Consider the following 56,187-nt stretch of genomic DNA (forward strand, 5'->3'; position numbering starts at 1 on the left):
GGTTCGTCTATGAGACGCATGACGCCGGGATCCACTGTACTTCGGCAGTCGGTGCAAATTAACGAGTGTTGTGTTGGTTTTAGACTTCCCTAGAAACGACTTTAGTACAGGAAAAAGAAATAAGGTATATGGGATGGGAAAAGGGAGACCCATGTGTCAGGTGAACGATTCCAGGGTGATTCCCGTGAACCCCACCGCCAGTCCCGGGCCGGGCCGGGATCCAGGAGGTGACACCCCCTGAGGCGGCGCAGGGGGAAGCGGGACGGGCCGATCGGGATCTCTCGCGTACCCCGGTGCATCTGCGGTACGTGCGGGGAGAGAGCTGAAACCGGGCAGAAAAGGTATTTTTTTGTCAGGAAAACGGCCTGTGACAGCGGGGTGCGCTGCCGGGCCCCAGGGAGGCCCCCAACCGCTGGGAGGGCACCTCCGCCGTGAAGTTTTACTCGTCCCTTTTTTGCGCCGCCCGCCGTGTTGTAACGAAGGGGCTGTGGCTTGTCGCCCCCCCGCGCCCCCGCTGCCCGAACGCGTTCTGGTCCCCGGTTCGGGTCCCCGGTTCGGGTCCCCGGTTCGGGTCCCCGGTTCGGGCCCCCGGTTCGGGTCCCGCACGGCACCGCCCCACCTCGCGCCCGGCCGCCCAATGGGGGCGCGGCGGCTCCGCCCCGCGGTCCGCGGCAGCCAATGGGAGGCGTCGCTGGGCGCCCGTCCACCTGCGGCTGCGGGAGCCACCTGAGCGGGCGAGAAAAGCCGACAAAACCCGTCGGTGCGGCGGGCTGCGCGCTGCTCTCTCCGGTCGCCCCCGCCTCGCCCTCCCGACCAGCTGGGCCAGTTCTGCCGCCCGCTGCCTCCGCCAGACATGACACAAGACTACGACAAGTGAGTGAGCCAGGCGGCGAAGAGAGAGTGGGGAGGGGGGGAAGAACCGCGTCCGGTCCGACCGGTGCTGCCGCCCCTCCAGGGGGCTGCCGCAAGAGGGGCCCGCCGCCTGCTGCGCTGTGGGGCCGGGCCGGGGGGAGCCGTTCTTCCCGGGGGCCCGCCCCTCTCTAACTTTACGGAGAAGTAACCGGAGGCCGCTGTGGGGCGGTACGAAATGGCGGGGAGGGGGAAGCCTTGGATGGGGGGGGGGCAGCGGGGCGACCCCGGCGGCCACCCCGCCCCGTGAGCCGAGCGGCGAGGCCGAGTCGGCTTTGAAACCCGACACCCGCAGCGAGGCGTGGGGCCGCGCCGCCGCCGTCCGCCCCCCGCCCCGCCGCACCTTAAATGCGGGCGGCGGCGAGCGGGCCGCGCTGTCGGGAGGAGCGGGCGCCGCCGCAGCGCCGGGCTGCCCCTCTGCCGGGGGCCGAGGGAAGCGGGCGGAGCCGCAGCGGCGGGTTGTGCCCCCCGCTGGAGCCGGGCGGTGCGAGCGGCCCCCATGGACTTCTACGAGGCGCACCCATCCGGAAAGGTGGATTTCGGCAGGTGAGGGGGTCGGGCCCGGCCCGGCCGTGCCGGCAGCCAGCGGGGCTCTCGGTGAACTCAGCTGCAGCTGCGGGAAACCGGGTGTCGAAAGAGCTAAAACTGAGCGTAGTAACTCTGTGGTGTTGAACGACGAGGTGTCTTCTTCAGATGGACCCCGCACAGGGTTTAATGGCTTGGGTTTACTCCTGCGCTTGTCACCGTGCCCGTCTGGAGACGGTGGCCGCGGGCACTGTAAGAAAATGGGATAACTCTGAAGGGATTTGAAGAACCGATTAAAAAACTACTGTATTTTGAATAGTCGGTGACTCAAATGGACTCGCTCTCTAGGAAAAGCATAGGATTCCTACCAAAGGTGTTCTGATGTTTGGTTTTATTTTTTTAAATGTATAACTTTTCAGAAAGAGGACTCTAATGCAGTAGTTCACTAACTTTACCTTGTGATTAGGATTTTTTCCTTTGTTGGTTTTTTTTTTTTTTTTTTTTGTTTTACCTCTAATGACGCTTGACAGCTGAGGCCATAGCAATTGAGGTACATGAGCTTCAATTTTCTGGCACGTAGACAGAAGCCAGCGAAAGAAATCCTCTCTGCTGCCTCAGCATTAAAGGTGTGCGCTGTGCAAAGCCCAGGTGTAAAGCACTCTGAGGATCTCTGAACGTCTTGAGTTAAATTGCATGGTGACGAAGAGGAAGGGAGGGTTGTGGATCACTGAAGTAAGTAGGAGTAGTTTCTGTGATCTGAACACAGATCTGTGGGTTCCTCGCAAACAGAGAATATTTACTTTTTGTGATATTCCTCTCCTTCCACTTTAGTTATGTAGAAAGTAATATTTAGAAATTATTAAAACTGCCGTAGGAAGCTTATTTCCAGCCGATACTGGACATGTCTGCTACTTTGTGGGCAGAACCATGTGCCAGTAATCTTGAAACATAAAATGAGAGAAAAATAAATGTTTACCTTCTCTTATTAATATGCTCTTATTTTGCTGAAAGAAGCTGTGGTTCTGTTAAGGGATTGAGTTGCTGCCAAACCCTGCACTTCTCTTGATAATTCTGCAGATAATTCTTTCTACGCTGCTTTTAGGGGAGTAGATTACCTGTAGGGCAACATGCATTGTATTTAGGTGGTGGCAATGACAAAGAAATCACACAAAAATATGTAGCTTTTTGCATTTGCTACATTTCTGTTTAGTGGCTGCTTTAGTCTTGAAGGGAATCAACTCAGTGTTCTTTAGAGTCCCAGCAAGGCTGATGGAGCCCTTTGGCTGGGCAGTGGTGGATCCCGTGAGCTGCACCCAGGCTGCTTCAGTTGCCTTTTTCTTTACAAGAGACTTTAACTGGAGGTTTTACCCTTTTGCTGTGGGCATTTGAGGTTTCTTTTATCATATTGTATAAGCACAGAGCTTGTACTTTGTCCCTAAAGAAAATTCTGCTTGGTCTTCTGCTGTGAAGTCTCTAAGAGAAAGTGGAGGCTGCCCCCCTGCAATATCAGAGGTATCTGCATTTTTGTATTTGCGTCAGTGTGTACACAAATACGTACAAAGACATAAAGAAAGGGCTTGTCTTTGTTGTTGTTGTTTGCTTTTTTCCAACTATATAGTAGTGATTTACAGCCACAAAGAGCTCTGACAAATCCTGGAAACTCCCACTGGCTTTAAGTGTCTTCAGCTCAGCCGAACCGTCCTGGAGCTCAGCAAAACTGCTGTCACTGATAAAGGGCTGAACGCGTCATTTGCAAAGTGCTTTGCAACCTTTTTGGTAGAAGGTGGTGATAAATGTAGGATACAGTTAAGATTTTTACGGTGATTAGAGTATTTCACAACTTTTTATTTCCCAACTTTTTGTATTTGTAGTATATTTCAATCTCTGAATGCATCTGGGTGAACAGATGAGAAGAATGCTTATCTACTGGGAAGGGGTGTGATGGTGGTGGGGAACTGCTTTTTGTCGAGGTTGTGGGTTTTTTGTTTCCTTGGGTTTTTTGGTAATCTGTCATTTATTTTAAACCTATTACCAATTCATTAAGAAACACCGACTTTGGCATTATTTAAGAAAATAAAAAAGCTTCCTTTCTTCTCCCCCCCCCATTCTGCAGTAACTAATCTTATCCTTTCACTGGAAAGAAAGCTGTTTGAACTGGTCTAAAAGTCAGATTTTTAACACAGTTAACTTGAACTGACTTGGAGGATGAAGTGTATATTTTATCAATAAAACCAAAGTATCTGAAGTCTAAGCTGGTAGGACAGCATTTTCTACAGATTTTCCACTTTCACCTGTGGGCAGAAGGTCCAAGTCATCTTGGAACTTTCTTGTTCCCAATCACCTCTAAATGTTCAGAGTAAATACTTTTTTTAATACTACAATATAAAGGGAAAAACTCCGGTTTTTCTCTCTCTTTTTTTGAGTTACGTGTTGAGGATGTTTCAAACTGGTGTCACAGATTATTTCAGCACTAACCAGGCAGTAAGTCTTTTGCCTTCCCTTGTCAGAAAAATTCACTGCCAAATTGATTTGAGGTCCCTTTGACCTATTTCCATGTGAAGTTTATAACTGATTGGCAACTTCTAGATGGTATTTCAGATATACTCTGAGAGCGACGGCAGCTTCTGAAAGCTCTGGGGGAAGGAGATGTTTCATTAATTCACAATTTGTAGTTCCACGTGGGAACTGGAGCAGGTCGTGGCTTGGTATAGTATTATTATGTAGGACGGGCTAGAGGTTTTGTAGGTGGTAGGCCAGTAAACGTGTGGAACTCTTTCTGGTTTGGATTCAGAGCGATCAGTTGTGTTTTTAAATGGCTTTGCTATTTTATATAGGCTGGTGTAATCCAGCCGAGTTTGGTCAAATTAATCCTGGTTTACACTGAGCGTGAATGAGATCAGAATTAGGTTTCTGGGCTTTTTGTGTTGACTAATCCTTGCAGTGCACTGAATCAGAATATGTGAACCTTGTGAAACTGGGACAGCTAATTAGGAGAACTTTAGGAATGTTTTTCTTGTGTTCTAACAGGTGGCTTTCTTCTTTCTCCCTTTTTTTATGATTCAAGTAAAAGACCCGTCTTGGTTCTTCAGAATGACTCTCTCTACTCTCAGAGACGTCCTTACACCAGTGAAGATGAGGCCTGGAAAACCTTTCTTGAAAATCCTCTTACAGCAGCTACCAAAGCTATGATGAGCATCAATGGTGATGAAGACAGCGCAGCTGCCCTGGGACTGCTGTATGATTACTACAAGGTAGATTGGCGTGGGTACGCTCCGGCAGCGGCGGAGCTCTTGTTCCACCCGCGGAAAAGGTGTCATTTGCTAGAGGATTTTACAGAAGCTGTGACTAGATCACAAAGACTTTAAGCTATGTGGTTTTTAAATGGAAAAAAATTCCGAGTCCCTTTTTTCTGAAAGTTGGTTTATTTTTAGCTCAGTAAAGCAAGATTCCCTGGATCTTAATGTAACGGGTCAAAACTTCAGCAGCACTTTGCCTGCTGACTCTAGGTTCTGCAGGAGCTGATATGTTATAGGAATAGGTGTGAAGGGTGATACTTTGGAGCATGCCTGTGTCTGAATGTAAGTGCACATGGAGAAATAAACTTCTCTTCTCCTGCTGGTGTGATCCCTGTTCTGGTGGGGCCTTTGGCTTTTGCTGGGGCTTTGATGTGCTACGTGACTCTCAGCTGATACTAAGCTATCACTATGGATTTTTAGTGGTGTGTGAGGTGGAAATGCCCACCTGAAGGGGTTACTGTCCACGCCTCTCTAACCTTCCATGGGCTTCAGCTGCCACTGCTAATCCTTTGACAGCCGCAGTTGTCTTCTCCAGTGTGTGTGGCCTTCTCAGAGACATGCACCTTCCTAGATGCTCACAGGTAAACAGAACACAGTCAAGCAGATAACCTCCTGCTTTCTGTGGGATATATTTTGCTGGGCTTTCTTTCCTGAACACCAGAAGTCTAAGCCAGGGTAGTTATGTCCATGTCTAAGTCAGCAGAGACCAACATGTGTTTCCAGGTAGGGAGGTGTCCTGCCTGTGTTCTGATGGCACAGCTCACCAGGCGGAGATGCCTGTTTTTTCTTTGCTGAGTGTACAGGAAGGCCAGGAGGCTGACTTGGCTTGTGTGCCTGACGTTTTGGCTAGTGTCTTTTAATAGCAGTGAGCACAATTGCCAGCCTTGGTGTGTTCTTCAAGCAGGAGGAGAGGCTGACTTGTGCGCGCAAAATCCTCGCCTGCCCTTTTAAGAGCTGAACATGCCTTATGTATCAAAATGTTATTGTAGTGCTTAATATGGAGATGGATGCTCCGCACACACGACAAAATGCCACAAACTCACTGATGTGGATGTTTTTCAGATAGTTTTGTGAGAAAACTGGCGTTCTGCCTTGTGCCTCTGCTTGCTGTGCTTTTGGGGGAAAAAAAAAGAACCAAAACAAACCAAACAAAAAAACCCTCAAACACAAAACCACAAACAAGCAAAAGCACAAAACCCACACACTTTCACCAGAACAATCTTAATCCACAAAATCAATTTTGATTTCTAAACCTGTGGATTACAAATAAAGCGTGATGTTGATCCTTCACGCTTGGCAAAGCAGAGGGGATTTGCCGTACATTAATGTCTAATTCAGGGTTTCCTCTCATGTTTGGTTATCAGTGGGTGTACAGAAAAATCAGTGGAAGAACAGGTATGCTGCACACTTGGGTGAAGCAAAATGGTTAGAAGTTGAAAGATTTATTGAGGACTGATGAAGTAATGCTAGAGGGATGACATCTAGGCATTTCTAATACACCCCCTCTGCAATATTAAAGGTGAGATCACCTTTGCCTTAAAAAAAAAAAAAAAAGGCAAAAAAAAGAACAAAACAACAGAATCAAACAACTTGAGTTTTCTTCTGTTTGACCAGTGCACTGTGGTTAATAAGGCCTTACAGGAAACAAATCTTTGATAAAAATCTGAAGTTGAGAAGCGTTGGACTTGAGGTGAAACGTGGCTTGGAAGACCCTTGTTTTCCAGTGACTAGCTAGTGTTACCCTGCTGGCAGCTTCCCAACTAGAGGTTCTCGAAGTGCTGCTGGTTCCTGTGGAAAACTCAGCAGTTCTGGTGTTATTGGAGATTCCAGGTTATGTGGAAGAGCCAGGAGTTAGGTTTTAGTTGGGGTCTGTTTAGAGACGGGTGCTATTTGCGCCATCAGTCAGCGCAAAACAGTGGTTCCCTATGTTGCACCTGAGCTGATGAACGTGGGCAGTATCTGAGCAGGCTTCAGTGAGGGAAGGTGGTGGGAATTGACTTCTCCTTACACCATGAAGCGTTTCCTTTGCTTGTTCAAGAGGCGTGTTGAGGGTGGCAGAAGTCCTGGGCGCTGTGTGTGCTTGCAGAGGAGCTTGCGTGGACTTGCTGCACGGCTGAGGGCACCTGAGCCCCATGGGCTGGTGCCCGCGGTGGTGAGAGCGTTTGTGTCGCTGGCTGTGTGCTCCCAGGAACCAAGCTGCTGCAGGTAAAAAAGCTCACCACCTTCTGTGCGCCTTGGCCTGGCAGCACAGCTGGGAAAATGGTGCGTGTCTGTGCGTGAGTTAGGGGCTTGTGTGGTGGTGTGTGGTGTTCTCAGGGTAGATCCTGTCCGTGGTATAAAATATGAGAATCAGTATTGAGCTGTCTTGGATCCAGAGCACTGGTGGTTACCTTTTGTTTATAAAAGACTTAATGCAGTTTGGGATAATGTGTTGTACACGGTCATGCACAAGAGTCAGCTGTAGCATCATAATATGCTATTTGAACCTGGTCCTCCCTGAATCCTCTGTTCTCTGAGGAGAAAGGAAACCCTCCAGTAGTCTTTTGAGGAGATGGCCTAGGGAGCACGTGTCCATGGGAAGGGGCCGTGGAGCAGGTGTCATTTCACAAGCCTTGAGCTCATCCGGCATGCTGAACCCTGACAGCCCGTGGAGGAGAAAACCTGCACCGCTGGTGCAAACCTTGGGAGCTCTCCTCTGGGTGCCCGCACCCCAGCACTGGTGCTCCCGGCAGGGTTGGCTGGTTTTCTGCACTGGTTTTACCACTGAGTGGTGCTGGCAGGAGCTCAAGGCTGGCACAGCTGGCCAGGTCAGCCGCATGGGGATCTGTGGGGCATTACCTGGGACAGGCCTGCCACCCCTTAGCCTTGGGAACATCAGCCATGATGTAATGTCACTAAGAACCAGTATCACAGAAGGATGCTTTCTTAATTTCACCAAAGGTCTGTGTGTTTTAAGAAGCTATGTTTTTCTTTGTATGGGAGGACAAATGCAATTATAGTATGCCTTGTATTTCCCAGGTTCCAAGGGAGAGGAGGTCTTCCACAGCGAAACCAGAGGTAGAACATCCGGACCAAGATCATAGCAAAAGGTATCAGTTTTTATTATTGCATGTCTGCTTATCCCCTTTCCTTCCTAGACCACCGAAGCTGCTGGAAGAGAGAAATTGTTTGTTTTTACTCTGTACTCCAAATACCTTTGCTGCCCCAGGAACAGGATGGCGATTGGACCATTACGTGGAGCTGAGGCCCACACTGCTGCTCATCACCGTCCATCTGCTTTCTGTGTGCTGATGTCATGCAGTCAGCGTAGCAAAAGCTGCTTTGCAACCCTGGGTACAGCCTGGTAGACAGACACCCTTCCCGAGGCTGTGGAGGTGCCTGGTGACCCTTTTACTTCTGCGTGCGGTTGCCTCAGTTGCTCACAGCTGGTTTTGTTCTTCAGCACCAGCAGCATTACTTCTTCATGCATGGGCTGGTAGGGAAGGACTTCAAAGTGCTTGCAACTTAGTTTTGGTTTTGTATTGTTCATGGACTTCTTTTGTATCCTCTGGAACTCCTTTCTCCCTTCCTTTTCCTGCCCTCCCTCTCTTGTGCCTTCCAAGCAGAAGATGATACCAATTAAGTAAATATTACAAATGTAAGGTTCATTCAAGCCAGGCTTCCACTCTTACCTTCCTCTTCCTTTGGACAGACTAGAAAGCTTTAAGGACTCAAGGTGAGGTTTTTGTGGTCTGGCTGAGCCGACTGAATGACTCTTTGCTGAGAAGAAAAGTCTAGTTCCCAGCCACGTGTTCCCACTGCTCCCCTTGTACCAGCCCCGGTCTTCCACTCACCCATAACCTAGCAGGCAAAAAAAAAGGCTCATTTTCTGCCAGTGGAACAAGCCAAACTGGCTCACCAAGGGGATGGGAGAGCATCAGAATTGGTGCAAAGGAGGGGGCAGGACAACATTGTGGGGAGGGAGAAGGGGAGGGCAGGCAGACTCAGTGGCTGCTCGCTATGAGGTCAGCTTAGCCACAGGTCTGTGTTGTCCTGGCAGAAATGAGTGTGCTGGGGTGGAGAGCGTGAGGTTATGCAAACCACTCCAGGGAGTCTCGGTGTGGATTTTCTTGGGAGTTTGTGTGTGAAAGAGGAGTGTAATTTCCCTGTTAGTGCTTCCCAGGTGGTGTGCAGTCCTAGGGCAGAGGAGCAGCAGCCTTGCTCTCGGTCCTCTCCATCTGCCAAAGAGCAGTTTTATGGAGCTGCATGTGCCGATGCGTGGTGGGAAGGGTCTTGAAGCTCTTCCTTTTGGATGACTGTTTTCCAAGCAGTGAGGATCTGGGCTGTGAACCCTCACCCTTTGCTCCAGGGTAGTTCATCTCCAAGGCAGGGTTGTTAGCAGTGGGTGAGGTTACTTTTTTTGAATGAGTTTCTCAGCTTTGCAGATCAGGATTGAGCTGTTCTGCACAGGCAGGGGAGCTGGTATCAGCTGTCCCTGTCCAAAAGGCTGAGAAGTATTTCTAGTTCTTGTTTAGTGAGAAAGTCAGCTGTATAATTTATGCATTATTTTTTTTCTTTGTCCCTTAAAGGAACAGCATCCCAAATGTGACAGAACAGTCGCTCATTTCTGCTGGAGAAAACAGAGTCCAGGTTCTGAAAAATGTGCCTTTCAATATTGTCCTTCCACACACACCCCAGATGGGCATGGACAAGAGAGGCCACCTCACAACCCCTGACACAACAGTCACCGTTTCGATTGCCACGATGCCCACCCATTCCATCAAAACGGAGACGCAGCCCCATGGCTTTACAGTGGGCATCCCACCAAGCGTCTACCACCCCGAGCCCCCCGAGCGGGTGGTGGTCTTCGACAGGAACCTCAACCCCGACCAGTTCAGTTCCAACACCCAGCCTCAGAACTCCCAGAGAAGAACACCGGACTCCACCTTCTCAGAGACTTTCAAGGAGGGTGTGCAAGAGGTATGAAGAGAGACGGTCGCTGTGTGTGTGCGTGTCTTGAGCTGGATGGAGAGTTCCTGCTCTGTCTTAAATTGTTCCTGTTATGCGAGCCAGAAATCTGTCCAGTGATTTAGGAATGGAAGACTTTCTCAGAAAGATACGTAAATATAACTTAGTAAATAAAACCTTCACAACATGAAATCATTACCAAATCGAATGACTGATCTTACTAGCGACAGAGCCTTCAGCTTGCAGAGTACAGAAGTAGTTATCTTGATGCACAGAACAGGGCCAGGTTTTGCAAGAGTTGAACACTCTGCTGTGCCTTTGCAGGTACCGAAACAAAGTGACTGTGTCTGTGAGCTTCCTTACTGCCAGTTTCTAGGTGTGGGGTGTGTCAGTGGAGAACAGTCTGTTTATTGTGGGGCCTTGGGTGAGAGGTAGATTTGGATGAAAAGCTATGTTTTTTGTTTTATGGTATCAACTAAAACCAAGAGAGTAACTGTGTTTTGATTTTTAAGCAACTCCTCAAGGAACTATGTGGCTATCCCCTTTCTTTGAAATTTGGGGAAGCTTTAGAATATTGCCCCAAGTGGATTCAGAAGGCTTGTGAGATGTGCTTAGTTGACACCCAAAAGTTTTGGATTGAAACTCTGCTTAAGTGTCCTGTTTGCACAGACCAAAAATCAGTGGTTATCTGATGATCAGTTTGCCTGCCAGAAGTTCTGTGGTAACAAGTATCTGTTTAATCTTGACTTTCCTTGTTGCTGCTGTGTTAATTGTTGTTTTGTTTTGCATCTACCCCAGGTTTTCTTTCCTACTGAACTGAATCTCCGGATGGCCAACATGAATTCAGAAGATTATGTGTTTGACAGCATTTCTGGGTAATGCTTTAAGCCCTCTACTTGCCCATATACTCCTTTTCTCTTACAGTTGGCTTGTCCGTGTGCTCATGGAGCAGTACAGCTCACTCCCTTCTGTGCTGAGTATCAGGCACTGGGAATGCTGTAGATCTCAAATCCACAACAGTGCTTGCTCATTTGAATTTGGCAGCTGAAAATCTTGCCTGTATCTTAAAGGAAAGCTACATGCAGGGTTGGAAATACCACCCTGTTTCAGTCCATGTCCTTGGAACAACTCTCTGTCCCATGGGAAGGTGTGGTGTTGTCCGTGAGCTTTGCCATGGTCTCAGAGCTGGCTTTTAGCCCTGGCCTTGCTCTCTCCGTGTTGGAAACCTACAGCAGAAATGGGAAGGATGAAACTCATCTGAACTCCAAGGGAGGGGAATAAACTCGTTGTTTGGTTAGCTGCAGTTAGCCAAGAAGGAAGAGGAGACTGTGGCCACTGAATAGCTTATTAGCTTGTGAGTTTTAATTTAATTGCTAATAGATACTTTTCCATGGGAGCAGCTTGCTGCTCTCAGCCTGAATAGGGTGCTTCCAGTCTTGCCTGCTGATGTATCTTGGGATTTAGCTTGCCAAGAATTTCTCTTAAGTGTTCGTTCATGAGGGAAATGGTTGAAAAGGGGGCTCACCCTGTTTTCCTACTTCCTTGCCTGTTGGTGGCTTAATGAGTCAACTGACGACTTTGGAATTCTTCCAAATTAGATGTAGAACATTTAATCGGCTTTCCAGGAAAATGCTATAGCAATCACTGCTCTCTTCGCTCTGTAGGAATAACTTCGAATACACTCTGGAAGCCTCCAAGTCCCTCCGACAGAAGCCTGGGGACAGCACGATGACGTACCTGAATAAAGGTCAATTTTACCCGATCACACTGAAAGAAGTGAGCAGCAGTGAAGGAATCCACCACCCCATCAGTAAAGTCCGAGTGAGTGGCAGCTCTTGTGGCTCTTAGGAAAGAGGGTGTGTACAGTGGTAGCCTTAACTCTCCCAAAGTGCAGTAATCTAAACCAGAGTATCAGCGTTAAGGCCAGCTTACTGCCTCGCTTACGTCAATGCTCGTTCCTTTGCTGTCCACCTACTTCCAGACCAACCCATCCTGGCTCAATCTGTTAAGAAGTGGTGTCAGCACTTGTGTGAAGGTGATGCAACACCTGGAATGAGATCCTTGAGCTCCAGTTAGGAGAGCAGTTCTGCTCATCGCTGTTTATGACCCAGAAAGCGCTGCTGTCTGCCTTCCTGTTTGGCAACGGGGTGCTGGGTACACTGTGGTGTGTCAAGTTGGAAAGCCTAAAGCAGAAAACCTAATACCAGGGAGAACTTCCAAAACAAATGTACTCTGTGGCCTTTTCTTTCACATGTTTGCATTTTGTTTTATTTATTTATTTTTTTTAATCTTACCCCTCTCCCTGTCCTTTCAGAGTGTCATCATGGTCGTGTTTGCTGAAGACAAAACAAGAGAAGATCAGCTCAGGCACTGGAAATACTGGCACTCAAGACAGCACACGGCCAAACAAAGATGCATTGACATAGGTAAGGGACACTCACTGCTGCTGTCAAACTCCAAACCTAAGTCCTTGGCAAGGCTTGTTTTTTCTGGTAAAGCTTTGTTATTTTAAGGAAACTTTGGATCATGTTCTATGCTATCCATAGCTTTGCTGAAAGCCTTTGAATTGCGTAGAACTAGTGCAGTAGTTTGTTGGGTTCGTTAAAGAGACCAAGTTTTGAGGGTTTTGTTTGGTTGGTGAGCAGGCCGACTTCATGCTTTTGCGTTGGGAGATCTAACACCCCACTCCAAGCTACAGTTGCTTTGGTATATCCTGGTGCTTGTAGCTAAACTGCAACTTACAGACTCTCTGACTATCCTAGATACTGTGTTTCTTCAAAGGACAAGATCCTCCTAGAAATAACACTAATGATCCTCCTTCCAACAACTTTGCTCACAACTGGTCTTTGGTACATGTTGAAAAAGAAAACACTGCAGATTTCCACTTGCCTCCAGACAAGGCTGGGGCTGGCTGACTTCCAGCCTTCTCTGGCTGAAGGCTGGGTTGTACTCCTAGTCCCTTCCTTCTGTGAATAAAAGCTGGGATTAATCACTTGGCACTTAAAGCAGACGCGCATGCAAATCTTTGTTTGTTATTGAAGGAGTTTTATTGAGAGCTTATGCCCTCGCCATACAGGGCAGAGTTTCCTGCACACAGCAGGCTATGGTGCAGGACGGGCGATGTTTGTGATGTCTGCCTTTCTTGCTGGAGTTTCTAGTTTGAAATTTCTACCTAGTCCCAGGCTTTTTAATGATCCATTTTTAAGTACAGTTCAGCTTTTTCATGGTGAGGGTGGTGAGGCACTGGCACAGGCTGCCCAGAGCAGCTGTGGATGCCCCATCCCTGGAAGTGTTCAAGGCCAGGCTGGATGGGGCCTTGAACAACCTGGTCTAGTGGAAGGTGTTCATGGCAATGGCAGGGGGCTTGGAACTAGATAGTCTTTAAGGTCCCTTCCAATGCAAACCATTCTGTGGTTCCTTTTCCCCCAAGGGGTTGCTGAGGAGTTGCAGTTTCTGGCTGCTTTGTGGGATTGAGGGCTCCAGATGGTATCCCTCTTCCTCTCTCTCATGCATCCTTCTTTCTAACAGCCGACTACAAGGAGAGCTTCAACACCATCAGTAACATTGAGGAGATCGCATACAATGCCATATCCTTCACTTGGGACATCAACGAGGAAGCAAAGGTATGTGACCATGATTATATTTCCTGTCCTTTTAGCAGATTCAGGGGCTGGGGGAGGGGAAGGGTGTGTGGCCTACCTGGTGATTAGCATGTAACAAGTTTGTTTACGCTCTTACATTAGGCAAAACCTTCTGGCTATTTCTTAAGAGGGTTTGCATGTGCAACCACGGAGAGCTTTGCAACTACTTTAAGGCTCTTGGCAGAACTGCCTACCTGACAGACAAGTACTGACAAAAGGAAGCACGGAGCGTTTCCAGGGCAGATGAAGCAGCGCTGGAGCTGTGACGGAGCGTAGCTGGGCTTGGCAGGCAGCACGGGCTCTTGGAGGATCCCAGCTGGAGGTGGAGGGCAGTTTCTGAGGGAATTAAAGCTGTGGCAGTGGGCGTGCTTGCAAAAGGGAGAGTAGCTGCTGCCATCCAGCTCCCAAAGCATGTGTTGCTGAAACTGTGGATCCCAACAGCCAGTGACCTATTTCAAGTTGGAGCAGCCTCCTAGTGAACTCTGATTTGATCTTTTTTCAGGACTGTGGGCACTATGGTAGGTGTTTAAGTAGGGGTAGCTACTCTAGCAAGCAGCTAACTGCAGCCATTAGAAGCCACTCTAGCTTTTGAAAAAGGCCCATGTATCTTTTTTGGTGCCAGGTCACAGAGCAGAATCACCTCTGTTCCCATGGCATGTCCCACCAGTTTGTTGCTGGAGTCAAAGTGCAGGAGTTTTCTTTGGAGAGTTTTGTTACTTTGTTGTTGGTTTTTTTCTTTTTAAAATGGAGAATACTTTCCTTCAGTTTCTGGAGGCTTGCTGTTCTGTTGCTAGTATGTCATGTGCTAGTCACCACTGTCAGGGGGAATGCTACTGGTGGCTACAGGCTGCCATGTCTAGGCAGAGCCTAGCTTGGGGGACATAGGACCTCTCAGCAGAGAATGCAAAGCTCCTTCTGTGGAACTGCGTGTGCTGCTGTGCTCTGCAGGAGACGTGAGATGGTGTCACTGCGCAGAGCTTGCTGTCTCTGTGAGCTTTGCTCTGTGCTGCGCAAAGGCTTTGGAGAGCAGAGACAGGTTGGGGTTGTGTGGGGGCTGGTTTCAGCTCTTTGGGAGAAGTTTGGGGCACCTGGCAGGCAGCAGCAAGGAGCTGTGCGTGCTGCTGATGGAAGTGCTGCCTTGCCGCATGTGTGACATGGTGTTGGGTGCCAGCCTTCCCTGTTCATCAGACTCTGCTACTGGATGTGGCTTCAGTCAGGTTGAGAGGGATGGCAGGGAGGACCTTATCAGCCTTCTAGGATCCTGCAGCAGGTGTGACTTATTTTTTTTTAAAGCATGAAGCACGTTTGCTCTGTGAACAAACAGATGAAGCTTTGGAAGGGCTCTCAAAAGGAGGCAGTAAGTATTCCCAAAAAGGTATCCTGCTGCCGTAGACAGTCTAATGGAATCACATTCAAGGAGGTCTGGTAATGTGTGTCTTCAAGGTACTAAGGTCTTAAGGTTTGCACACAAGATTGGATCATGCAGGTAGACATAGCAATGACTTCAGGTCCCCAAGGAGTCAGAAGCATTTTGCAGCTCTGCAGCTGCCTGCCGCTGTCTGAGCCAATGCTGCAGTGGTAGGGATGGGCTGCCAACCCAGGAGCACGGCTTAGCCCTGATGATGAGAACCCCATGGCTGCCCCAAGGAAAGCCACCCCTTTCCACCGGCCCAGCCCCGTGAAGCTGGTGCAGCTGTTGTGTCCCAGGTGCTCTACAAACCCCTGGATGAGTAGCTTCAGTGATTGCAGATCCACAGGGAAGTTGTGAATAGCAGCTTGAAAAGGTCTGAGGATCCTCATTATGGTATTTCAGCTTGGGGCAGAACTTCATGGGGTGAGGTGGTGCAGGACCCAGACTGACTTTGTAGCTGCATAGGCAAATTCACCTCCAGATTCACAGTTTCAGTGTGTGAGATCCATGTACTTTCAGTATTGGTTTGTGTGAAGCTGCAGAGGGGACTGCAGTTACCAGGAGCACGAGCCTGGGCTCCTGCGATCAGTATCATATTAAGACAAAAATACTCTGAATTTCAGTGTTCAAAGAATTAGCATTTTTAACAAGTGCTCTCTGTATTTAAGCATCCATTTAACTTTATTTCTTTTCCTTGAGTGGATGTGTTTTGTCAGTGGTTGGATTTTTCATCAGTAGAGCTGTAACTCTTTCTCAACTCCTGTGATCTTATCAGGAGCTGTGCGAGCCAATTTCAACAATTTTTATTGCATGGTTCATTTACCTTGCATGCTCGCTAGCTCTCTTTTTTTTTTTTTTTTTTTTTTAAGTTTCCCATCCCCCAAACAATGGTCTTGAAGTATATGAAGAGAGCAGGGAACAGAGCTGAGTTTCTGATGCTACAGAAAGTCTTCCGCAGCAATAAACAGGGTCTTAATTTTTATTAACAGCAGCAGTGTTGCCTAGATTACATATTTAACCAGCCAGCAACCCTTGATTATTAAAAAATTGCTTCCCGAGCCCTGGAATTATTACCTGGACCAGAGCTAAATTATTCTTCCTGGAGTTGCCACTTATCTCGTTTCCCTCTTGCTCCCAGTTTGCTGTTGGAATGGTTTGGTCCTGTGCAGAGGTATCCAACAGGAGGTGATGAAGCTCTGCATGTGGGATTTTTTGATGTAATTGCTCATCTAGGCACCCAGGGATTTGCCTGTGTGTTGGGTTTAAGGAAGAAACAGTGTATTATCACAAGAAGTTATCCTTAGCACCTCTGGGACCAGGTACTTGCCCTTCTTGTACTGGTCCTTGTTGGGGAATGTACAGGGGTGCTGGACCTCTGCTGCCTGGTCCGTGCAGGAGAGTGTCACCTGCTCCAGAGAGTGTTTTGCCAATCCCTGTGGGCCACTTTGGGGTTCTATAAAAAGCAGTTTTCTGGGGAAGAAACACTGTTTTCAGGTAATGTGAGCCATGTGCTCACTCTGTAGCAAGGAACACTGCAGCTGTGGCACTGGGAGATGGAAAGGATCTTTGAGATGCCCTCAGCAACCAGTATTTCCCAGTTGTGTTGTGCTGGGAGAACTGAGGGCAATGCCAGACGCAGCCGGCAGGTCTGGCTCTGCGTGGATGGAGTTGTCAGCCAGTTGGCTGCGTTGGTGTGCTCTTTGGGAGCCCATTTGTATGGAAACCAGGAGTGTTTCATGCATGACAGACATTTGCCACTTGGGGACTGGGCAGTGTCCATGGTTTTCAGAGCAAATACTGTGTGCTTCTTTCTGGCAGCTCCTCTCTGCCCTCTTCTGTTGCTTTGTGACATCACAAGAGAAGCAGCCACTTTATGGATTAGTGGTGGGCTAAATATTCTGTGTTCAATCTGGGAAAGGACCAGGGATCCAGAGCCCCCTTGCTCTGAGACAGCAAAGGCAGCCAGGGGTGGGGAGGAGAAGGCAGACTGTCCTGAAGTGCTGCTCCTGAGACTGGGAGGAGAGTGAGGACAGGGCAGAAGGATGGACAGGAGATGTTGCGGAGTGGGGAGGTGGTGATTCTGGTGGGCTTCCAGGTGACCATGTTAGAGGTGGGGTCTGACCCCACCGCCTGACAGATCACGGGAGAGGAAGAATGAGATGAGGAGGCAATAGTGATTTGTGAGGAGAAAGGGGGAGAGGGTGAACTGGGAAATCAGGTGATAAACTGGTGAGTTGTTGAATTGGATATTTAAGCAAGCCAGCAGAACTACTCAGTCAGGACCCATCCTGGTTGGGTCCAAGCATGGTCTGATGAGTCTGACAAAGGTGTGTAGCTGATTACACTCACTTGCACACAACAGGTAATGCTGGAGTTACCCTGGGGCTTATGGAGACTTCAGACAGTTTCCCACCCTGTTCCAGCCGTCTGCTGTGCTGGGCAGACAGTCAAGGTGGGGTTCTCCTGTGAACAGCTTTCAGATGTCTGAACGCAAGCTCATCATCTTTCACTTGTATGACTTCATTAGGGTGTCTAGAATTGGGATGGAGCTTTCTCTGGAGGTGCCTGCCCATCCTTGTTGACTGAGCAGGCTTGGCCATCCTTAAAATAAGGGCATTTTAAAGGTAAGGAGGAAGAATTTTGTCCTTGCAGTCCTTTTTTATCAGCAGAAGCATTTGTAGGTTCAGTTCATGAGTTTTGGGGCTGGGAACCATCTCTTCCTAGGTCTGTACAGTATGACCAGTTCTCCGTCTTAGTGGGTACTTTTAATGAAAATTGCTAGTTCATGCACTACATTATGTATTTCTTTTGAGTGTTTCCTGCTACTATTCATGATGTTGGCTATTGTCCTGTTCTCTCTTGTAACCCGTTAGGCAGTGGAGCAAATACTCTATCCTTTACCTTTGGCCTGGGGACATGGGCTGCTCTCAGGTTAGTGCCAGTTGAACAATCTGGACAGATCGGTTTCCCCTGGGTTAACTGGCTTTGCTGGATCCCGCTTTACTCAAACCCTGTCTGAGCTCCTGCTCAGTGGGGTGGGAGACTGGGGCCTCATGTCTGAGCAGGACCAGTGATGATAAGAGCCTCTTTGCCCCGTTTTTGTAATTCTGCCAGTGCAAGGACGCCACTGTTGTGCTGGGAGATCCTTCCCCACTTGCCAACAGGTCACATCGGAAACATCATGTTACTGGAAGCGGCTTGCAGAGAAGGGCTCCCATGGAGGTCTTCTGTCTGGCTTGCTTTAGGCTGGATGCTGGGACTGGAGCCAAAAAAGTTGTCGCTGCACATTAGGGGATCTATTCTCCTCCCACTCCTTCCCTCCACACACACACACAAAGGCGTTGTAAGCCAGATGCTCTGTGTGAAAAGACCTTTTCTACTAAAAAGGGATATGTAATGAGGGTGTAAGAGGGGCATTTAGAGATGGAGAATATTGTAATAGAACTTTTTGCTGTTCACCTAAAGGGAAGGTGCTGTGGTATCTCTGAAGTGACATCCTCAATGACAAAGCAATTAATGCTGTAATGCTGCTCTTCTTTTTATTATTGTTTTTGCTTTGTTTTTGTTGTTGTGTTTTGTTTTTTCTAAGAAAGGTGGAATACTCTTGCATTGAACTAATTTGAGGCTAATTTGTGTTGGCCTTTTGGAATAGCAGATTGGACAACAACGGGGGGTCTTCTGCCAGATTCTCCTGTGTGGTGACTGCAGTTCTTGAGCAGGGTTTTTTTCTTCAAATGAGCTCAATTTTTGGAGAGGGTGGATCTCTTGCTACAACTTGAAGTAAGGCTGGGGTGTATACCACTGATATATTTTTAAGAGCTTATTGGTGTTAACTGTAGGAAGAATTCCAGCTTCTTTGATTAATGAATATCGCATGCATTTATATGGATGCCATTGTAATGAAGCAGCAGTCATATGCCTCATTAAAGGAGGTGTTGCCACCTTCAGCGGCACTGAGGAGGTACAGGTTTGACTAGTTGGAAATGAAACTATGAAATGTGATGAGTCAAACATACTTAGAGGAAGGAGTTTGGTTTGAAGCCAAGGCTGCAGACCACAAGTACTTTGAGGCACAAGTACACGCAGCCTTTAGAGCAGTGACATAGGAAAGTCACAGCAAGTGCTGCTTACTTGCCTCTTCAGGCAGACCTCTCTCTACTCAGTCCTGCGTTTTCATAAAAACAAGCATGTATTGCCCTTGATTTTAAGCTTTGCAAATTAGAAGCGGGTTTTCAACTGATGATTTTTCTTCAGGACTTGGTGCCCCAAACTCCACCATCTCTCTGGTCTTCCAACCACCTGTGAAGCTCACAATGTATTACTGAAAGCTGGAAGAAAAATCTTCCCAAAGAAAAATCTTCTCTTCTATAGAGAAAACAGGGAGATGACTTTTTGCCCCCTCTTCTCCGTTCCTTTCATTCCTGATGGCAAAACTTCAAAACTTTTCAGCCATTTTTGTGCCTTTGTAAATGTAATTGTTTCAGGTTTGTGTTGGGTTCTGCCCCCCCCCTTTTGTTTTTTCTTTGGTTGTTCTTGTGTTTTGTTTGTTTTTTCTTGTTTGCTTTTATGTTTTTGTTTAGGTTGTTTAGTGCATTGTTTTTGTTTGGGTTTGGGTGTGGTTTTTTGTTGGTGTGTGTGTTTGTTTTTAAACATTGCTGGTTTTTGCTGGCAAACTGCTGCTTTTGCTTTCTTTCCAACCAACAAAAGCTGACATCTGGCCCTGTACCTCTATCTTATCAGAGCGTGGGGTGGGACGAAGCCTCTGTAGGACTGGGAACCTCTATCCCCAGGTTTCCCACGTGTTCCCTGTATTTCCTTGCCTCAGAACAGGTTGGAATAACAATCAGCATTGCTCTTTGTGAGTAAGAATATGTATTTTCCTTTCATTACCATTCGTTTTTGTTTTGTTGATGGAGTGAACTCACTAGGAGGATGTTCTCTTATCCGAGGCTGAGCTGTATTTCCTACTCGGTGTTCCTTGGCGCGGTGTGGGACCCGTGGCGTGTTTTGTGTCAGTCACCGGAACTGGGTTTGGTAGGTTTGGATGCAAACGAGCTTCCCCGGGCTGCGAGCAGGAGGTGCTGGGTCTGGCTGAGCGGAGCTGGGAGGGACGGGGCCCTGTTGCACCTCTGCCAGACAACCCTTATTTGGAGCATCCGATCCCGAAGGCAGGAGCCGTCTGGGGAGCCCACAGGTGCAGGAGTTGCCCAATTCTCTTTTATCACTCTTTCCTGGCTCGCCTCCTGCTGATGCAAAACCTGTGGTGCATGTGGGAGGTGAAGAAACGAATGTGAGAGCAGTAAGATTGGCCACCTCTCAGGTGATCTGTACCAAGCTTTTTTTTTTTCCTCCCCTCCTCCCTTTAAAGACAGCAGAGTCTTCCAGCGCTGCTCGCTTGGGACGTGCCGTGGCGGTTGTGTGCAGGCAGACCCGTGCCTGCCCTGCCTGCACCCCGAGCTGCCTGGCTGTGACCCAGTGCCTGTCCTGGGAGCCGCGATAGCTCAGCGGTGCCCAGGGACAAGGGCTTGGCGCTGTGCTGCTGGGGTTTATAAGGCTGTTTGGGCTGGAGGTGGTTTGCATCCAGCCAGCTCACAGCACAGATGAAGGACGTTAAAGCCTATCTTGTACACATCCATGCAGACAAATCTTTAGAAAAGACCCTCTTTTTTTCCCCTTTATGCTTATATTTGTCCAAGCCTTTGGAGAAACAGCATGCTTTCAGCACTTAAATAACAACCTTTGAGCTTCCGGGTAATTTTTCTTTAGTGGAGGGCTGATAAATAAGTTGTTTGTGGAATTTGGGCCTGGGGCTGCTCCTTCAGGTAGCCAGTGAGGAGCGTGGTGACCGCATGGCTGTGTACCCCTGAATTGCAGGAGCGTCTGTGGGATACCAAGCAACCTGGCAGCTGCCAGGCTTTGCATTGACGTTCCCGGGATTCCTGCTGGCAGCCAGGGTGGGGAGTGGCCATGTCCTGGCATTCGTGATAACTGTGAAGCTTCCAGCTCCTGAGCGTTGGATGGTGCACGTTGTGGTTCTCCAAGGGTGTCTTGTCCATTTATTTAGGTCTGATGGATCCTTTACCTTATTTGTTCCTCTGGCTTTTAATCTGCCGTTGTAGCTGCAAAGGCTCCTCTTCACATCAGTTTAGTTGAGCGTGTGTGTGGCCCTTTGTCCTGCAAAAAGTGAAAATAACACATATATTAAGTTGGCTGCCAGTAGGATGTGTGGTGGTGGGTCCACAAGCCAGGCACTGCCTTTGTGTTGGGGAAATGGTCCCAGGACACACTGGAATCCCTTTGCCTGCTGTGTCTTGGGCAGAACATTGAAATTATTTAGCCAAGATCAAGAAAAGAAGTATCCAACTGCATTCCCTGGAAAGAAGCTCATTGCAGTTTAACCTGTCCCCGATTGTTGTGTTGCAGGCCCCAGGCTCTGTGTTCTGTACAAACACAGTAATCCAAAATCAAAAGCGTTTTGAAAATTCTAAGTTGAATATAATATTAAAATGAGAGGCTTTTACCTACTGGTCCTAGAAGAGAGTGAAAGGTTTTATCTGAATTCTTGAGAGAAATACCCAATGGACTTGGATTATTGATGTCTTTGTCCTTTCAGTACAAAAATGGAGCATAAATAGGAGGAGGCGAATTAAATTTAGCTATCTTCTACTGAAACACAAACCATGCTGAGCAAAGGAATCAGACTGGAATAGTATCAAGTCCGTCTTTGTAGAGTCTTATCCAGAAGGATGTACAAGACTTTGCATGGTGGGGACATCTGTTACGTGGCCATCGTGGCTCACCCGTGGCTGTGTCTGCTGGGGACTGACCAGAGTTTGCGGTGCTGAGCTGCTGCCATTACCTGTGGCCTCCCCGGACGGTGTTGATGTGCACCTACATTTTGTTCCTTCTCAGCTTAGCTTTGCAGTGAGTCAGAAGAGGCCGCACGAGGTGACATTTCATCTGGAGTTGCTGCATATGTAACCTTTGCACTAATCAGAATTGCTGGTGCTTTTTGTGTGACAAAAGAGCATGGCGTCCAAGATAAACCGAGGAGAAGAGATCTGGGTATGCAAGCCTTCATTTTAAAAGAGGCATCTTTCATCTCGCTGACAGCGAGGTTCCTGCAGCGCTTTGATTGCCCTTTAATTATCCCTGCTTTTCCTGGTTTGTTTGAAAGGCAGATCTTGTTAGAAAAAGGTGCTGTGTGGAAAGAACTTGGCTGCCTCTGCTGCTTTTCCTTGAGGGCACACAGCAGAGCTGCTGGATTATTTTTTTTGTGCATTATTAAAATGGAAGATTGTTTCTCATAGATCTGGAGGTAGGCACGGTGTGTTTCTCCCGAGTCAGGCGAGGAGGGGCACAAGTGGTTGGGTGTTCAGGGCAAACTGGGAAGTCATGAGGTCTGGCTGCTTCCCACACTGACTTCCAGTGCAATCCTGGGGAGGTGCTTTATTCAATCCCTCTGCTTTGGGTCTTTTGCTCTGTGCATTGGGCTGTTGCTCGTGTGCCCCAAAGGCTGTGGGAAACCCGACCTGGAGCTGGGTGGAGGGGGCTCCAGAGGGGTCGGGGTGAAAATTGCCACATGTGGAGGCTCAGCAGCTCATACCAGCTCACAGCTTTCACGTCATTTGGTGTTTTATCTGAAACCAAACTGTTGTGGAGCCATTTGTCTCAATGAGAATCTCAGTTTTCAGGAATAGTATTTTTTAAAAAAAAGGGCATGGAAAAAAAAATCAACCAAAAAGAAAAGGAAAATAAAGCCTGGCTTTGATTGGAGAGAAAAGCCTGGAAATATGATTCAAATATAGACTAAAGGCTTAATTGCCAAGCAAGCAAAATAACTTGAGAACAGGTTTTTAATCCTCTTAGAAATCTCAGTTTTTAAAAAGGTCTGTGTAACTTTTGAGGGCTTGACTCACGTTTGTAAGTGCTCAGGCCTGACAATGTTCTATTTTTAAGTGCTGTCTTTATGTTGAATCTTGGGAGGAGAGACAGATTTTTTTTTTTTTTTTTTCTTTAAAGTAACAACATCTTAATATAGCTGAGAATGCGGAACTGCCCTCAGAAAAATAGGTTGGACACATGAAAAGGAATCTTGCTCAGCAGGCTGAAGATGCAGAGCAACTTCTGTGGTTACGTTTTTCTTTCTTCTGGCAATTTTGGGGTGGGGATGTCGCTGGCACAGTCACTTGGCCTTACGTTTCTTCTCGAAGGCAAATCAATTTGTCTTGAACAAAAAGCAGCTGGCTTGAAACTGTTTTAGCCCAGATTGGAAAAGCTGTTCTCTAAGACACTGTTTTTGTGGAAGTTAAGGCAGCTTGAGATAGCTCAAAAATATGAGTTACAGGATGGGTAGGGAGAAGTAGAGGATCCTTTTGAATGTATGAGCAGAAGACAGGCTGGCTCTTGGAGAGGTGGTTAGGTTTTAGTTGCCATCTTCTTCCCCGAGTCCCAAAGACTTGAATGGCATGAAAATGAAGTCAGCTGCTTAAAACCAAAGCTAATCAAATGAGGAGACTCTGAAGTAGGAGGATAATCTTTGTCATCTGACTAGCAATCCCGAGTTCCCATGGGATACCCGTGCAGCTCTGCTGCCCTGACATGTGTCTCTCATGCTGGGACCAGCGCTTCTACCTCCAGCCCAGAGTGCTGTGTGGCTGCTAAGTGTGAAAACAGAAGACGCAGACCTGAATTAATCCGGTAAAGAGGTGACACCGCTTGCTAGGGAGCTGGTGGCTGATGCTGCGCATCGAGTCCGCTGGTGTGCGGTGGTGTGAAACTCGAAACGAGGGATATCACAGAGGTTTTGAGGCTGTGGTGGACCTGCCAACATGGCTGCTTGGGCATCTTTTCCTGAAGAACGCAGTCATTTCTTCGTACGGGCATGAGAGTTGTTTATGACTATTCAGTATGGGTAAATAAATTTAAAATTAAAATTAAAAATGTAAAAATACGGAAACAGCAGAGCTAAGACTCCTTTTTAAAAATAAAACCCCTGCTCAGAGTACACAATTATTCAGGCTGTGCAGACATCTGATTACCTGGCTCCGAAGTGGGTGAAAACAGCTCTTCACACTCCTGGAAGCTTTCCCCGGGGGTGCCAGCGCTGAAGGCAGCAGAAAGGGAAGGGGGCAGATAAAAGCCGGCAAAGCTATCCCTTGGGTTAGTCTGGGAAAGATGGGAAAGAGCTTATTTTATAATAATTTTCCTGACTGTGATTTGGGGTGTATTTAATGCTTTCCAAAAAACTTGCTGTGGAGGGACGTAGGTTGTTTCATGCTTTCCGGTGTCCCTTTGCAGGGACGTTTCAGCTCTGTGGGACAGGGTGTGTGTGCAGGGGAACGATGGGGACTTTGCTGCTGCTCACAGGGGCTGCAAGAAGTTTTGTGCGAATCTCAAACATTTCAACAAGTTATTAGGAGATAAGATGTTTAGTTCTTCCCCACCCCCTCTGCCCCAGCCGTTGATACAATTGTTATTTATAGGGAGAAAAATGTTTGTGTCCTTAATCTAGTGATAGTTATTTCCATCTCCCCTCTCTTGTTAGAACCAGTAAAGGATGTTGCAGCGCCTGTATCGAGAAGCCCAATGACAAGCACTCTGCAAAGCCACAAATCTAACCCAAACCCATGAGGTTTTCAAAACTTACCTCGAGATTTTGCAGCTCCAGGACAGGTCCGGGAGGTGGCACTAACTCACCGCACAGCTTGTAGTAATCACAGAGTTAGTAAGTGGTCAGTAGTGGGATAGTACTCAGTATTACTGCGGAATCCCTGGCAAGGTGCTTCTGGCTTCCGAGGCCTTGATTACTTTAATTTTTTATTTTAAAGCAGCAGGTTCCCAGCTTTTATTCTTGAGGTGGAGATGAGCTATTGCAGGTCTTCATAGCTCATAAGTTCCTGGTAATTAATTGTTGCAACTTTTTCTGAGACATGCTGATAATGGGGATTGTGTCTGGAGAAAAGCCTGGCACACAGCAAGCCTACATCTGGATACAAAGTATTCTGGTCTATCTGTTCATATCCACAAAAGGATGTTTCTTCCTTCTGTTAAGCAGCATTGGACTTATTCTCTGTTTGTGATGTTTTTTAGGCAATTACCAAAATGAAGTTAGATGTGTTTGAAATCACTCTTAATTGATTTTCTCCATGATATTCAAAATAATGTTAATCTTTTAAGTGCAAAGCCGAGAAACTCTTTCACTGGAATAATGGCATTATCCCTGTGTTTAAAGATAATGTGTTGCCTAATATTTTTTCAAAAGCTTTACATATCATTTACAAAAACAAATTACAACAAAAAGCCAAGTAGTTTCAAGCATCAGCTGTGCTTACAGCAGCTTATGTAAAACTCATGGAAAGCTTTAACTTGCCCAGACTAACATACATTTTTCAAAGCATGGTTGTGTTCATGCCAAGATGATAAAACACTGGGCAGTGAGGACTGGATGTAGAAGAATTTCCGTTGCTAAAAGTCTGATGATATTTGAGATCTGTTGGGTGGAAATATCTAGAAAAGATGGGTGGAGTCTTCATAAGGTTTGGAGAGTTTGAAATTCATTCTGGACAAAGTGGCTTTGCCCCCTGTGATGGTTCATATAAAGAATTAAGAATGTTGTATAGCTTTTTGGGGATTTTACTTGATTTCTCAGGACACATTGCTGCTTGTAGCGGAGAGGACCAGCGTGCAGCCCTCACCCAACAGTCGCTTGCCCAGCGGCCAGGAGTCCATGTGTCACTGACAGGCGCTGCTTTCCCCTTCCGCAGGTGTTCATCTCTGTGAACTGCCTCAGCACGGATTTCTCCTCTCAGAAGGGTGTTAAAGGCCTGCCCTTGAATCTTCAGATCGACACCTACAGCTACAATAACAGGAGTAACAAACCTGTCCACAGAGCCTACTGCCAGATTAAAGTCTTCTGTGACAAGGTAAGGTTGGGTCAATGTGGCAGTGACCTTTTGGGAAAGGCTGTTGCACAGCTTAGCAGAGTTGTTGTGGTTTGTGCATTTTTTTGTTTTTGTTTTAAGTCTAATTTTGCAATTGCTGTTTTGGCTCTGAAAACTCCTGCCTGTGTTCAGCCTTTGCAAGGAGAAAAATTTCAACCCCTTCTGCTTGGCTCATAGATGTTATGATGACCTCAGATAAATTTGCTGCTCTCGAAATGCTGGAGCACTGAGAAGCGTTCCTGACTTTGGAGAAAGGTCAATCTGGGAGAAGATTGATTGTCAGTGCTCCAGACACTGCGAAGTCCTGCAGAGTGCCTTCAGCAGGAGGGATCAGTGCAATTGATTGGAGCAAGTGCAGGCTTGTCTTTTTGCCCAAGTTATATTGTGCTGATCCTTTTAAATTTCTTTTCGTGTTCTTACTCCATTTGTTCTTAAAAACAAACCAAAAATCTTCCAAAACCAACAATAACAAACCAACCAAACAAAAAACCAACCAACCAAACAAAAAAAACCACAAACCAAAACAAACAACTTCCACATCTTGTGAACAGAAAATGTTTGTTTTCATTGTACCACTGGTTTATACAGCAGTATAACCAAGCCCATTTACAAGTAGGGTGACTGCTGTAATTTGATTGCTCTGCCTAATGCATTTATCACAGAGAATTAACACCTTTCCCAAAGCCACTGCTCACCAGAAGCTGTGAAAGCAGCATACCAGGAGCTGAGTTGAAAGCAGTTGTAAAAGCTTCACTGGGTTTGCAAAGAAAGGATGTTTCCTGATCTTTGTCATGTGTGCCTGCCTGAACAATTTTTTGAAGGACTAAAGCAAGTAATGTGCAATGTTGCTGTTTCCAGAGTGACCCAGAGCTTTCTAGGCTGGGATAAATGCTGCCTGGACTTCCCCAGTCCTCCTTTTGATTTCTGTAAGCAACACAGACATCCTAGTTTGTTGGCATGCTGCTTGACTCTTGTTCTTTGCATCCAGACTCCCTCTTCATAGCACAGACTCTTTGGGAGTGATATCTTGAGCACCTCTGCAACTGCAGGTCTGAGATGGGCTTGTGCTACTCACTCCTTGAGTCCTGTGCTGGCTTTGCACCATCACATACCGTGTGGTTTTGCCTTGTTGTCATCCCCCAGGACACTGTCACAAAGATTAATCTCCTGTGCTATTGCTCTGCCTCCGTTTACCTCCCAAGAGATATGAGCCCTCCACAATCTGCCTCTGCTGTAGCATCCCATTGACCCATCCTGCCACGTTTTGTTGTCCATCTATATGCTTTTAAATAGCCCCTTCTGCTTTACTGCAAGGTTGGGAGAACCTGCCTGTAGCTACCTGCCAGTATAAACTTAGTCATCATCCTTCAGGTGCCTCCTGAGGTGGCTCCTGTTGTGATGATTTCTGCGAAGAATTTACTAGGGTCTTAACAGATGTTCTCCAGAGTATCGTAAAGGCTTGCCAGTGAGCCTAAGAGCCTTGGGTCTCATGGGCTTTTTTCAGGCCTTTCCCCCCTCCCCCCCCCCCCCTTTTTTTTTACCTCTAAAACGAGATGAAGGCAAGTGTGTCATCTAAAGCTCTTTCATTATCTGGGAGTCTTGTGTGCTATCAATCTATGTTCTCTACAGTACCAGTGAGTATAGACTTACTGCAGGGAACAGGGTTTCTTTTACTCATAAATTGTCCGCTCAATTACTGTGCTAAAGCTACTGACAAGCTAATAAGACAAATCCGCTAATAAAAGGGCAGATGTGTAGTCAGTGTGTGGCTTAAAGGAGATCTTTTGAGTCTATACCATAAATTTCAGCAAATCTTTTAGTGTAGTAATGCCAGTGTATCTTCTATTTTCCTTGGGGATTTTGACCTTTCTTTCTGCTTTAATCCTCCAGATACTTTGCAAATTGGACCTGAATTAAAAGGGGAGGGAGGGGGAAAAGATTACTCTTCTTTATTTAATCTGGCTGTTGTTCGTTCTGTGAACATGCAGTCAGTGTGAGGTTGGTGCCTCATGATTCTGCAGTGTGCATTTATAGAAATGGTGTTGAAGTTTGCTGCCTTTCAGATCCGTGCTGGGTCTGGCAATGAGAGCTGAGGATGGAGCCTGACAAGCTGAATACTGTTTGTCACTGAATTGAATTAAACTGTGTTCTCAAAGGCTTCTTTTAGCCTCTGGGCAAGTGCTCCTGTCAGCAGACAGCTGCAGGTACTGACTCGTAGGCCCCAACACTGGCCACCACCTCCAGGGTCCAATAAGAGCATTGGCATTTTAGAAAGAGCACCCATTTTCTGCCCTGCTCTGAACCTTGGGTAATCAAGCAGCTGGTCTTGAATGTTTACAAGACCATCGTTACTATAGAATCCACACGTATTACTGTCCTTAATGTGTTTGTCCTCCTGTGGCCACTCTTACCTGTAGAAGTGCTGTTATCCATGTTGTCTTTGTGGAGGGCCAAGTCTATACTGTAGAGGCCTGTTGGAAAAAACACCACAAAATGACAGTGCTGTGGCCACCTAACAGGGACAGGCAGCTCTGTGTAGGTCCCCTCGGTTCTTTTGTTTGTTATGGCTGTGCTTGCATTGCGTGCCTGAACTGACCTTGAACCTGGGCACTGGCTGGCTGTCGTCTGCTGCCTCTTTTTTTGTGTGTGCTCTTCATAGGGAGGTGCTTCAGTGCTCTGATCATCTTTGTGGTCCTCCTCTGGACTTGCTCCAACAGGTCCATGTCCTTATATTCCGGTCTGCAAAGCTGGACACAGTGCTGAAGGTGGGGGGTCATGAGAGTAGAGAAGACGGGGAGTATAGTCTGCCTCAACCTGCTGGTGATGGTTCTTGTGCAGCCCAGGACACAGTTGGATTTCTGGGCTGGGAGTGCACACTGCTGAGTTCTGACCAATATTTTGCCTATGAGTATCCCCGGCAGCTTGGCTGCTGGGGCCTCAGGGCAGAGGAAGAGCTTGAACAGCTTGTGCACGGAGTGCCAGAGCTGCACCCAGCATGAGAGGGGGTGTGGAGCAACCCCCCACGCCCAGAGCACACCCAACCGGCACAACCCCAGTGCAGAAGCCAGGAGTCCCACAGTGTCATGAAGGGTCTGGATCCCAGCGTGTTGTGACTTGGTGTCGCATCCTCTCCCTCCATCCCTGTTGCTTATCAAATACATCATGTTTGTCTGTGGGACGGAGGGATAGCAGCTCTCGACAAAATGCTGCTTCCCTTTCTCAGCCCAAGAACGTCTTACAAAGCTGGAGACTTTGAGGGAAAGAACAACAGCAAAAAAAAAAACCCAAAAAAGCCCTTAACACATAGACAAGAGGATGAAGTATTGCTTTTCAGACAGTAGGCTGTACTTTAGGTGATGAAGTTGGGAAAACCTCTTTCTTACAATTGCATTTATTCCATGATTGCAGAATACAGGATTGCCAGTGTCTTTTCTTTAAAAGTATGTGGTCCTGGTTGTCACTGAGCTCTGCTGACAAGGTGGAAAAGCCTGTTATCAAGACATAGCTTTCTTTTTTTATGTGACATTTAAGATGTGTTTAGCTAGGCCCCTGTAGCCTGGAACAAGTTGACTTTCAAGCAGAACTCTGGTTGTAGGTATGGGAGGGCAGAGGTTTTCTCAAAACATGTACTCTGGATGGATTAGCACGTTCTTCACAAGCAAGCAGGTGCTGTTCCCTGTAGCATAGTGTTTGAGTAGCGGAATTTTATTATTGCTGTGTGAAAGGTAGAACATGGGTCTGGAGCCAGATCTGGTCTTTCTCCTGTCAAGCTGAGATCTTGCGACTGTTCTGGTAAGGAAAGTCGCAGAGGGGTGCGGGTCCAGCTGTGCTGAGGTTTAGGTGGGATGTCTTTGCTGTAGTGGGCTGTATGAGATTTACAGAGTCAAGCAAAGCTGCCAATGACTGTGTCTTCATTAGTAATTTTTTCTCTTTTTCACAGCAGCTGCCTGAAGCTGCTTGTGTCCCTTAGGTGGGAAAAAAGGTGATACATAAATGTTAATGCACATAAAATATTTAGGCTCATTTTCCTTTTTATCGCTAGTGCAGACATGCCTACTGCTGTCTAGCAGGCACAGGCATCCTGTTGTCTATAGGGTATTGTTTTACTGTGAGGCTAGGAGCGCTGTTGCCCTCTCCTGTGCTGGGCTTTAGGCACCATTTTCCACCCCATTGCCATGTGGTTTTTAGCATCTCGCTTGCCATAACTAATCTAGTCTCCTCCAGCACTGTGTAAGGATGTGGGTATGTTTTGGCGGCTTTACGGGGGTGGGAATGAGACAGTGGCTTCCTGTGGCCAGATAACTGTTGCCTCTTACCCTGCTTTGCAGGAGGCTGTTGGGGACAGGTAGAACAACAGTGATCTGGTGGTAGCACCAGGACTGAGTGTTGGGGATCTACTGTGGGATTGTCACCTTGTGCAACTGGCAACATGACATCCCTGCCTTAACCCGTAGTTGGGTAGGTCTGGGCACAGCTAGAGAAATGAACACAATTCTAATACAAACCTTCTTCCTTCCTTCGCTCTCTCCATAGTAGCTGCCTTCACCTTGCAGAAAAGGGTTCTCTCCTCACTGCTGCTTGGTTTGAAGGGCCAGGAACCGTGGCAAGAGCCTGGTTAGGTATCTGTGGATTCCCCCATAGTCTGACCCCTAGAAAAAGAGAAGTAGTACTGCCAGCTTCACAATTACGCGTCTTCAACGTGAGATATGTGAAGGCTGCTGTAACTGCTGCTGGCTCCATGTGCAACATGCAGGATGGTATTTTGTGCTTGGTGAATCCAAGTTTGGCTCGGTTTTAATAGATCAGGATTTAATGATGATCTAGTGAGCTCTTAAACTGCAAGTTTTTATTGTTTTATACAGTTCAGTTGTATTTTTTCTCAAGCTTCATACTAGTGTTATTGCTGTGGGTATCTTTTGTCATCATGTCCCCATCTGACTTCAATGAAAAACAAGTGATTGGATCTTGGATATGATTGTTTGATTTCATTAGATGGCAGGACTTGAAAATAAACACTGGGCAAACCTCAAAGTTGGCACACTCTGGCAAACCTGCAGCTTGGGTATGGTGAAGCTGACCCCCACAAACACAGATCTGGAAGAATGAGTGTTCCTGCCTCTGCAGATGAAGAAAACAAACCAACCTAAAAAGACCTCCTCTCTCTCCCCATTCCCCTTAATCTCTTGTCTGGCAGGGAGCAGAGAGGAAGATCAGGGATGAAGAGCGAAAGCAAAGCAAGAGAAAAGGCAAGTGCACTGACCCCAGCTCTCAGTTGAATGCCTGTAAGTAGAAATTATTCCATTGGTATTTTAAGTATTAGATCTCATTTTGGTTACAAATAACTTGCACAGTAGAACTTTCCAAAGTCAATTTTTATCCCCTATGGAACAGTGTGTGTTTTAAGCAGTTGCTTATGAAGCAATTGTGTTGTGCAACATACTGAACCACTTAGGACTTCACTTCTACCTAGTTCTTCCTGTCCAAGATGGGGTCCTGCCATGTTTTCCATCAGGTATGGTCTTTAGCAGTTGAAATAGCAGAGTGAGTGTGTGATATTTTTTTTTTTTTTTTTTTTGGGGGAGGGACACTACTGGAGCCCCTGCAGTAAGTACTGGAGCTGTTCCAAATGTTTACAGATTGCTCCTAAGCTTAGGCTTTAACTTATGTTAAAAATGTGTTTATAACTATGCAGCAAGGTGGTAGCAGCCTTGGGACCGAGCCTCCTGGCTCCCAGCCTTACGCTCATTCTTCTAGAGCAACGTGTTTCGTATTAAGTGATTTCAGTAGAAGCTGTGAAGGATGTGAAGGCCTCAGCACTTGTAGTGTGTAAAGGCTGTGGAGCTGCTTCCAGCTGAGCATCTCTCCTTTAACCGCTGCAGATGACTGAAGCAGATCCTGTGTTTGAATGACTAGTTATTGACCAGCAGAGCTGCTCAGAGGACAGTGTGTCTCCCTGCTCTTCCTTTGCACAAGGCAGGTGCGTGCTCTGCTCGGTGTGCTTGTCAGAGCCGCGCTATTAGCAGTCCAACTGGTTCAACAAGCATGAGCCTCACGGCTTGCTGGGCAGGATTTTCCTGACACAGCAGGTACAAGTTGCTGGAGCAACTTCAGACGAAGATTACGCTATGAGGGAACCCATTTGCTCAAGGGCAGTTGCAGAAAGGGTGGTGGTTGGTTGTGGTGTGGGTTTGTTTTTGTGGGGGTTTTTTTGTTGTTTTTCCAAAGTACATGGTGAAAGGTAGGTTTAGCACACTGTTAGCATTTCACAAGTGTAGTAGCCCCAGCGCTTCCAGAAGATTACTGCATGCAGCCCTTTGCGTAATAGCTGGAAAGTGCAAAACAGTGTCAACACAGATTTCCAAGATCTTACATTTTGACAAAAGCTGCTTTCCACTGTGAATTTCCTAGGCTTGGCCTTAGCCTGATGTGACCTTTATTTTCCTGGAAAGTACAATCCATTGCTGTTTAGTTCTTTTGTGGGAAGTTTTTGATTGTTTTAAGCCATAGGCTGGTATACACACCTCCAAGATTACAAATGCCATGTGTACATGGACTTGTCAACAGCAGAAATAGTTTGTGTAGTTCGTGACTTCTGGACAAAGTTATTTTCTACAGGGATTGAGCAATCTTTAAAAACATCTGTTTTGGAAGGGGGAAAAAAGTATATTTTTCCATTGGGGACATGAACTAAAATGTTTTGCTTGCACTTGTTTTGACCCAATGTTTCCACGTGCTAAAATGCGTGGAAGTCTTCAGCTGGGGCCAGTTTGACATGAACGTGTCTGAAGGGCAGTTTAAGGCACCTCCTGCCTCACTCTTTTCCAGATGGGCCTTTCTAGGTGAAGTCTGTCCCCTTGGTGGCTTGTGTCACATCAGCTGGTGTGTGGTGAGAGCCCAAATGCTCTGTTGGAGATAGTGCTGGTCCTGGTGGGGGATGAACTGAGGCCTGGCAGCTTGAGGTGACCAGTATGAACAAGGAGATAAACAAAAATACAAAACTTGAAAGAATGGAATTGAAATGTTTATTGCAAGATGCTATATTTAGAGTTAGGGTAGTTGTACCACCTCTGTAGTGCAACGGTGCTTCTGTGAGCCTCTCTGAGAGGCTCCCAGCTGGAGCCATGTGGGTTGCAGGTCGTCTCTGTCTTCTTTCGCCTTTTCTGGTATGGGAAATCCAGCACTCTTTTGAGTGAACAGACAGGGAGAAGAGGGGCCTTGGACTGCTCTTTGTCCCTCTGTTTGAATGGTTTGCTTGGTACATGGAAGATGTGTTCCTTTGTTGGGGTGAGGGGCCAGACCACTCCCCAGCCCAGTTTAATAGCTGAACAAAATCGAAGAGCTCACTTGGAGACATGGAGCAAACTCCTGCTCCTCTGTCAAATGAGCTGTTTCCTCAGGGTCCAAGCCCTCATCTAAGAGACAGTCAACCCAGCTTCAAACTCCTCTACCACAGCAGCTTCTCACTTTGATGCTGACTACAGAGTTCCTGTGTTCAACAGCATGTGCGCCTCTTAAATGATGTAGGAAAGCCACAGCCCTGCTGGTGTCTTCACTCTCCGTTCCGATCTTTGGTCTCTGCAGTTTCTGATGTCAAAGTGCCAATGCTTCCCTCACACAAACGTACAGACATCACTGTCTTCAAGCCCTTCATGGATCTAGACACTCAGCCAGTCCTTTTCATTCCTGATGTTCACTTTGCGAATCTTCAGCGTGGTGCTCATGTAAGTAAAGCTCGTGGGTGTGGGGCTGAGGAGGGCCATGGCATGTATTTACAAAAAGCGTGGGATGCTGTGTGTACATACAGACTAGGGAAATGCCAGACTGTCTGCACTGGTGCTGTGAACAAAACCAGGCTGAGTCTCACGTGAGCGAGAGACGTTGCTCCTGGTTCCATTGGCCAGAGTTAACTGGGGATGTTTTATGAATAAATTATTTGCCTATCAACTCCTGTTCCATAAACCTGAAATGACGTTTCTAAACGTCTCCAGCTGAGAGTTCACTGAATGCACTGCAGCCTGGTTTTCTCTTGTAACATCCCCTGGGTTCCCGCTGTGCTGCTGCAGACCTCGGGCTCCTCCAGCCTGCTCCTGCTGCGGGGTGAAAATCTGTTCTGTGGAACTGGCAAGTGTCAGCTCTGTGATCCGCTGCCAGAGCGCCCTGCAACGCCGTTCCTGGAAAGTCCCAGCTGACAGGAAACTGGAAGGGAAAAAATTAGAGCATAACAGAGTTTCCAAATCTTGAACTTTGCTGTGCTGGGAGTTCTGGCATGCTCTAACAGAATCTAAACCTTACTGTTTAAGAGCACTGCCTAAGCTCCTAACAGGGATGGAGAATAAACTTGTTATCCATAAGACTGAGTTCTCGACATATTTTCATGTGAAGGCTCTAGTGCTGAGCTCTGTCAGAAGACTGTGCTAGTCCACATAGAAAGCTTTTTGGCTCTTGTATGTTTCTGTCTCTCACTGGAGACTCTTTACTTTCTCTTTATGAGGAGAGGTAAAGAAAATGCTTGCTGGCTTTCGGAATATTAAGCTGAAGTGTCATTTGATACAGGGTTGAGAGATAATATGAGGAAGTGAATTTTAGTTCGGATAAAATTTTCAGAACCCTGAGTGCAAGCATTATTTGTGTATTAAGAGGAAGGGCCTACGTTTATTGCTTGAACCAGAACATCTTATTTCTAGTAGTGTAGTTGTAGCTGGCTTCCCCACTTGACAGCCTTGTTTTCCCCTGTGTCCCTCTGCTAAGGAGCAGGGTGGGTGGGTGACCCTTCTGCTGGCCCTTGCAGCTCCTTCCTCTCCTTTAACCCTGTGCTGTTGGACCTCTGCTCTTGCTGGATATGGCAGGGTTGTTGTTCCATGCCAGTGACTCCTTAAGGCAAAGCTATTGCTAAGTCAATTTTAACAGGTGGCACTTAAAAGGATGGGCGAGGCGTTGCTAAGGAGCAAATTACACCAGCTAATGGGTCTGTCCTTGTGCAACTTTTTGCGGCGTTTGGAGCTCTTTGTGGCGTTTTCTGAGGGCTGGGTACCACATGAGGTTCTCGCTAGCTAATTCAGTGTGTGTTTTCCTGTGTAAGTCAAGAAAAATCTCTTGTTTTAAAAGGTCCTTCCTGTTGCTTCAGAAGAGCTGGAGGGTGAAAGGTAAGAGCTGTGCTACTTCAGCCTGCTGCAGGCTGGCCCTCAGACAGAGGGGTAAGTCCCTGTAATTGTACTGCTGCTGACTTTTTGCCATGTCACTGACAGCTCCAGCCTAAAGAGAGGAGCCTATATCGGTGAAGAGGACTTTATTGCTGCTCCAAATAAGATGGCCAGAATAGAAGAGCCAAAAAGAGGTATTATTTTCTTCTTCCAGAGACTGAATTACTGGAGTATTTGTCCATCATGATAGATGCATCTGAAGTTGAGGAGTTGTTTTAACGTATTTTGGAGCATACTTCAACCTGATTTTTCTGGCTTTGAGTAGTAGTAGGGAGAGTTTGTATATCCAGATATAGTTCAGCTCCGCGAATGTTTTGCAGTGTCAGAATTTCTGTGTTTTTCTGCCAAGTCAGACACTAATGACTGTGAACCTGTATGGAAAGAGACTCGGAGGAGGTGAGCAGGTCACCAGTCTCCTTGGTGCATTGGGGGAGAGAATTCATCCTGTAATCCACTACCAAATACTTCAGAAATCTCTAGGACTTAAAGCAGTGAATGCCAGTAACTGGTTATGAGTACAAAACTATTGCATCTTTCATGGTGCCAGAAAATGGGCTGTTCACCACTGAGAGAACATTATGCTTATTTGCAACCTGTTGTCAACCTTTGCAATTTGATATGGAAGTGGATGTTGCTGTGGTGGTGTAGGAGGAGATGAGAGGTCCATTTGGAGATGGTGTAGAAGATTACCTGCACATTGCAGTCATGTGTGGAAGAACCATGACAAAGCTTAAAGGATTAAAAGAGGAGGATTAAGTTTGTGATGCGGTGAAGGTTAAGTCTAGCAAGTCTGACTGTAATGGGGCTGCACTTCTGTAGCCTGGATAAATTAATAAGGAAGGATGGGTTTTATAAAAGGAAATTAGTCTTCTGTTTTTTCTGTTGCTCTATGCCGTAAAAAGAGACCCATGGGATTCTCTCTCCTTTGGCTGGTGTAGCATCTGTATGTCCTGTCATTTTCTAAATCTACAATCCTTTTTAAAACCTGCCTTTAGCACAGGAAATCCATCAGGGTGCTGTGCTGTCCTGAATTCGTGTTTTGCAATTAGATATGCCAGTAATTGTTGCAGGTGTGTCAACGCTGTGGCTGATGAACCCTTGTGAACAACCCAGGCTGCAATACCAGTTATTAGAAGATGGATTAAAGACAGCAAAGCTGTTAAAGTCCAAGCTTTCTTGCTCTTGTGGCTTATTCCTCAGCCTTAACCCAGTTTTTAATGAGGCTGATGTTACATACAGAGACTTTCTGCGAGCTTGAGAATGCTGGGGTGCTTTGCTGATTGGGTTTCTTATTCTTTCGTTCCCCTCTGAGAAGGAGACTGAGTCTGTGCGTTGTGTCAGCTGGGGTGGTGTGAGTATTGCTGAAACATGGCCAGGGGTAGGAAGAGAGATGAGACACTGTAGGAGGAGCAGAGGACTGTACAAATTTAATTATTTAAAAATGAGGAGGTGGCTAGGATGGCTTCACCTGCTGTTGTAGCATCTGTCAAATCACTTTATTGTGGAAAGTCTTATGGCAGATGACCTGTGAGATATGGATACCCAAAAGCCTCCAAACTGTGTGGTTTGCGTTCCACCTTTCTGTGTTTCGAATATAACCTTAGTTTTGTTTGCTTGTTTGTTTTTTCAAATAATAGATAAAATAGCAAATAGGGAAACAATAGAAGTAGCTTGACAAAAAATATGTTTGAGCATGCAGTATTTCTGTGTGTAAAAAGTATGTTTTGAGCTAACCTAGCTGTACAGGTTTTTGATACCATCTCCCATGTATATTGAACATATGTATACCTCTTTATGAGATCCTCAGTGTATTTTACTTTGTACTTAGCCACTATCATATACAGATTGCTTTTGAGGACCAATTATGCCATAAAGTCCTCCCTTTGATTTGCTTTTTAGTGTTGCTGTATGTCCGAAAAGAGTCAGAGGAAGTCTTTGATGCACTAATGTTAAAGACACCATCTCTGAAAGGCCTCATGGAAGCGGTAAGTAATAAGACTGTTTTATAGTCCTTGTCTCCAGTTTGAGAAAAAGCAAGTGTAATCCCTGGCTGTCCAGTCCTTGTACACAGGAGCGAGACTGTCAATCACAGCTTGTGTCCACATATTCCTGCTCTTCTGGGTAAAAAGCATAAGCCTGGTTTCCTTTCATGAGTGTGGTAATTAATGCTTTAATAATTAAGGGACTTCAGGAAACTTCCCTTAAGTATCTTACCCCACACCTGTGGGGTCTGAGTGTTCTCACTCTTCCTTGAAAATCCAGGTGTGTCAGGCTTGATGCCTGGGTACCTGAGATAGTCCCAGAATGACAAGTGCTGCTGGAAGGAGCCTTGTGGTCTCGGTGCTTACGTAGGCTGTGCATTGGCCAAGCTGCAGAAGCAGCTGTGTAGGTCTTTTCCTAGTTTTGTCAATAAACTCCCCACTGTGGATGTCCCTCATGTCACAGAGAGTACTTTAATTAGAAGATGGAGTGATTTTCAGAATGTGTTCAGTGTCTTGGGTTTATTTCAGCCTTTCAAAGCCTCCTTCTGAGTGTGCTTGAAGGCTTTTATATGTCAGTGTATATGTGCATGAAATTGCTCTCTGGTACTTCCACGGCCCCTGCTGCTGCAGCGCTGCAAAGGAAACGCAGAACTTAACTCCAAGGAATGGTGTAATGGTTGGCACGAGCTCAAAACTGACGTTTCTGGCTGCCTCTTTCTGTGACTGGTGCCTTGTTGGTGCCCAGAGGATGGAGGCTTTGGGGCTGTGCAGCCAGGTTGTGGTGTTATCTGTGGGACCAGCAGTGACTCTGTAACCTGAGGCTCTCTCCTGGCTGTGGGGCTTTGCCGGCAGGGGCAGGTGAGGAGGTGGAGCGGAGGCTGTGAAGTCCTCCCTTATCCCATCATCCTGTGCCTTTTTTGTTTTGCTTGGACTTCTTAAAGCAAGGAACCGAGAGCTCGCAACTGTAGCTGAGAGGAAACCCCATGCTTTTGCATCCTGAAAGAGCGTATTGGTTGGGTACTTGCTGTCTGTGTGACAGAGCAATTTGCCAAAGTAAACCAGGCTCAGGTTACTGACCTCATGGCTTCCTGGAGGTTCATGCGATGAAGTGCCATGGTTAGTAGCCGTGGTTTTGCACTGAGGTCACTCTGCTGGGTGAGGGGGACATTTCTGATCAGCTCGTGTCCTTAGCAGCAGAGGTCTTCACTCTGTTGCTATTTTCTTCCCACACCAGCCGCTGTGACGACTGGTTTTCACCTGATCCCTCTGACATTGAATTTAAAAATGGTTTTGATATGTTCTTTTTTAGAACAGAGAGCCAAGAGAAGATGAGAACCAGGGTGTGGGGTGGTTTTTAATGTATGGGCTTTTTGGTGTGGGTGCGGGGGGTTGCTGTATGAGAAGTTAGTGGCCAGGTTTAGAACATGATTAAAATTTTTGCACAGAGGTTGGGCAAACTGCAGAGGAGGGGTTCTCATCTGTGGGCTTATGCTATAGTTCAGGATTTAGTAATTGCCTCATAGGGCAGAGCAGTTGTACAGTGGTTCTTTTGATCCGCAGATGTTTTTTTGTTCCTTTGTAAAATAGTAAGTGGAAGACAATGCCAACAGTCTCCTTGCTTCAACAGTGCTTGCTTTCTTTTGCCCTAGATATCCGACAAGTATGAGGTTCCTTTTGATAAAATAGGAAAAATCTTCAAAAAATGTAAAAAAGGGTGAGTACATCACTATGCAGCAACTGTCTGAGAATATGAACTCCTTTTTTGGAACTTGTAGGCAAATCTGCTCTATAACTTCTCCATGTGCTGCCTGGATGTAAAGGTCATTTGCAGATGTGTGTGTGTACAGGACTTACTAATCCTATTCCAGTTCAGTCCTACTCCGATTAGAGCAGAAGACTGTAAGGATCCTATAGAAATACATAGTCTGACTTCCTCAGTAAATACAAGTCACAGGACGTCTCCGAGTTAACTGCTGTATTAACCAGAGTTGATGACATCAGGGGAAGAAGAGTCCATTTTATTTAAAAAAACTCTCAGTGATGAAGAACCTACTTTAACCTGTGTTAAATTGTTCCAGTGGTTAACTGTACTCACTGTGTCTACATTCTTCACATGCAAAGTACCCACTCCAGACAGAGGCCACACTCCACAGTCTTTTTTTTTTTTTTTGTAACATAAATAATAGAATTCCTGACTATATCTGCTTTTATTGCTCCTTTTAATCTCTTGGTAATTTTCTTGTGATATTTTTTTGTGTGTTTTTTTTTCTGAAGTCACTTTGGTGTCTTAGTCCCTTTCCCAAAGCCCCTCTGACTGGAAAAATGTCTTTTAATCACCTTTGGAATGTAGTTTTAAGAGCTGTGCTTTCATAGCAGAATTGCTGCAGAAGTTTTGCAGTGATGGTAGCTAAACTACTGCTAAGGATGGTTTTGTGTGTTCACACGTACACTCGCGTGTGTGCTCACACATAAACACACAGGTAAGGACTGGAAGCAGCCAGGCATCTGTAGTTTCTTCCCTGCAAGCTCTGTAGGGTTTTATGCTGATGCTTTATAGCTGTCAGACAAACCAGTTCAGAGCCCAAAGTTTGCCCAAGTGTCTGCAGCTTCAGAAGGGTTTCTGCCCTTTCTGAGATCTCCCTCCCTGGCCCAGGAGCCAGATTTAACCCTTTCATTGAGACCCTACAAGCACAGCTGTGAGCCTTCGTGGCAGGTTTGTGCAAGAACAGCTGGATCTGCAGGAAGCAATGGGTCAGAGACAGGTGAGCAGGGATCTTGCCTTACCTCTGCACAGTCCAGGCTCTCTGAGACTTCAGGGCACCTTTGCCATCTCTGCCATTCAGAATGGTAATATCTCCCTGCCTTGTTTTATTTTTTCCAGAATTCTGGTCAATATGGACGATAACATCGTGAAACATTATTCTAATGAAGATACCTTCCAGTTGCAAATTGAAGAAGTTGGAGGATCTTACAAGCTCACTCTCACTGAGATCTAAGATCATGGATCCTCTGTGGATTTTAAACAAAGGTCTCAAGTGAACATTTTCCCATAATTTAGAATGCTGGGCAAAACACTAATCACCTTCTCCAGAAGAAAGCTGAATGTTGACTTGTTCTGGGGAACAGAGCAGTGTTTATGCTTACTATGTTTTTCTGTTCTTTGCTAAGAACATGGTATTGCTCATGACCTTATTTGCACTTGAAATGAGTGAGCAAAGATCGGCGATGAAATAGAGAGCATGTATAAAACACTAGTAAATACGGGAGGGGGAAAACCCCTGGAAGGTGGCCTTTAGAGTGGTGATATCTTATTTATCTATCCAGTAACCATGTTTGAGCCTGTTATCAGCTAATGCCATTTTGTTGGACTGTTTTATGCTAAGTAGAGCTACGAAACTACTCATTGATACTAATAGCAATTGCGTGCAGGTTGGAGAAAAGTCTTTATAATGTTTACTCTTGAACAGGGCAGACTTGAAATCACTTGTGTCACTTGGGGGGAATGTAAAACTGCCTTGCTTATGAAGAACTCGCCTTAGTAACTGTGTGAATTCTCATCAGATGAAGCTATATTGTATATAAGTGCAATATATTTTTTGAAGGTTTGTAAATGTGTACATACAAGTGATATATAATATATATAAAATATGGTGTTCTGTATATACCGTGAATATATGCAATGGAGCCCATCTAAAAGGATGCCATAAACAGAGGAAACAGATATTTAATGTAGCTATTTAAAAATGGACAAGCCCTTAACACGCACCAAAGGTGAGCACATGTTTGTACATTCACAGAAGGCACAAGAGACCTGCTTGTTCAACACGGATCTTCCTATGTGGAAGGAAAAAGGTATTGGCTCTCTCCTAAACCCTCCTGCACAGCAAGGCGATGGCAGTCCTGCCTTCTCTTACGAGCTGCCACTTTGAGCCCTGACAGGCTGCGTTCTGCTGCCTGGGGAGGTGACTTGTGCCAAGCCTGGGAGCTGGGTCCTGAAAGGAGCTGAGCACTTGCAGATCACTCGAGGTTCACTTCTGGGGGTCAGGAAGGAGGTCTCCTAGAGGGTGGATTTTTTTTTTTGTTGTAGGTTTTTTTTTTCCTTTAGCAATAGACTTAAGGCTCAGCTGGATGCTGTCCACAACAGTGCGGCTCAGGCTGGATGAACCCGTGGGTTGGAGCCAGCTTGCAGGGTCCTACGATGTCAACAACTGGAAGTGCACGGGGAAGGCCTTTAAGAGAGGAAGGTGGCATCCCAGTGCAGCAGTGAAGCATTCCTTTTGTATGTACATTGTCAGGCACTGACCCAGTGCTGAGGTGGAGAGACCACAGAGGGGCAGCTGGTGGCAGGTGTCCTGAGCCTAGCCCCAGCTGAGAGTGCCAAACACCTCCAAAAAAAACCTGCTCTGCAGTGGATTGTACAGTATTTACTTGTTGTGTGCATGTGCTTATGAAGGAAAGGCACCCCTCTGGTTAGTAGCAAGTGAAAGAGGAACACTTAAACAGCAGCACTTGGCTCTAAGGCAAAAACCTGCATTACGTGGTGAGCAGGTGAGTGCTAGTACCAGGTCTAGTGTCACTTAGTGCTTTTTTTTAGGGATCTGGATAATGAGAGGTTTGTGATGATTTCAGACACCATAAAACTGAGAAGAGCTGCATATGTCTCACCTAGGATGTGATAGTCAATCTGGATAGGCTGGAGAAATAGCCTGGAAAAGTAGGATATGATTCTACTTAATGGTTAACAAATCATAACTGAATGTTGTTCAGCTGTGTCACGCTGCTGTTCGGAAGAGGGAGGCAAATGCCACACTGAGCTCATGAACAGGAGCATGTCCTGCAAGAAATGGGAGATCTGCCTTTTGCTCTACTTGGCATCGCCAAGGCCTCTGTGGGAGCTCCGTGCCCTTCAGCAGAGCCTTGTCCTGTCGGGTGTCCCCAGGGCCAGACTGCCCTGTCCTTCAGCTGGAGCTTGTGGCCTCTGATGAGGACGGGGCTGGATGAGTTCCTGGTGAGGGGTCATCTTCAGAAGAGCAAGTTGAGGGGAGCAGCCTCCCAGCATGTGATGGTGTTCTCCCAGTCCATTGCAAGCACAGCAAGAAGTAGGGTGTAAATTACAGAAATGCAGGTTAGGTGTCAAGGTGGTTTTTCTAGTGAGAAGCGCAGGTTGCCCAGGGAGCCCAGAGTTTGACATCAGAGATCTTCAGAACCAGGCTGGGCACAGTGGTCTCTGAATTGTCACAAGTATAGCTCATTGTCCCTTGGTGCTGAGACTAGGTGACTACTTGAAGTCCCTCCCTGCCATATTTTTTTTTTTTTTAATGATTTATGTATCTATAGTATTTTGGGATTTGTGTTCAGCCCAGTCCTGAGCTGGTTCTTAGACCGTTCCATTCGTTCCTCCTCCTCTCCACTGTCTGGCCCCACAGAGGCTTGCTGACACTCTGGGCACTGTGTGGCCCTCTCTTCATTCTGTGTCTGGAGTTAAGCAAACTCCTCATGGATGCAGCCATTACTGTGGGCATGTGGATGGAGCCAGTGGGCTTGAATCTGAAGGAGAGGAGCTGCTGTGCAGCACAGGGTGCTGAAGAGACTTGGCTATCACATGCCACCTCACACAGGGACCCACCACCTGCAGAGCAGCCATGGGACTCGTACCCAGCTGAGACCAACCCCCAGCTTGGGCTTCCCTGCAGCAGTCACGGGAATAATGTTACTATGGCAAGGGAATTTCTTTTTTTAAACCTGATATATAGAATACATATATATATTTACACATTTTTATTGCAAATGGAAGTTTTATTACAGACGCTCAGTCTAGGGTCAGGGAAGTAGATGTAGAGTCTCTGTAGAGGTAGGATTGACATGGATGTTATTTCTTTTTACTGCTTAATGAAGTATGTGAACTAAATCTGACGATTGTTTTCCACTATAAGATACTCTGGGACACGGGTAGCAGCAGTAGCAGCAATGTTACGTATGTTTTATGAAACTGATTTTGTTTGTTTGTTTTGACTGCTGTTTTTTAATTGAAAATGCATTTTAAACCAAGCTATTAAATTTTATATGTTCATTTCTAATGATGAGTCTTTTATCTAGTAAATGCCTCTGCCCTACCGCTTTTATTTTTTTCTTCAAGAGGATCTATAAAACAAAACCTGAAGGATTGTTTCCTAGTTTCTCCTCTTTGCAGAAGAAAATAATCCAAATGCCTGCCTTGCACTTATTCCCACATAGGAAAGGGTTAGTCCTATTCTCATCTCCTGCTTGATTTCAACTGACCTCATTCATTTCTGAGCACAGGGGAGCCGTGTTTTAGTAGGATGCTTTCCTTTGGCTTTTTGGGTTTGTTTTCCTGCCATCGGTAAGTTCAGATGTGTAGTGGGTTGGTGATGGCTGCTGATCTCTGCTGGAGATTGAACCAAAGCAGGGGGTGGGGGAGTGTTGCCCCCTGCTGTGCCCTGGGCAGTGGTGGATGGGTCTCCCTCCCATGAGGAGCTGCAGGCTTGCAGCAGTGCCAGTGGCTGTTCCTAATCTGAGGGATCTTCATGTCATTGCCAGCCTGCCGTTGCTATGGGGAGCAGAGGGTGCCTCTCCAGGAGGAGCTGCTTGTAAACTGGCACATCCCAGGTGGTGGTGGGGACCACTGGTGAAGCTGCAGGTATTGACCTACCCCAGATGGAAATGCTCAGTTAAAGGCCATGCTTATAAATATCTCAAGGGTGGGTGTCAAGAGGATGGGACCAGACTCCTTTCAGTGGTGCCCAACAATAGGATGAGGGGCAGTGGGCACAGACTGAAGCACAGGAGGTTCTATCTGAACATGAGGAGAAACTTTTCTACTTTGAGGTGCCAGAGCCCTGGAACAGGCTGCCCAGAGAGGTTGTGGAGTCTCCTTCTCTGGAGACATTCAAAACCCACCTGGACACATTCCTGTGTGACCTGCTCTGGTGAACCTGCTTTAGCAGGTGGGTTGGAGTAGATGATCTCCAGCAGTCACTTCTAACCCAAACCATTCTGTGGTTCTAATTCTCCAGACTGCTCCTAATGCTGCTGTTGCTTTAGTGTCCAGAGGGGTGTTCAGCTCCTCTTTCTCACCATTAGAAACCTCTCGACAAGCTCTAGCTGGCTCCCTGGCCCTGCAGCAGCTGCTGCCCTGAGGCAGCTGCTGTTCTGCACTGACACCTTCCCAATCACTGGGCTTGTGTCAGCGTGCCCAGGGCTCTGTGGGGAGCAGTGTGGGAGGCAGACAACTTGGAGCATGAAAAAGGCAGGTAGAGCTTTTTATCTATTTATTTCTAGTTCTAGTATGGGCCATGCTGGCTGAGTTTATGTCCCAGATGTAGGAAGATGCTGCAGGACGTCACTGGGCAAGTCCTGAGGTGCCCTGGGTGATGCCAAAGTGACAGGGTATGGAGTGTCATCTCCACTCAAGCTAGTGCCCACTGAAAGGCTGAGTGGGGTTTAGCCCCTGTGCAGGTATTTATAGGGTGGTGGCCATCTCACCGACCTCAGCGTGAGGATGGACCTGTGGCAGGGCCAGCAAGGAGCTGGCAGCACAGCTGCTGCCTCTTTGGGTGTCTGGTGACTTCCCAAGCCCTTACCCACCACACGTGTGTGTGCCTGTGCCATGCCTTCTGCCGCCCCCTTGGCCTCTCTCCTTTCATAGTGAACTCAAAGTGTCTTTTTGAGCAGCTCTTATCTGCAGCGGAGCATCAGTGGGTGGAAGATGAACTCCAAAGACGCAGCTTTGAACTCCCAAGCTAGGCAACCTTACAGGGAGACCCATGCTTCTTTCCTGGGGCATGACTCAGGGCTCTGACATCACAAACATTTAGTTAAGCTTTTAAGATTTTATTATTATTTTTTTTTTTTTTTAAATATGGGAAAGCTGAATTCTGCAGCTTGTTCAAGAATCTTTTGTCTATACAAATTAGTTGGAGGGATTTTGGTGCATCTTGCAGTTGCTTGTTTGCAGAGGACAATGCTCCATCACCCCATCGAACTATTTTCCTGTACACACAGCTGGTAGGTGGATGTCATTTCTCATGGTTTAAGCCGTATTTATTTTGCTATCTATCCAGTGTGGCCACCCTGCAGGCTGCATGTGCAAAGACCAGCTGGTGACCACTGTCAATGGCATTGAACTTAGAATCATAGAATAGTTTGGGTTGAAAAGCACATTCAAAGGTCATCTAGTCCAAACCCCTGCAATGAGCAGGGACATCTTCAACTAGATCAGGTTGCTCAGAGCCCTGACCAGCCTGGCCTTGAATGTCTCCAGGGATAGGGCATTTAATTAAATCTAACAAGGGAAAGTGCAGAGTCTTGCATCTGGGCAGGAACAACCCCAGGTTCCAGTATAAGTTGGGGAATGATCCATTAGAGAGCAGTGTAGGGGAAAAGGACCTGGGGGTCCTGGTGGACAGCAGGATGACCATGAGCCAGCACTGTGCCCTTGTGGCCAGGAAGGCCAATGGCATCCTGGGGTGTATTAGAAGGGGGGTGGTTAGGAGGTCGAGAGAGGTCCTCCTTCCCCTCTACTCCGCCCTGGTGAGACCCCATCTGGAATATTGTGTCCAGTTCTGGGCCCCTCAGTTCAAGAAGGACAGGGAACTGCTGGAGAGGGTCCAGTGCAGGGCAACAAAGATGATTAAGGGAGTGGAGCATCTCCCTTATGAGGAAAGGCTGAGGGAGCTGGGTCTCTTTAGCTTGGAAAAGAGGAGACTGAGGGGTGACCTCATTAATGTTTGCAAATATGTAAAGGGCGAGTGTCACAAAGATGGAGCCAGGCTCTTCTTGGTGACAACCAACGGCAGGACAAGGGGTAATGGGTTCAAACTGGAACACAAGAGATTCCACTTAAATTTGAGAAGAAACTTTTTCTGAATAAGGGTGACAGAGCACTGGAACAGGCTGCCCAGGGAGGTTGTGGAATCTCCTACTCTGGAGACATTCAGAACCCGTCTGGACACCTTCCTGTGTAACCTCATCTGGGTGTTCCTGCTCCGGCAGGGGGATTGAACTGGATGATCTTTTGAGGTCCCTTCCAATCCCTAACATTCTGTGATCTACCACCTCTCTGAGCAACCTGGGCCAGAATTTTACCACCCTCGTTGTAAAAAATTTCTTCCTCATGTCTAGCCCTAGCCTCTTTTAGTTTAAAACCATCACCCCCTGCCCTGTCATAACAGGCCCTGCTAAAAAGTCTGTCCCCATCTTTCTTGTAGGCCCCTTTTCAGTACTGAAAAGCTGCAATAAGGTCTCCCTGGAGCCTTCTCTTCTCCAGGCTGAACATCCCTAACTCTCTCAGCCTGTCCTCACAGCAGAGCTGTTCCAGCCTTCTGATCATTTTTGTGGCCTCCTCTGGCCCCTCTCCAACAGGTCCATGTCTTTCTTGTGGTGAGGGCTCCAGAGCTGGACGCAGCACTTGTGTGCTCCCCTGCAGTGCTGGTCATCTTGGGCAGCATCCTGAGCCTGGTGCTGGCCTGCAGGTCCATCACCTTCTCTGTGGTTTGATGGGTGGGAAGCATGCACTGGGCAGAGGAAAGGTGCTGTCTGAGCCCGGCAGCATCTCCAACAAGTGGGAACATGGTGGAAAAGTGTTTGTAGCTCTTGGTGGTTTGATACCTGGAGGTGAGGACAGCTCCTGGCTCAGGGATGGATGGCAGCAAGGATGACGTAGCATGGTGTGTGGGTGGCTGCTGCCACCAGGCTGGAAAAGAGGGTGTAAATTGGAGTGAAATCTGGAGTGGGGGCGAAGTGATGTGGGGAAAAGCAGGCAAATTGAATCCTGTGGTTCCCCAGCACCAGGAAAATGGCGTCCTGTGGTTCCACAGTGCCAGGGAAATCAAGTCCCAGGGTTCCCTAGCTGGATGGAGCCCTGGCCCTGCCAAATCTGCACCTGCAGTTTCTGGCTGGTGGTGTGGGGTGAAGACGTTGCAGTGCTGTCCCCACTGCCAGGCGCCCAGTTAGAAACAACTTGGCTGGTCTCCTGCCTGAAGAGACATGTTGGCTGGAGCGGCTGCCATCGGTGCGGCTCGTGCCATAGGGTGATGCTCAGCCCTGCTCAGAGGAGTGATGGGAGTCTGGGACAAGGGCATGGGAGTGCAGGGATCAGCACCAGCTCTACTGGGCAGCTGTGCTGGTGGCACAACGGTTGTTGCCAGCGCTTGGCTTGATGCTGCTTTTAATCCTGATGTGATAAGGTTTGCCCTTTTTTTTTTTCATTAAAGTAAATAATTACATGAGCTTTGCAAACATTAATAGGTAAATAGAATAGAAATGATCACTCGCTGGTCAGCTCTGCATCTCGTGTCTCTCAGGCTCTGCTCCGCGACTCTTCTCACTGGAAACACTCGGAGCCTATTGGCCAGCGCTGGCCAAGGGCTTTCAGGGGGTGGCAGTGCTGGGTCCCCCATCCTGTGAGTGTTAGGGCCCCATACCAGCCCTTGCTCTCCCGCTTGTTCCTGCTCTACGTGATTAAAAAAAGAGCTCAGGCTGCAGGTGAGAAGCTGTTGAGACTTGCTGAATACGAAGCCCCAGGTCAGGATAGCGCATGAGGCAAAAATAGACAGTTGTAAAAGCAGTGATGGGAAGCTAAAAGGAAAATACATTGCTGCTGAAATCACCCCTTGCCATGCCATGTGGCCATTCCCAAATGAGCTGTCACCCCATGGCAGTTCTGACCGAAGCTTTGCCTGCGAGCGATCCCCAGTCTGGCCTGGGCAGAGGCTGAGCTGTGCCCGTGGGCTTCCTGGGGCTTGGGGGGGGAGTGAAGGTTTTGCTGACTGAGCGCCCAAATACACTTGATCTCTGCAGAAGCACAACTTGTTCACACTTCTCCATAAGTCTTGCGGGGCCAGGGACTGCGGTGCTGCCCATCTGTGGCCAGCAGCTCCCTTGGGACCCTGTGTTGACTCTAGTTGCTTTTTCAAGGAAAATTTTGAGCCTTCCTGAGGGACTGCAGAGGAAATTTTGAAGATGAGGAATGGCTGAGGGAGCTGGGGCTGTTTAGCCTGGAGAAAAGGAGGCTGAGGGGAGACCTTATCACTGTCTCCTTGAAAGGAGGTTGTAGCATGGAGGGTGTTGGTCTGTTCTCCTGAGTTGCAAGTGATAGGACAAGAGGAAATGGCCAGGGAAAGTTCACATTGGATATTAGGAAAAAGAATTCTTCATGGAAAGAGTTGTCAGGCATTGGAGCAGGTTACCCAGGGCAGTGGTGGAGTCACCATCCCTGGAGGGGTTTAAAAGGCATTTAGATGAGGTTCTTAGGGACATGGTTTAGTGCTGGACTTAGGTTATGGTTGGATTTGATGATCTTGAGGGTCTCTTCCAACTGAAATGATTCTATGATTCTATGCCTCAAGAGGAAGCTAAAATGAGATAATTATGACCCTAAATCGCTCTCTACCTTTTTTTTTTTCTTTTTCCTTTAGGTCCATCTCCCAGTTCCTAAATGCTTGGGGTTAATGATGCTGTTCAACACCATCAAATTTTTCAACATTTAATTTCTTGGCAGAATTTTCCCCCATTGCCCTGCTTTGAAAACCCTTTCTCTTTGATCCTCAAGGTTTTCTTCACGCTGCATTACACATATCCATTACCCCGCTGATATTTTGCTCCAAAGGTACATCTTGAGGCTTTTACGAAGCGTATTCGAGCTCCCTGATGACAGCGCTCAGGCGGGTGTAATACAGCGTGGCAGAGCGTGTGAAGGCCACGAAGTGCAGAGATGGCAGGTGGAGATCCGGGTGGTGGGGACCTGGCTGGCTGCAGTGGTGCTGGGATTTCATGCCCAGGTGAAGGCAGAAGTTGGACCTGGCCTGAGACTGGTAGAGCTGGGGGAAAAATAAGCTCTGAACCAGCTAAGTCTGTCTGTGGCCCTGAAATGGAAGCACAAACCTTCAGGTTCAGGGCAGGGTATTCACAGCTCAGCTTATTTCAGTCAGTCACTTGGCTTGGGAGGAAAGGAGAGGAGGTGCTTGTGGAGAAGTTGCTGCAGGCAAGGGCTCAATTTGACCATGAAGTTGGGAATTACTGGGTGTGTAGGGAAGGTCTGGGGGGTGAAAGCGGTGTTTCTACCCAGTTGGTGGCCTTTCCCACCCAGCGGAACTGTGAATATTCACCCTCAGGTTGTTCTTCACAAGGTTGGAAGGGACCTCGGGAGGTCATCTGGTCCAACCCCCCTGCTCAAGCAAGGCCACCCAGAACCAGTTGCCCAGGTCCATGTCCAGATGGTTTTTGAATATCTTTAAGCATGGAAATTCCATAACTTTCTTGGGCAGCCTGTGCCAGTCAGTGCTCAGTAACCCTCACAGTGAAAAAGTGTTTCCTCTTGTTCAGAAACTCCTCCAGTGTTTCAGTTTGTGCCTCTTGTCTTGTGAAGGTACGTGGTAGAAACAGTGCCAAGAGATCAGAGAGATGAAATGGTGAGTTTTTTGTAAATGTGGAAATAAAGTGTTACCTCCTGATATCAGGGTATCTTGGAGACCCAGAGAATGAGGTGGTGAGAACAGCTGGGACTGAGGCTGGAGCCCGTACAGGAGGTCAGATGAGGAAGGGGTGCAACCTAAGCAACTGTTTTGAGCAGAATAAGCCATTGGATGTTAAATGGCTTGTTTCATTACTGGGAACTCAATCAAAGCCAGTGCGCTCCCTCCTGGGCAGCATTTCAGCAGCATGGGACACTCACTAAGCAGCAAGGAGGTTTCACTGTGCCCAGGAGTTGTAGGTTACTTCTAATGGAAAGCATAATCAAATTTTACAGGAAAGGACACTTACTGTGCAAAAGCTGAGGAGACAGAAAATGTGTAGTGGGAAGAAGGTGTTTCAGGAGGTTCCACCTGAATATGAGGAGGAACTTCTTTACTTTGAGAGTGACAGAGCCCTGGAACAGGCTGCCCAGAGAGGTTGTGGAGTCTCCTTCTCTGGAGACATTCAAAACCTGCCTGGACACATTCCTGTGTGATCTGCTCTGGTGAACCTGCTTTAGCAGATGGGTTGGACTAGATGATCTCCAGAGGTCCCTTCCAACCCCAACCATTCTGTGATTCTGTGAAGGTGGCTGAAGCATTTTCAGCTTGAAAGCCCTGGGAGAATGTTGACTAACAAAGCCCTGCGATAGTCCAGCAAGGCAGGAAAGCATCCAGCATTTCACCTACTGATCAGAGGAGGAAAATCAGACCCTTGGGGATATTGGAGATGACAACTGGTGTGGATTTTTGGTACTAGAGAGTCTCGTGCCTCTCTCCCCGTCAGGTGTGGTGTGGGGACCTAAACAGCCTCAATACTGCTGGAGGGTCAGTTGTGGATCCTGGATGTAAGGCTTGGGTGAAGTGATGCAGCACCCAGGCCAACTCTGCTGGTTTGCAGCCTGGTACCCACAGCCCGTGCCTGGCTGCTGCACCTCGCTCCCCATGGCTGCAGCTCACCCCAAGCAGGGTGTGCAGCTGAGGACATCCCTGGACAACACCTACACCCTGAAAAAGCTCCACAATGCACGACGTCAGCTCATTTCTCTGCCCTGTTGGCACCATGGAAGGATGCCCCAGGGGAAAGAAATTCAGCGTAAACAGTGTAGTCTGTACTTGGGAAGGGGAAATAGCACAGCTATGAACCAGAAGAGCCACGGCCCAGAATTGGAGCCTGAGTTTATTTTGCATTACTTGTCTCATTGCATCTTCTTGACATCCTGAAGCACTGCAGTAGTGCAGAGGAAGTGCACACCCAAGGCTGACGTAAGGATTTACCCATGCTCTGAAAAAAAATGGAGACTCCTTGCCCTTTGTATGTAAACAGTGTAAAACTAAGTGGGAAAGTGCCTTTGAAGGAAGGCATTAGGATCTCTGCTGTGCAAGTCCAAGTCCAGCAAGTCCAAGCAAGCATCAGTTATGAGAAAAAACATCAAGTCATATTCAGCAGCCCAGCCTGGTGGGATACATTGTCCAAGCAGTCTGCGTCTGAGCAAGTGGGTGGAGGAGGCTGAGTCACCTGTGACCAGCAATACTGCTGGGGAAGTATCACAGGAGTAGGAATTTCAGTTTTCCAGCTCTTTAACTGGGGCAGTGTGCTGGTTTGACTGAAAATTGGTTAAGTTTCTTCATGCAGTTAGAAACCTTTCTTTTTCATAGCTAGCACAGTCATTACTTGGACTTAGTTTGAGAACACGCAGATAACAACCCAGGACAGAGTTAATGTTTCTAATTGTTCTGGTCCAAAAACCAAGGACACTGAGTGCCCTGCCCACAGGTGTGAGGCACCGAGGAAGGGGGCATGGATGGGCAGAGCTTGACTGACATCCAGACTGATCAATAAGAGTATTGCATCCCATTAGTGTCACGCTTCCTATTTAAGGAGAGTCAGGATCTGTTGGTCTCTCTCACTTCTTTGCTTTCTTCACTGTCTTTGTCAGAGCCGGGACTGTTTGGGGGAGTTCTGTTTGGGACGTTTAGTTCAGCCTTTTGCTATCCTGCCATTTTGCAGAGGCCTCTGGGCATTCCTGCCTTTTTCCTTTTTTCTCTCTCTGGGATCAGCTGTTGGGACCAGGTGCTGTTTCCTGGGACGGGCTGCTCAGTGTGGACAGAGTTTGTGAGGAACTGCATTGAGTACTTCTATTTTATATTCTATTTCTATGTTACATATATATATGTTAGTAGTGTATTAGTATTTTGTTATTTTATTAAAATGTGTTTATCTCAATCCAAGTTTCTCCCTTCGCTTTCAATTCTCTCCCCTATTTGGGGGATACCGCAGCCAGAAACCACACTGGTGATGAGTTTATTTATATGTATAATGAGTTAACGATCATATCTCCTTTGGGATGTCAGTGTAGCGTGACAGCTAGCCGTCGTGGGGAGAATTTTATACAGTGAGATTCATGGTGGCACTCATGCAGACCTTACTTCAGGCGTTTATGTTATGTCATATAAAGCAGCAAGCAAAGCTGAGCGTGCAGAGCATGGGTAGCAAAGCTTTTGCTTATCTGCTCCTGCAGACCCTGTGCACCCATTAGTGGTGAGGTGGGGAGGACCATGCTTCTGTCGTGCTGGTGGCCCCACAGCCAGGTTCTCCAGCCCTGGCCAGGAACACATCAGACGGAAGCAGGGCTGAGCCTTGATGTCTGTGGGAATGTCCATGTGTAGGACAGCAGTTGAGTGTGTTTAGTGCCAAGGTTCAGGTGTCGATCTCATCTGTCCCTTTCTCCTCCACAGAAGTTCTTGTGCCTACTTCTGTTCAGGGATGCCCTGGCTGGTCTCCCGACACTCCTCAGCCCCCTTCTCGGTCTTGTTGTCATTGGTGGTCATTAACTGAAATCCAAGACAGTTTTTTTTTTTTTTTTTTTTTTTTTATGTGGACCTTTCTTATTCTTAGCATTTTGCCAGGAGAAGGCCAAGAAGGCAGAGGGAGAGGCTCTTGCTGCAGAGCTGGGGAAGGGAAAGGTGGGAGATGCCACTCCAGAGGAGGCTGCAGGACGGAGGATGGGCACCAGGATGTGTGAATGATTAATTCCCCGGGATGCGCAGAGTCAGGAGTCACTGTGCAGTGGGGGGAAAAAATACAGATAAGGCACTAGCCCAGAAGAAAAATGGACTATTATTTTAAGATGTGCTTAGAGATGTGATCCAGGAGGCAGTAACTTTTCATCAGGTAACCAGGTCTGGGATGTCATGGCCCTTCCCAGGCATGTAAGAAGAGCCCAGTCCCAGAAAGAGGTGTTGGGAGAAGCCTTTGACCGAGAGCTAGTGAAGAGATAACTAAAGACATGTGATGAGAGCGCTGGATGCTGATCAGGGCATCAGGGAGATCAGCAGATCCCTCCACCCACAGATCTCCCCTGAGCTTGGCACCCTGCTGTGCTCAGTGCTGTACAAGTGCTCAGGAGTGTATGGACAAGGTCCTGGAGGAGGTGGCAATGCTGGTACCAGAGGACCTTCTCTTTGCCTGCGTGGACACCATTGCTGACTCCTCGTACAAGGCCACTCCTGCGCAGGGGGAGTCTGTGGTACCAGTCACCTACAGCTGTGAGTCTGAACCATGTCCCACGGTCCAGAAGTCAGTCTCTGGTCACACCAGACATCTTCCCAGCGTTCAAGTGCTGCATGAAAACACTTCAGATCTAATAAAATGTGAAAGATGATTGAGGATGTGGCATGAGTTTGCACATAGGCTTGATACCTGCCCAAGCAAGCAGTGAGATGACCAAAAGAGGGGAACGTCTGCCAGCATTGCTAATACTTTAATGTTCTGTGTGTCAGAAAATACATGTGGGTTTAGCTAACAGTAATATTGAGGGCAAGAGAATGGTGAAAAAGATGAAGATGTCCACTTAAGCTGAAAAATAAATAAAAAACGTGTCATCTTTATTTTAGCTGGTATTTAAATCCATCTTCTGGTACCACTAAAATAAGATCAGGGCACAAATAGCACCAGTAGAAAAAACCAGATGGTGCATTTGAGCAAGCAGATGGTGCACTAGTGTGTCATACTTATTAATGTCACTTACTTTATTATTTCTATTACGGTGAATCTCTGGACAGTCCCCACCTGTAATCAATATTTGTGGACTGGGTTATTTTAATTCAGTAAGGCTTGTGTTTCACATACTTGGAAAAAATCTGGTGGAGCAGTGATTTCTTTCTGTAGTGCTGCCAAGCCTCAGGAAGCGTTTGATGAGGTCAGTATTTTTTCAGGTAGAAACGTGTTTTTGAGAGCAGAGAGAAAAAAAACGACAGCGTGTGTTTATTCTGTAAGCACCCAGGGTCCAAAATAAAGTGGGAAACAGTCTGTGTGGCTCTTAAGCCCTTTCACTGTAACCTGGCTATGCTTTCTTATGTTCTGCTGGCTGCTTACCCACTCCTCAGATGCTTATCCGCATCCTGAAAGCTCAATCTGTTTCTGAAAGTGAGTACCAAAGACACAGGCGAGGAAGAGGTCGACTTTTGACTCACACCAGCTGGGGACGGCACACAATGACCGTGTTTTCATCCTCCCTTTGGGCAAAGGCTGCTGTCTCGCAGCCCGTCCCTGCTTGCAGACACGTACGCGGTTTGCCGGGGAGGGCTGGGGCTCCTGCCCAGCAGTCGGGGGATTTGCTGGGTGATTCGGTAGCTGTCAGCAATAAATGAGATCTGCCCTTCAGCTGCTGGCCCACACGCAGCACCACAGTGCGGAGGGACCGTACGTCTGCGCTCTCACGGGATGCTGAGCACCACCCTGGGCTCTCAGCACACTGGGAGCATGTCCTGGCAGCTCCGCGATGCTGCCGGGCACAGCGACAGACATGACAGCAGCCAAAGGCTGAACTGTCTGTACGGCTGCTAGGAAAGAGGAAATCCGTCAAAACATCGCTCACACAGACCCTCACTGTCAGCCAGGGACAAAGTCTGCATAAAAGCCCCTGGATTTGTCATCACTTTCATATTCAGAAATTATTCTAGTGAAAAATATTCCTTGTTGGTCTGTCTGCTTTTTTCTATTATCTTTTTCTTCCTTTCCACATGTCTGTTCTTAATGGTTGCCCTTTATATCCCTTTCCCTCCTCTCTTCTTCACAGATATCCCATATATAACCCTCTGACTATAAATCCCTATTATAACTCAGCTATTCCCACTGAGGTCAGTGCATTCATCCCCTGAGTGAATCCCTCTTGTCCTCCTGCCCAGGGACTGCTGTGGCCATTTCCATCAGCTGGTAACAGGCACCACCTGGCAGAGCTGCTCCTTGTGCTCCATGCTGGGGAGTTTCTCCTCTGGCTGCTGCTGTCAGCCCGGCACATGTGTTTTGGGGGCAATCTGGGGCTGCAGCAGCATCCTTCAAGTGCACAACAGAGGATGAAGAGGGAATGGAAAGACACATCCTACATGTGCATCGCAGTCTTTTATTTCTTTCAATATGTACTATCTTCTTAGGTCTCTTGTGTAGGAACTTTGATTGTACAGGGTGTTTCAAAAAGATGGACCAAATTTCAAAGGTGTAGGGATTTCAAATTGGGTCCATATTCCTGAAACACCCTGTAATTATCTATATTTATTTAATCCTGCCCCATTTGCTAGGCTATATGTGTTTGCTCCAGTAGGCTGCTGCTGTATTCAGCCAGACCAGATGCTGCTGTCAAATTGCACTGACTCTAAAGCTGCACCCCAAACAACTGCTTTGGTCTATTTTTAACTGCTGGTAGACATTAGGAAAATGGAGACAGTAATATTCTTCCTCTAGTCTCTTTTGAACTGTTTATCTTATAATTATCTGCAAAAAGGGAATGGGGGAGAGATGTCTGTGTGCCCTTTGGTTGCTTTCAGTCTACAGTATTAAATATTTTCCCTCCTACTCGCATGCAATGCTGATCCTTTTCTTGTCTTCCCAGCCAAAAGGATAAGATAATCAGAGCTGCGTTTTCTCAGCCCTCCACTGAAGCAATTCATATTTGCTTGTTCCTACATTGGAACAAAGACATTGTCTATCTTTGACAAAGAAAGCTTTTCTCTGAAGTGTTTGCCAACAGTCTGAGTTAAACAGGCCTTTATAAAACCACATGGCACCCGGAGTGCCAGGTCCAGAGGACACGGGAGCAGCAGCACTGCAGGGCAGGCTGGTGGAGGACGGGGCTGGGGGCTGCACTGCCACAGCCAGCCAGGGCAGGCCCACCCGCACCCCATGGCCACCGACAGGAGCAGCTCCTCCGAGCTATTCCAAAAGGAGTACTGGGGTATTTGGGTGTTTGTTCCACATTATGAGCTTCAGGAGGGAGAGCACAGCCAGCACGCGTCCTTCGGATGAGTACGCTGATACCTTGCTCAGGAAACTGTGCCTAGAAAGTTGGTGGATGCAAGCGCAAGTACAAAGAAGCAAGATAATATTAACTGCATTAATAGTCACCTTAGTGCAGCCTCGGGAAAGAAAAGAGACGGGGAAGAAGTGAGAGGAGGGAAAGGAGGAGAAGCTCTGGGCTGTTAGGGCTGGGGGCTCAGGCTCCTGGGGCTCAGAGCTGTGCTCTGACACTGACACCTGACGCGAAGATGAAGAAGCTGTTCCTTCCTGGCAGCAGCAGAACAATGCAGACCAGGTGATTTTGGTAGGAGCTCTTAGGATTTATGTTAAAAACCTTTGTTGTCATTTTTAGCTCAGCAGAGGGAATGCAATCAAACACGCTTTCCCTCTGGCACAGGTGGGCATATAGGTGTGTAACATCACTTCTTTTAACCGGTCTTGCACCCGTGAGCTGTAGTGAGGACCTGCAGTTCAGCAGTTTCCACTGGGGGACTCAGAACCTCTAGGCAGAGTCTGTTGGACATGACATGGGAAAACATCGCGCTGGGAGTCAGGAGAAGGGATCTGC

The 56,187-nt window shown here is 47.2% G+C and overlaps 1 protein-coding gene across 2 annotated transcripts; it reads left to right on the forward strand.

The window, feature by feature from the left end:
• Positions 1 to 726: 726 nt before the first annotated feature.
• On the forward strand, positions 727 to 42,902 carry GRHL1 (grainyhead like transcription factor 1). 2 transcript variants are annotated; one of them, XM_071807054.1, is made up of 16 exons: positions 727 to 873; positions 4,499 to 4,685; positions 7,749 to 7,819; positions 9,299 to 9,689; positions 10,476 to 10,552; positions 11,342 to 11,498; positions 11,992 to 12,103; positions 13,206 to 13,300; positions 25,496 to 25,654; positions 30,867 to 30,954; positions 33,254 to 33,393; positions 34,778 to 34,815; positions 34,918 to 35,006; positions 36,772 to 36,857; positions 38,504 to 38,568; positions 39,736 to 42,902. In XM_071807054.1, exons 1-16 carry the CDS (start codon positions 854 to 856, stop codon positions 39,848 to 39,850), a joined length of 1,890 nt encoding a protein of 629 aa, XP_071663155.1. In that variant the 5' UTR covers positions 727 to 853; the 3' UTR covers positions 39,851 to 42,902. The 2 variants fall into 2 exon arrangements, with proteins under 2 accessions (XP_071663155.1, XP_071663154.1); XM_071807053.1 differs by lacking the exon at positions 727 to 873 and adding an exon at positions 1,317 to 1,455.
• The last annotated feature ends 13,285 nt before the right edge of the window (positions 42,903 to 56,187 follow it).

Source organism: Patagioenas fasciata, chromosome 3 (assembly GCF_037038585.1).
Source record: "Patagioenas fasciata isolate bPatFas1 chromosome 3, bPatFas1.hap1, whole genome shotgun sequence".
Classification (NCBI taxonomy): domain Eukaryota; kingdom Metazoa; phylum Chordata; class Aves; order Columbiformes; family Columbidae; genus Patagioenas; species Patagioenas fasciata.

Excerpts from the sequence above, each read along its gene's own strand:
- GRHL1 (XM_071807053.1), top strand. The coding sequence starts at position 1,409 with ATGGACTTCTACGAGGCGCACCCATCCGGAAAGGTGGATTTCGGCAG. Across the intron at positions 10,553-11,341 it reads GTGTTTGACAGCATTTCTGG|GAATAACTTCGAATACACTC; the intron begins GTAATGCTTTAA and ends TTCGCTCTGTAG. Across the intron at positions 38,569-39,735 it reads TTCAAAAAATGTAAAAAAGG|AATTCTGGTCAATATGGACG; the intron begins GTGAGTACATCA and ends TATTTTTTCCAG.